Source organism: Ruditapes philippinarum, unplaced genomic scaffold (genome assembly GCF_026571515.1).
Source record: "Ruditapes philippinarum isolate M1 unplaced genomic scaffold, ASM2657151v2 ctg4518_1_1_1_1, whole genome shotgun sequence".
In the NCBI taxonomy this organism is placed as follows: domain Eukaryota; kingdom Metazoa; phylum Mollusca; class Bivalvia; order Venerida; family Veneridae; genus Ruditapes; species Ruditapes philippinarum.
Window position 1 is genome coordinate 69,001 of NW_026861253.1, and position 72,089 is coordinate 141,089.

Consider the following 72,089-nt stretch of genomic DNA (forward strand, 5'->3'; position numbering starts at 1 on the left):
AGGCAAATTTAAAAAGGGCGATCAACCCCCCGGATTATGTTTTTAAAATTTTATCAAAATTAAAAAAAAATCACCCTTGAAACAAAAATTAAAAAAAAAATTTCCCTTTATTTTCAAGGTTTCAATTTGAAAAAATTAAAACAAAGAGAATTTTGGGGTTTTTCGGGGTTTTCTGCAATTTCTCCTAGGGGCCTTACATTTATTTTTTCCAGAATTTTTGTTAAATATTTTCCTTTTTCTCTGAATATGAGTGCAGATTTAAAGGACAAATGAGGCCAGTTTGTCACCCATCCCCTATAAGGGGAAAAAAATACGTGTCTAAAAAAGAGTGTCTTTTCCTTTTCTAAATTCTAAATTTTGTTTAAATAGTCCCAAAAATTTTTTCCAAAAAGAAAAGGTAAATTGTACAAAAGGGTGCACTTTTGTACATGGGGTGTAAAAATAAATATAATTTATTTCGTATTAAATCATTCATTTGACATAATTTATCTAAACATATTCAAAATTCCACTGAAGGTGATTCCATCACCTCCTCCACAGTGTGTTAACCACTTTTCAACTATTTGAAAATGGAGTTTTCTGATGGTCAAAATTTGATCTAAACCTATATCTTATTGTGTTTCATCAGTGAACCAATAATAATTTACAATTAATTGCCTTGATAAGAGTATAATCAATATGCCATACCATGATATTGGTAAAAAAAAAAGGGCAGATAACTAAAGAAAAACAATAATCTTCTGTGACGCCAAAAATAGAATAAAAAAGACCAAATGAAGACTTAAACTACCTTATCAGGATTTATAAAACTTAAAAAAAAGCACAGTGCATCGTTACATTGCATTGATATTTCAAGTTCATGTTAATTTATCTACCGGTTCCTAAGACGGAATGAGATTGAATAGGACATACAATAACAAACTGGTAGCAAGTCACATCACTTTTTTGAGAACAAAAGATGACTGGACCTGAAAAAGTCATTTATGAAGCATGGTCATTGTAAGTCAACTTGAAAGTATATCCTCAAAGAATGTTGTGTCCATGTATATAGAAAAATTCATTTATAGATAACTTAGCTATAGCCACAGGTACATTTTTTGTTTGTGATATTTTCTAACCTATAAAATTCATATAATTAACTAACTAACTAATTTTAACTGTCAGAGTTATGAAACTTTGCACGCATTAGCACACACGCATACGCACGCACACGTACACACACACAGATGCATTGTAATTTTATATTGAATGTCACTTTTGTCCTGGTATTTATAATGTCCATATACTAATTACAAAGTTTTATTGTCAATCACAGCAAAAAAGTGAGAATGACAAGTCAAAATTAGTTTAATCGTCAAAAATGTTTTGTCCAAAAGGATTTTGAGTCTAAATATAAAGACAGTCCATTTATTAACTAGAGCTGCCACAGGAGTGACGAATACCCCCACATGATCTCTTTGACACAGCCTATTTGGTGATTTTCTTAAATGAAAACATTTACTTCAAAGGTGACTTTAATTTTGCACAGAAATGGCATGGGATCTGCACATTTCCTTATTAATGTAAACATTAAAATGAATTTTAAAAATTCTTCAGAATAAAAGGATTTCTACAGTAATTGTCTGATAATAGAACTTTTGCGTTTACGTTAAGCCTGCAAAGCCGTGGCATAGGGTTCTACTCATTGCAATGCATGGATATGATCCAAATTTTATGGAAACACATGAAGGGGTAAGAGACTTTCAGAGCAAAAACAAAATTGAATGATATTTGACCTTTGACCTGTAAGGGTGACATTGACCAAAAGTCAGCACAAAGTGGTATGAGTTTTGTATAGCACCTTATCAATTTGAGCATTTATGTCAAGGGTTGAAGACAATTTTCGAATTGTAAAAGAAGTACTGAAGAGCATAAAACTTGTTTGATCTCAAATTGTAAACTTGACTTTGAACCAGCAGAGTGGTGATATATGTCCTCTCTGATGGGCCGTCGACATGGGGCCCCCAACTAAAAAATTTGTAATTTGGTCAATAAAATTTTCCAGTTCCCCGATCACTCCTTTATTTTTTTGGAACGATCCCGCAAAAAGGGTGGGGGGATGGGTTTTTAATTAAACATTTTTGCAATTTAACCCGTGGATCATTAAATTTCTGGGTTTCAACTTCAAAGACACATAATTTTTGGCTGTATCTTTCTAAACCGCAAATTTTTTATCGGAAACCCAGACAAAATTTTTCCTCTGGGCCGCGCCCTTAGTTTTTTCTTTTTCCCTGTCATCTTGGTTTGCCCATCTGCAAAGAAAGTTATCATTGGTTAACGAAAGTACATTTTTCTTTTTAACCAAAAATTTTTTTTAACCCCCTCCCAATAGGTTTTGGGAAAAAAATTTCACGAAAAAATATCTTCATTATTCGATTCTACTGTTCGACTATGAAAAATAAGTTTCTTTATGATTCTTTTTAAGTGACGATAACTAACTTTTATTCCATGAATCAACAGAAGACTAGCTAATATCTCTTTGTTTTTATATCCCGCCGAGAAATAATGAACTATCAAATCCTTCATCGTTTCTTTATTTACAATACGTTCTCCTATTGCCAATGCAGTCAACGCCATAGAAATAATGACGAAAGATAACACCAGCATCTGCAATTAGAAAAAAAGAATACAATTACCTACTATATTATATCTTGTACATGCAAATGCAATTCTGAAAAACAGATGCGCAGATTGAACCCAGATGTATATTTTAAAGAGTATTTTAAAATAAAAACTTTTGGTTTAGACCCCTGTGTCCAATTCAGGATATAGCAAGATTTCTGTGTTCTTGATCCCCATATATTTTCTTTTTTAACCAACTTATATTAGTAATTTTCCTACTAATACTTTTAACCGATTTATAATGAAAATAATGATATATTTAAAACTTATATAAGTAAAAGATCACTAACCAGTTCTCAAACAACTTCTAAGCTATCCAATATGGCAACAAATGACGTCACAATCACGTGGCATATACCTTGAAGTTAAAATCGTGAATTCATGAAGCTGAAATCGTGAATTCGTGAAGTTGAAATCGTGAATTCACGAAGTTGAAATCGTGAATTCATGAAGTTGAAATCGTGAATTCGTGAAGTTGAAATCGTGAATTCATGAAGTTGAAATCGTGAATTCACGAAGATGAATTCGTGAAGTTGAAATCGTGAATTCATGAAGTTGAAATCGTGAATTCGTGAAGTTGAAATCGTGAATTCGTGAAGTTGAAATCGTGAATTTGTGAAGTTGAAATCGTAAATTCGTGAAATGGAAATCGTGAATTCGTGAAGTTGAGATCGTGAATTCGTGAAGCTGAAATCGTGAATTGATGAATTCTGTATGTTGAAAATGTGAATTCACGAAGTTAAATATGTGAATTCATGAAGATGAAATCGGGATTCGTGAAGTCGAAATGGCACTACCGGTCTTTCGTAAAAAACCCATAACTAGCGTCAGCGACCAATTCTCGAAATCAATTTATGTTAGAAGAAAAACATTACTTCCCACAACGTTTAAACGCTTACAAGAAAAATGGCAAGTCAGCATTTTTATCATAATTATGATAAGCTATACATCCAAAACAACATGTATACTGTAGACACTGTTTTATCATGCCTGGGACACTTAACCTTTTTTAATATGTAATGTGTGGGGTATCTCATCAAAGTTAAATTACTCTGATTTTTGAATTATATATCAGATTATGATATATATATTTTTTCTTAGACATAGAAGCCGCTTTATATAATGGAAGTATTGATGGAGTTATTTTTATGATTAAAGTTATAACAAAAATATTTAATTCCTGTAAGTATTGACCAAAGAAGTAAAATATTGTTTAAACTTCATAAACAGTTTCTATTGTCTAATTATGATCCATATATTTGTCTTTGCTTAAATATCCCCCTGAGGATTATGCTTTATAAAGAATGCTACAAGTTATTGTTTGAATTTGATTTTTATTAACATTTAAACAGAAATTCGTAGATATTGAGATATGGGTGAATATATATGTTGAAAGTGATTTAAATAGCCGTACCGGAACCAATAATAATTTTATTACTGACCTAAACTTATTAGATCGATATGTTGATTTACCTGAGTATGCATATTTTGAGTCCGATTTGCCAAACCGTAAAAAAATTGATAATGGTTTCAATAATTTTGGATCTAAGTTACTCAGTATGTGTAAAGAACAAAACCTTTGCATAAATCATGGTAGGAAAGAGAAAGGAATGTGTTTTTAGAAGAAAAAAAAACAGTACTATGTGATAACAAGTCCAGAATGTTCTAAGAATGAGAATAATATGTGCGTTTTAGATAAAAATGAATATTTTGATCATTGTCCTATAACCTTTTGTCAATTGTCTGTATTTAAATCAGATGTATTGTCTTTGCCATTATGATTTATATAATGGTCAAAGGCAATGGTTTTTGCTGTTTTGTGTTTACTTTGTATGATACATTATGTCAGCAATTTATTAAAAATAAATAACTGTTTTAATCAAGGTCTTGATATTACCTTATTATTTATAAGTACCTCGCGTATAAGGAAATATGCACAGCTATGACAGGCAAAGCATTTAAATCACAGTCTAAATGTTTTAAATATGAACATCAGTTGTCAACTATAAAATAAAGAAATTGCTATCGTATTTTATTTGTGACTTTCGACTTATCTATTATGAACTGTATATCATTACTTTTATCCTCTAAATTTCTGGTCCCAAGAGAACTCTGGGATACGATCACAATTCTCTTCTTGCATCTATTCAGTGTCAATTTATTAAATTAATTAGTTGTTAAGTTTGTTAGTCACTATAATGACAATTTTGGTGCGTGAGAAGCAAGTTTCGAAATCAATATGGGCGGCTTGCAACCGGACGATTTTAATCAGTCTTGTGTTTTTAGCAAATAGTGATCAGGAAAACATCTAACTCAACAAAACAGTTAGTCCGAAATACTTCTTACTATTTTATGGCAGTGCTGGATGGATTAAGTTGGAGTGGAACTTGTCATCTGTGCTACTTTACCATTCTCTGTTCTGTGCTTACTTAATTCATCGTTTTCGATGAGAAATCACCTCAACTCTATAAAAAATTTCCAAATGCATGCAGGACCGATACGGTTGACGATCATATTCATTTTTAATGCGAAACCAGTACTTGTTAGTTAAATGAAAAGAACTCGAAAGTGATAAATAAAACTTGTAAATAACAAAAAAATAGAATCTCTAAAGAACGTTCAAAATATCAAAATTGAAAATGGTGTAGGCTCGGTTTGATTGAGGCTTACATGGTTCTCAATGGAGCTTTAACACATTCATCTATTTCTAAACTTGAGCAAAAATCGAATAGAATCCAATCAAACTACCGAGGCCGGCGTGCACACCAGTCAAGCTGTACTAACATTATGTCTATTTTTTCACTTCTTGAATTTACAAAAGGAGATATGAAATGGAAATTCAGAAACATAACAAAAAGAAAAACATAGCTGAATACATTCTAGAGTAATGTGGTATGTGATATACAGTGTCAACTATATATCTGTAGAACGAACATTTATTTGATTCCTGTCCATCACTGATTCACGGTGCATATCCATATCGGTACCCTCTTTGCGAAATCTGCTGAAACGGCACCCTCTTTGCACATGCTAATGACAAATCAGCACATAGATAAAACATTCTAGTGTTCCGTGGTATACATCTTTCCCACGTGTCATACCTCCTTTCCATATTACAATGATTTTTACTGGCGTGTTATCCATCGCTGGTTTGTTTTGAGCAGAGAATGACCTGTGCATGTACAAAGAGGGTACCGTTTCAGCAGATTTCGCAAAGAGGGTACCGATATGGATATGCACCGTGTGATTTGTTTCCAGCTAGGAATGTCCTGTGCATGTGCAAGAAAGGTATCATTTCAGTAGATTTTGCAAAAAGGGTACCAATATAGATATGCACCGTTTACACATCTTTGAAATCAGTCTAGCAGGTCTGCGATTAAAGTAACGAATTCATATTTTGTGACAGTGTAACAACATTTCAAATAAAATATTTATAACACATTCAGGTTTGATCACCATTTTGATCTTAAATAAGCTTACAAAGTCAACACCGATGCATCCCACTGGGACAGCCATGTGTTTGAGACAATACTATGAAAATCCGCAGAAAAATAGAAAATCCGTCGTATATTAATTAAATTGGCATCACGCACGATTTTCTCGGTGTTGGTGTTTGGAAATTACAGGATAGTTATTATGCTTATTTTTAATTAGATTTATTGATAGAAAAATGTTTTATTGGTGAGTGTACAAACATCCAAACAATCAGTAATTTAAAAATTCAGTCAGGACAGCGTGTATGGAATTCAAGAGAAAATGATTGTTTGGATTTATACACTGGCAGCAACAGTGATATTCTGTGCCTTAAAAAGTAGGTATCTTATGTATTAATTTTGCTGATTTTAATGCTAACGAGAGATCACTTTTTCCAGATTAATAATATCTGTCATATTTTGCGGTTCGGATCGGAATATCCGTACCGAGGTGACCCGCCCATTGGGCGGTAACGAGGCTTGCCGCAAACATATGTCAGATATTTTTTCTTGCATATTCTACCATATTCCATTATATTTTCATTCTTTATCTTTAATTTCAATGGAAATTTATATCATTACAACCCTAACTACTTTCTTACAACAGTGTATGAATTACAACTTCATTCATAACGGTAAAATGACGTCATACTAAGCGTGCCATTGTACAGCACGCCACTCATCTGGCACCCCCATGCCAGATGAAATTTCCGGCATGGGTAAAACTCACGGAAACGTCAGTCTGGTATGCAAGAAATTAAATATCTAAAGCAAATAACTCAAAGTCAATCTCTATCATTCATGTAATCTTATTTTAAAGTGAACATATAATTTCCTTCGTTTATTTGTTACCAGGAAAAACATATTAGCAATAACAAACGTCGTTTATGATTTGCGCTGAATAGAATAAATACTAAGATTACCTGATCTAGTCAGATATTCGGCATAATTTACTGTATTTGAAAGAGGAGGGGTTATTATATACATGTATAAAAATATAAAAGCTGAGGTCAAAAATGATATGTACATATAAAAAAACATTTCGGTGCCAAAGATTTATAGATTATTGTTACAGAGCGTAAGGAAACAAAGTAATATTTTGACTGTTTGTCAGAGATAACTTACATCATAAACGAAGTGGGGTTTTTTAAATGCTGCATATCACAACTTAAGAACGAGTTTCAACAGGATAAAGAAATCATATTTCAAAAATACACAAACAATTTTCAAGCGAAAACACAATATATTAACAGAGATAAAGCCATTTATTCAAAGTATCCAACAGAATAATTAATAAGTTATCCGAAAGTCAAATTTGTACTGATTTCAAAAATTCAATTTTGAAAAAAATCAACTTTTACAATTACTGGATATACAAAGTGGCCGCCAAATTTTAAGAATTCATACTGCATGTATATATATTCTCTTTATTTTTATGAGTATATGTTTTGTTATTTTATATTGTTTTAATTCTGAAAATGATCTATTATGACTTTACATGAATTCAATGTTTTTCATTGATCTATTATATTGTAAATTGTATCATTTTGTGTAGTATTATTTAAAATATGTTGTTTTAAACTGGTAAAATTGTAATAAGATTAAGATTTGTACGGGTACATTGCATTAAAAAGATAGTATGCACGAGAGTTTGAATCGTTTGAATACTTCTGTAAAAAACCTATAGCCAATAACTATAGAAATATATTCTTGGTAACATGACTACCTCTTACAGAACTGTCTCGCAGAATAGAATAATATATTACCTTAAAAACTAAGCTTTGGTTCTTATTTAGATTACAATTCAAACAAAAAAAGTCATCAACTTAATGTTTCGTGGAAACTTAAATCAAGTGTACATGGTAAAGCATATTTTTATTTGTGATATTCTAGCTTACAAAAAAAAAACCTTTTTGTTCACACTTTAATTCGGCGACATGCACATACTAAGAAGTAGCGACAGAGCGATTTACCGTATTCCGCCGAAAAAAAATCTCTTTTATTAACCAGGCATGATTCTTCAATGACGTTTGATGCATGTAAATGAAAAGCAATGGAAATGTAAAGATGACTTGTCAAATATTAAAATGACACTTGTTAGCATTATATGGAAATATATTACTACTATAATTATGATACAGTCTGATAAAATGCAAATGTAAGTACATGTATATTCAATGCTATATTTATAACCCTACCAGTGTAAAAACGTTTATATCCTTGTTTTATATTTAAGTACACACAGTTCAGGAAAAGAACTTCACGTTCTCAATTCTGGAAGGTGATAATGCCACATTACCGTGTATCCTTCCGCCGGAGTTGTCTGAAAATAACACCGTAAGTATATAAACAATTATGGTGTGATCAAATGTAAAAAAAAACAACAACTGCCGAACATCTTAAATACATATGTTCTTTATTATCACTTAAAAGTCCTTTTTTGTAATTTCAGTGCCCAGCATATACAGATTGCTGCCCTAACAATTAGACTGTTTAAAATGTGACATTGATATAATTCTGTCATAAACCGTTGCCGAAGAAAGTTACTTCTTAACAGTTACACTTTACATTTACGTAATGTACAGTGTACATAGGAATTTAACAGTAACACTTTATCATGATGTTAATGATTCAGTGTTTTCATGGTGGTGGCCTTGTTATTGGGCTGAAGACTGTCATATTAGACCGAGGCCAAAGGCTTACTTACATGTACTAATGGTACACAGAATCGTTTCATTGTTATCCAAAGCTTGTCTGTTTACATAACATGTATACATCACATTTATTATCTTTTTAAGGTATATTGGCACTATGGAACACAAACTATTTCCGAGGGTGAAAATATAACTACTAAAGGAAATAAAGACAGACTGTCCCTTCAGAGAACCGCTATCCTAAGGAATGGGAGGGTGGTTTTTTTTAAAAATTAAAATGCTCTCCGGCCAAATTTTTATAGTTTAAAAAAATAAATTTTTTCTCAAAGTTAAATAAAATTGAAATAAAACCTAGTTTTCAAAGGAAAAAAACCCCCGCCCCTTTTTTTAACCCTTAACACAAACCAAAACGATTAACCCTAATGTGCAACCTTTTAAGGGTTTTAAATTTTCCCTTTTTTTAAAAAAAAATTTTGTTTGTTCAAAAATAAATATTTCCCGGGAAATTTTTTTTTGGAAAAAATCCCCCCATATCAATTTAAATTTTTTTGGGGGTTTAAATTTATTTTGTTTCTAAAAATAAAATATCGGGGGAAACTTTACCGTTTCTTTTTTAAAAACCCAAAAGATTTTTTATTTTTAGAAAAACCCTCCGGCATATCCCCTGTCCACATGGGAGACGAGGGTGTAAAGTACCGGTGTCACGTGACTTTGTTTTTTTTAAGGGTAATTGAAAAAAATTTGACGAAAAAAAATTTTTCTTTCCTGTCTGTAAAAATCAGAAATTTTTTTACTTGTTGTTCCCCGAGTGCCCTTTTTTAAGATTTAAATTTTTAAAAATTTTTGATTCCACCCTTTGTTTTTTTGAAGCTTGGATTACGTTACCCCAAAGCTTTTATACCCTCTTCAAACCGTTGTTTTAAAGTAAAAAAGCCACCATTCTTAATTATAAGTTTTACCCTTATTAATAAATTAAAATTATACAATTTTCCTTAACCCGTTTTGGGTTTGTTTATATTTTTATTGGTCATTTAAAAAGTTTTAGGTTTGCTTTAAATTTTGGGGAAACGTTATTTTACAAAGGGCGTTACGGGGGGATTAAATTATTTTTAAATTTTAGGAAACCCGTTTATTTTTCGGGGTTTCTATTTACCAAAAAAAGGAAAAAAGCTTTTTAATTTTTTTAGGTTCATTTTTCCCGGGGGATATGGGGCAACAAAGGTTTTTTTTGGGTTTAACTTAAAAACAAAGAAAAGGAAAAAAATTCCCCCTTATTTAAGTTGGGTTACGCCCCCCATAAAACAATACTTTGGTTTTGTTTTTTATTCATACGTTAAAAACGATTAAATGCATTAATATTGGCCAATTTTTAAAAATTTTTTGTTTAAAATTCATTTTAAAAGTTTTTGGGAATTAAAAGGTTTCCTAAAATTCTTAAAGGGAAAACACCTTATACCCTTAAAGGATACCCATTATATTAAGGGAAAACATTCATTTTACTTTTTGGTTAATTTAATTTTACGTTAGGTAAATTAAAAACTAATTTTACCAAATTTTAAAGTTTTGAAACTTTCATTATACGTTAGGTTAAAACATTGGTTTCCCTTCTTTATGGTAATTAAATTCCAAAAAACGTTAGGTAAAAATGGTCAAACAAAACGTTTAGGTAAACAAATTTATTTTTTCGTTAGGTTAATTCATTATACGTTTGGGTAAAAATTTATAATAAAGTTAGGTAAAATTTTTTATAGTTTTAAAGGTTTAAAAATTCATTACGTTAAAAGGGATAGGCCCTCATACGTTAGGTAAAACCCTTTATCATACTTAGGGTGATGGCATTATACTTAAATAAAAATTAAATTTTAAAGTTGGTTTTTTAAACATAAACGGTTTGGTAAAAAATTTTATTATACGTTAGGGTAATATTTTATTATACGTTAGTTTACCCCTTTATTTAAAAATTTTATTAGGTATGGTCATTAAAACGTTAGGTATACCCCTCATTAATATTAGGTAAAACGTTTATCATAATTAGGTAAACCTTCCCTTATAGTTTTGGTATACGCTCATTTTTTACGTTAGGTAAAACGCCCATATACTTGGTTACGTTTATTATACTTGGTATACCCCCCCCTTATCGTTAGGTATACGCTCATTATACGAAATTTACGCCCCATTATACGTTTTGGTATTCATTATTAACCTTAGGTTATACCTCAAATTTTTACGTTTTGGATACATTCATTATACGTTAAGGGGGTACATTCTTTTACTTAGGAAAACGCCCTTATACGTTAGGTATAACTTTATTATAAAGTTAGGATAGGTCATCATACGTTAGTAAAATTCCCTTATACGGGGGAGTTTAAGGTTAAATTATTTAAAGTTAGGTATACCCAAGAACGTTAAAAATTTAGATCCTCATTTTTAAAAATTATTAGATCATTTCTTAGGTATAACCCCCAAAACTTAAATTAGTATAACCCCATTAAAACGTTAAAGGTTTTTCACTTTAAATTTTAAAAGTTAAAGGGAACATAATTTTTACTTAGGTAAAGGTTCCTCATACGTTAAAGGGATGCCCCTCATTTTAGTTAGGTAAACATAATTTGTAAGGGATACATTAAATACGTTAGGTAACTTATTAACTTAACTAAAAATTTATTTTATTTTGGGGGGGAAGGGCATTAATTCGTTAAAGGGAAATTCATTTTACGTTTTGGGATACCATTTTTATTTTTGGGATACCTTAAATTTTACGTTAAAGGGAAACATTTATTATACGGTTTTCCGGTAAAATTCATTATAGCTTTGGTTTAATGGAAAAAAACTTAGGGTAACTTATTCTTATCTTCATATAATTGGGGATAAGTTGTAAAAATTTTAATTATAGTTAGGATTTTGGTCATATTAACCCTTAAAAGGAACCTTGAAAATAGCAATTATTTTGCTTCATTCTTTTTTTAAATTAAACCCTTAACGTTAGGGATAGAAACATTAAAAAGTAAGTAAACATTTATTTTTACTTAGGTAAACCTTTATTAAAAGTTAGGTATACATTCATTTAAAACGTTAGGTATATGGTCATCATACGTAAGGGGGTGGCTCAAATACGTTTAGGTAAAGATCATTTACTTAATTTTACTTTATTATAGGTTTTTTTTATAATTCAAAAAAAACGTTAAAGTTATGCTCATTATACTTAATAAATTCCCTATTCCTTTTAAGGATAATTCAATACGTTTTTGGGAACCCCATTAAAATAATTTCCCCATTATTTCTTTGGTTAAAAAATTCATTAAACGTTAAAGGGAAAAATTTATTAATATTTTGGTATAGTCATCAAAAACGTTAAATAATGCACTCATTATACGTTAGGGAAACATTCCCTTTTTACGGGTTTGGTATAAATTTATTATACTTAAAGGGATAGTTTATTATAACCTTAAAATTTACTTCCCCAAAAAACCCTTGGGAACATTTATTTAGTTAAAGGGTTTACATTTTTTACGTAAGGAAAACCTTTATTATAACGTAAGATAAAAATTTATTATACGTTTGGTGTAGGTATCTACGAGGGGAACATTCCTTTAAAACGTTGGAAGCTAAAAATTAAAAATTTAATTTTATACGTTTGGGGAAAACAAAAAATTTTTTGGGGTTTGTTTTTACCCCATTTAATTTTAACAATTTTATTATAGGGAAAGGGATACCATTAAAATAGGGGGGGGGATTAACTCTTATACGTTAGAATTTTAAGGTCATTTTAAATTAGGTTTTTAACTCAATTTATAAGTTTTAAGGTTAAAATTTCATTATAACTTAATATTACGGGGCCTTAATTCGGGGAAATTGGTTTTCCCCTTCCCAAATCGTTAAGGTATTTTTTGGGGTTTCAATTTAACCCAAAAAAAAACGCCAAAATTTATAACGTTAAGGTTTTTTTACATTTTAAAAAAAAGTGGAACACCCCTTTTTTACGTTAAAAAGGAAAAAAACCCCATCCAAAACGTTTAGGGGTTTCGCCCCCCTTCAAAAAAAGGTAGGGTTTTCTTCTTTTTTTACCCATAGGTAAATTATTCATACGTTGGTTTTAAAAAAATTAAGATAGGGTTTTGTATATCTTTTAGGTTTGTTTTTTTCATTTATCCCTTAAAAAATAAAATCAAAATTTTTCCCCTTTGGTTAAAATTGGTCATTATACTTAGGTTTTAAAATCATTTTACGTTAAAATATACCCCGGCCAAAAATACGTTTTTTGGATACCCAACTCATTTCGTTCTTTGGTTAAAATTTAAAAAAAACTTAAGGAACTTTGGTATAACCCCATTAAAACGTTTAATTTAAAATTCCTTTTTATCGTTAATAAAAACTCATTATAAGTTAATTTTGGTAAAACTTCATTTTTAAAGGGTTAATGTAAAGGGTCAAAAATACGTTAAAATTAAAATGGCCCCTTATAGGGTTTGGGTTTTCGGGTCATCATACATAAAGGGGTTTTTTCTACCGTTAAAAATAAAAAAATATAATTTTCGTTTTTTAATATAACAAAAAGGGGTATACTCTCATACGTTAGATATATAGTCATTTTACGTTAGGTTTAAGCTTATTATACGTTAGATATACACTCAACATACGTCCATTTAGATATATGTTCATTATACTTTAACTTAGATCGTTATTAGATATATGCTCAAGATACGCTAACTTAGATATATGCTCATTATACGTTAGATTTATGCTCATTATATGTTAGGTATACGCTCATTATACGTTATGTATATGGTCATCATACGTTAGGTTTAAGCTCATTATACGTTAGATATACACCCAATATACGTTTATTTAGATAAATATGCTCATTGTACGTTAACTTAGCTCACTCACTTAGATATATGCTCATGATACGTAAACTTAGATATATGCTCATGATACGTAAACTTAGATATATGCTAATTATACGTAAACTTAGATATATCCTCGTTATACGGTAACTAGATATATGCTCATTATACGTAAACTTAGATATATGCTCATTATACGTTAACTTAAATATATGCTTATTATACGTTAACTTAGATATATGCTCATTATACGTTAACTTAGATATATGCTCATTATACGTTAACTTAGATAAATGCTCATTATACGTTAACTTAGATAAATGCTCATGATAGGTTAGGTATACGCTCATAATAAAGTGAATAAACGCTTATTGTACGTTACGTTTACGCTCATCATACTTTTATCAATGTCTTATTCCAGGCTGAATAAGAATAAAAATGTGTTTTGCTTTATATATTAAGGTCCGTTTTACGATTGTTAACGATTTTTCATATTTAAACATATCAATATATATTGCAAATGTTTTTCATGGTATCTATTTAAAATAAAATGTGTGTGATTTTGTTTCAAGCTCTCCCGGTGGTTACAGGATACGATGCTGACAAGATCTACCTACAGGTGTGCAACACTGCACGTGTAACGTTATATTGTAATGTAACAGGCCGGCCGTCACCCACTATCCAATGGTATAAAAGGAAACCTGATGGTAAACTAAAATGTAAGGAATATATATTACTGTAGCATCGTTATAATAATAATAATAAAAATAATAATAATAATAATAATAACAATTTTAAAAATAATAATAGAAACAATTGAAGGACTTATATCTTTTCGCAAAGGTCATGTTTGTTAACGAGAACGTTTCTACTTTTACCAACTTTAACATTTTGTTCATGTACTGAAAATCATAGAGAACGAGTCCTTGGTAAAAACAGACTTAATCAATTTTTATTTTCAAGTTATTAAAACAGATTTTATACCATATTATATTATATTTTCATACAATGTTAATATTTAGAACGGAATGCTAACTATTTCAAAGACCAGTTATGCAGTAACTCTTTATTTGAGCCGCGTCATGACAAAACCAACATAGTGCGTTTGCGACCAGCATGGATCCAGACCAGCCTGCGCATCCGCGCAGTCTGATCAGGATCCATGCTGTTCGCTTACCAACTCTATTACAAGTAAAGAAACTGATAGCGAACAGCATGGATCCTGATCAGACTGCGTGGATGCGCAGGCTGGCCTGGATCCATGCTTGTCGCAAACCCATTATGTTGGTGTTGTCATGGCACAGCTCATTTATTTGTTATTCCAGACTTAAAACTTAATACTGAAAGTATATTTATACCTGACGTGAGACATTCCAATGCGGGCATTTATCTTTGTAAAGTGTCAAACAGACATGGTCAAGCTGGAATGGAGTTCCATATATCAGTTGTCGGTAAGTTATTTGAAAGTTGTTAATGTTTTAGATTTTAACATGTCATCATTATTTTTTTAAATCGAAAAAAGACTTAAAACCATTTGCGCTCTTTATGTTAAAATATAGCAAACAATACATTAATAATTCAAAATTTCCATTCAAAATATACGTATAAAAAATTGTGGCAAATTCAATTAGTAAGTTAAAACGAAAAAAGGGAAAAGGGCTACATTTCAGAACAAGACAAAAATAAGGGAAATGCAATTAAAAATTAAAACCATTAAAACGTTTGTTCATGAAAATCAAATGTCATGAATAAATTAAAATTGGACAATTTCAGTTTAAAAATTTTAACAGAAGAAAAATAAGACAACTAGTCTTTCTTGCAGTGATTTGAAATCGTTACGTCTTTATTTCAAGTATGTTATTCTATCTAGAATTTTTATCGATTTTACAGATCTCGTTGAGGAATTGGTAACTGTCCGTGGCCCGCAGGAGCCCTATCAAAGACGTCCAGCCAAGGTTATGAGCTCAGCGTCTGCACAATATCCCTCGATGCAACTATTTATATATTTTCATTCCTATATCATACGTTTATGTTTTACCCATCGTTAATGTTGCGATATCAATATAACACTGTAACATACATGCTTTGTTACGCCTTTTTTACTTAATCAATTAAACTTAGTTAAACAAACCAATTCAAGATATTCAACAAGATCGTAAAGTTAACTATAATAATTAGCTTATATTTAACACAAAGTCATGTGTTTTCGCGAATCATTTAGAAAATCGAGAAGATTTTTGCAGTTGTAACTCCGGTCTCAATTTCCGGTTAAAATCAAGGACGTTTTGTTTATAAATCATCAACCCTGCGCTCTTTGATGTCAGTCAGATGCTGAAAACCCCTGCTTTATGACCTGCCACTGCAACTTACATAATTATATTCAAAGCTGTTTCGAACCCAGTACAGAACCAGCCTATTGGCCTGTCAGTGTAGGTTCATTTCCCATTCTATGTAACCCGCATCGCCCGTAATGAGAAAAGAAGACGAATGTTTTAGTAGTTTTGAAGATGTAAAAAAGAAAGCAACAATAACATAATTCAAGTTATTACCACATTAATTCATAATAATCAAATATGAAACTTTAATTTAAGCACACGAGAATGGTAATTTATTCTAATTTAACCTTGATGATGTACTATATGCACCGCTACAGGGCAACTCATAGATATTCAACTTTATTTACTGTTGAATATTATAGCGAAATGATTTATACGTGAATATATATGCACGTAAATAACAATGTATGCCCTACTTCCTTTTATTTAAATGTCAACTCTTGATTTATTCTGTCATAAAAATAAGCCGAATTTGCATGTTTTTGTTTTGCTGTATATAATTATTTTGTAGCAAAATAAAAAGTCCATGTTCAAGACGTTAACACTGTTGTTGATTTTTAACTCTCACTCTATCTTAATATAATACATTATAGAATTATCTTTTTAAGTGGTATCGGGCCTTTAAATAAGATAGTATTCACGTGTTTTCAGACCGCTTGAACAACCGCTATTGATTTTTTCAGGTTCCTCTAAAGTACAAAATGCGTATTAAGAGTGTCAAAAAATATTCAGTAAATTTTGCTAGAAATGTTCTTTGTAACAAACATATTTTCTTTCTTTGCAAAACTTTTACCATTTTGTTCTAATAAAGTGCAGTATTATATTAGAAATAGGTCACTGTACTTCGAACCTCATTGCATTGATTTACCTTCCAGTCTGCAAAAGACATCGCACGAGCGAAAACCGAAGTCTAGGGTTCGTTGAATGTTTGCGGGATGACGGATCGGCCTCTACAATGCTATGACCCGAGAAGTGTTCTATTTCTTAATTGGAGTCCTATTAACAACATCCTAAAATGTTATAACAGAAGTGATATATTTTTACTATAAGGCTTCACTTGTTTTAAAGTTCAGCAAGATGACCATGTTATTTTGTTTGTTTGCTTTTTAATCTAGCGGGAATATCTTTGTACCAGGATAAAGTCAGAATTAGCTGAACAAACCCTTACCTGACTATAAATTGCGACTATATTGTTGCCTTTTTAAATGTCACATTCCTAAAAGCACATTTGAAAATTTCAAAGGAAAGAAAGGCATGTCAATTTATTCAGTTTAGTGGTGTAACAGATATTAAATCTTTAAATCAGTTATGCATGACTTGAAAAGTTACAATATACAGATTTTAAACGATCTAAAGCGAAACAAAAAGTATTTGACTTTACATCGGAGTTTTGAATACAGCTCTTGTCTTGTTTAATGAATGCCATCACGTGTGCAAATTCTCATTTGCTAAAAACGTTTCAGTACAATAACATTTAATTGTTACGTCTTCCCAGGGACCCAGGGTCTAGGAAACACTGTAAGATATATTTGAGCCATGTCATGACAAAACCAACATAATGGGTTTGCGACCAGCATGGATCCAGACCAGCCTGCGCACCCGCGCAGTCTGATCAGGATCCATGCTGTTCGCTTACCAACCCTACTACAAGTAGAAAACTAATAGCGAACAGCATGGATCCTGATCAGATTGCGTGGTTGCGCAGGCTGGTCTGGATCCATGCTGGTCGCAAACCCATTATGTTGGTTTTGTCGTGATGCGGCTCATTTCTAAATGAAATTATTTTGTTCCGCGAATAGTACCTTACACCGACACATTCATGTACACATTTATATCTACTTCATTAATATGCAAAAATACATCTATGAGAATCGTTCAATTCAAATAAATTGAACGCCTTATTGACATTAATTTTCATATTATATCATAAATATTGAACATGATCTACTACAAATACCAAAAAACTTCGGAGATTTTTATGTGGCGTTTTCCGGTATTTTCATCCACATGAGATTCCGTGATAGTTAACATTATTGGTGGTCCGTTATTGGTGGTCTGTCTCGACAAAACTTATAACATGTCATTTATATGACAGTTGATTGTTATGCTGAATAAGCTGTACACAAGAAAATTAATTACATTTTAAAAGCCATGTGAACCGTTGTAAAATGTTTAATGGGATGAAACTCGGTTCAGGGTTCTTAAATATCCGATTTTAAATAGAAATATTTTTTTTCGAAACTCCTTTAGATTACTTAGGAATTTAGACGTATATACGTTTCGGATAAGTTTACTAATTTTAGAATTGCCCATGAGATCCTGATTTCAGTTTTTAATTTTAAAATGACCAATGCGCACATACCTATATCAAGTAGGTTTTCGACAATAATAATTAAAATAATCAAGATAATAATAAATAATAATAATAATAGTTATACTGAAAATTAAGATGATGAAGAGGAATTGATTAAAATTGTGATAATGATAAATTGTAATATTGTAATATCACACGTTTATGTTTTACCCATCGTTAATGTTGCGACATCAATATAACACTGTAACATACATGCTTTGATACGCCTTTTTTACTTAGTTAAACAAACCAATTTAAGATTCAACAAGACCGTAAAGTTAACTATAATAATAAGCTTATATTTAACACAAAGTCATGTGTTTTCGCGAATCATTTAGACAATCGAGAGGGTTTTTTGTAACTCCGGTCTACATTTCCGGTTAAAATCAAGGACGTTTTGTTCATAAATCATCAACCATGCGCCCTTAGATGTCAATCAGATGCTGAAAACTCCTGCTTTATTACCTGCCACTGCAACTTACATAATTATATTCAAAGCTGTTTCGAAACCAGTACAGAACTAGCGTATTGGCCTGCCAGTGTAGGTACAGGTAGATGGGTCATTTCCCATTCTATGTACCCCGCATTGCCCGTAATGAGAAATGAAGACGAGTGTTTTAGTAGTTTTGAAGATGTAAAAAAGAAAGCAACAATAATTTAATTCAAGTTATTACCACATTAATTCATAATAATCAAATATGAAACTTTAATTTGAGCACATAAGAATGGTAATTTATTCTAATTTAACCTTGATGATGTAGTAAATGCACCGCTGCAGGGCAACTCCTAGATATTCAACTTTATTTACTGTTTGATATAATAGCGAAATGATTTATTCGTGAATATATCTGCACGTAAATAACAATGTATGTCCTACTTCCTTTTATTTAAATGTCAACTCTTGATTTATTCTGTCATAACAATAAGCCAATTTTTTTATGCTTTTTATGTACATAATTAATTTGTAGCAAAATAAAACGTTCATGTTAAGGTATTAATAATGTTGTTGAATTTTAACTCTCACTCTATTTTAATACAATACATTATAGAATTATCTTTATAAGTGGTATCGGGCCTTTAAATAAGAAATATTCACGTGTTGTCCGACAAAAAAGGTGACCGCTTGAACAGCCGCTATTGTTTTTTCAGGTTCCTCTAAAATGAAACGCTGTATTGCTGCGAGGATGTACAAATCGGTATTAAGAGTGTAAAAAATATTCAGTAAATTTTGCTAGTAACAAATATATTTTTTTTTATTTGTAAAACTTTTACCATTTTGTTCTAATAAAGTGCAGTATTATATTATAAATAGGACACTGTTCTTCGGACCTCATTGCACTGATTTACCTTCCAGTCTGCAAAAGACATCGCACGAGCGAAAACCGAAGTATATGGTTCATTAAATGTTTGCGGGATGACGGATCGGCCTCTACAATGCTATGACCCGAGATGTGTTATATTTGTTAATTGGAGTCCTATTAACAACATCCTTCAATGTTATAACAGAAGTAATATTTTTTTTACTTTAAGGCTTCAATTGTTGTAAAGTTCCGCAAAATGGCCATGCCATTTTTTGTTTGCTCGTAAATTTAGCGGTATGTAGAACATATCTTTTGTACCAGTGTGAAGTCATAATAAGCTAAACAAACCCCTTATCTGACCATAATTTGCGACTCTATTGTTGCCTTTTTAAATGTCACATTCCTAAAAGCAACATCTGAAAATTTCAAAAGGAAAGAAGGGCTTGTCAATTATTTCAGCTTCGGAGATATTCATATTATATCATGAACACTGAACCTAATCTACTAAAAGTACCAGAAAGTGTGGGAGTTTTTTATGTTGGTGTTTTCGGTATTTTCATGCAAATGAGTTTCTGTGATCGTTAGCGTAATTGGTGGTCTCTTATTTAGACAAAACTTATAAAATGTCATATATATTACAGTTAATTGTAATGCTGAATATGCTGTGTACTAGAAAATTAATAAAATAACAGCAGTGTTAATTGTTGTAAAATGTTTAATTGGAGGAAGCTTGGTCAAGAGTTCTCAAATATCCGATAAATTTAAATAGAAAACTTTGTTTTCGAAACTCCTTTATATTAATTAGGAATTTAGATGTGTATACGTTTCAGAAAAAAACCTTCAGATTATTTACCAATTTAAAAAACCCGATGAGATTCCTTCATTTCAGTTTGTTATTTGAAATGATTGACGGAACTCCTACCTATATTCAATTCATCCCTATATATTTTACAGGAAGTCAAACTGTAAGAATATTATAGATTAAAGGCACATTGGACCTCAGAAACAAATAAATTTTACTTCTTTACAAAAGGCAAGCATTAATTTGATATTTTTACAGAATGTTAGATGCTTGTTACCTAAAGAAAGTAGCGATAAATGTGAAAATATTTGTCATTAAGTAGTATAATGTAATTCCATACAAAATACTAATTCTAGATGAAAAACATGGTTCTGATAATTTACCTGGATACTATATGAAAGTACTACAAATTAAAAAGCTTTTGAGAAATAAAAATGAAAGCATCTCTGAGGCATAATGGGCCTTTTAATATGAGGTGGCCGTAGGCTTTCGACAATAATAATGAAAATAATCAAATGATAATGATAATAATAATGGTTGTTGATGATAATCAAGATGATGACTAGGATGATGATTATAATGGTGATTATGATAATTACAAATTGTAATATAATTATCAAATTAAAATAAAAGAACGACGCTGAGATAATTTTAAAGCTATTTTATTCATTTATCTGGAAAAATCTGTTTTGTGTTTTAATATAATTGTATTGAATTTGAAAATCAAATATTGTTATTTCATAAAAAGAGTGTTTTATTATTTAAATTAACTTTATAACTTTTTCTACGATTTCCATTCCTCCCTCAAGCCAGTCCGATTGACCGCTTGCAGAGAATATGTTTCCAACAATGTATACGTCATCCCTCGCGGACGGCTTTGTCATGCATGTTTCCACTTCATCCCAGTCATATCCTGGTCTCCATGTGTACCACGAAGCTCCTATAGGGTACATGTCAAATACCGACAGTACCTGAAAATAATTGAGACAGTAATATTATAATTAGTGCCTGTCTTAGATCTTAACCTAATTTGAAAATAAGAGCTCAAATAATTTTTTTTGCCAAATATGGTAAAGCAAGCGCACTGTGGCGTAAATGGTGGGTACTCGGTATTTAGAACATCGTTTGATACCAATAGTTGATTAACATGTAATCAAGATATATGTTAATGGTTCGGCTGTGGGTATCCGACAATGCATTTAGAATAAAACAGTTATAATATCAATTAAGGCAACAACACTACTAAGTAAACTCAAATCATATGTTTTAAATTGCGTTTCAATATGTTTGAACGCTTCACCATTTGTTTCTTGAAAAGTCCATATTAATTGTTGAGGGTGCAATCATATAAGCATCACATAATAAAATACAGTGAACGGCGCTGACCGGTCTAATAAAAATAAACCTGATCAGAATTACAAACAAAAAAGAAAATTCATTGATAAGTCATCAACTCCTAAATGGACTTTTTATGGCAATTTATCTTTGTCCAGGGTATCAGCAAATTCAAGAATTTTATTTGATGAACTATTAAACTACGATAAAACATTCATACAGCAGAGGTTGGTCTTGGTACATTAGCTTGTGGCATTTTAAATATTTCAGCATAAAACTTCCTCGCAAGGTCCACGCTGTCATCCGTCATTCTGAAATGGTTGTCACCAAATCCCGGTAGGAACTTTCCAGTTTTTATAGCTTCCTTCCATAACTTGGTGTCTATAAATATTCATCAGATGTAAATTACTTGAAAACAAAAATAACAAAAGTAAATCAATCATGACAGGCATTAATTCATTACCTTTATTACCTCAATAACTGAAGAGCGTTTTATATAAAATCGACATATATTACTAGTATTCATGCTAATGTTCGTACAAATATATATATATAACTGGAAAAAAATAAAGGTACTTAAATGCATAGAATATCACGTTCATAGTGGACTCCACATTATTGTTTATGAGATATATATCAATAGCATTAGTGTTGAGCTTTATAAGTGTAATAAAATCATTAAGATTAAGGTGAAGGCAAAAGCCAAATCCTATTTATTTGAGTAGTTTAAAATTACAATAATTTTAATATTGAGGAAAGATGATGAATATGTAAGGGAAAAATAACTTTTATAATATACAAATGACTGCCGAAAGCACATCAAGCAATTGACCGGAATCGAACTAACATTAGTTAGGTGATTGATGCATATTTTGGTCATCAAAAAGTGTGAAAAAGTTGTTTTTTTACATGCAAATACTCCGAACATATCGATAATTGCTGGTAATGGCAAGATGTTTACTTTTTTCCTATCTTCAAGTATTTTTGCAGACACAGGGAGCTGTTACATGCATTTCCTGTACATGTATCTACAGTTGATTCGATCTTTGTAAATCTAATGCTGATTAATATTGTGAAAATCGACCTGACCTAAATTTAAGCGTAAACCATAAATGTAATTTTCAAAATCTAATGCACATTATTACCTTGTTGTGTAACACACATTGACTATTGATCCAAGGAAAGAAAATATGCACGTACCTGCATCAGTATATGCCGTATTCAAAACTCCTTTGAAAGTTGTATTTGATATGCCATAATCGTATGTTTGTCTTAAAGGAGTCATTGATACAGCATATGTGGTTGCCAAAGGTATGTGGCGCCACCAAGCATGATCATAGCCAAAGTAAATCTTACTAGCTAGAACTGTCTACAAAAAATAAACATTCATAAATAATTTTCTCATGCGTTTGTATCAAGTAAAACTTTTATATTTTCTTACTACGTTGAAGATATATGCATAGGTCCGATCCCTACACTTCTAAGGTAACAACCACGTTTACTTCATATAACACCAGTACTGGTGAGTTACAGAAAGCGGTATCGAACTTGATATTCATGGTCGCTATTGATTACCCATAAGTCTATTTTTTGACTTAATAATTTCAGTCGCTTTTGCTTACCAATGTGCATATTGTTTTTAGAGTTGCAATTGACTTACTTCAAAATAAAGAATATTTTGTTTTTTTCCAAGCCAATCCTGAGGTACAGACAAACCTAAACAGTAACAGTCTCGAAAGAAAGTGCAATAGGTAGACTTATATATTATGACCGATAGTGCACCGTGAAGCTTTAACTGTAAAAGTTTGTTTGTACCGGGGGATTAGCATGGAAAACCCACATTTGCCGAGTTCCGGATTTCAACAATTGGTAACAAGTGTGTATAAGTAATAGAAAGAGCATCAAAACACGAGGTTATCTGATTTGTACGAGGGGGTATCAGATTTCCGAGTGATTTAATGTTCTTTCTCTTTTTTATCAGAGTCAAACATAAAACACAGTCCCTGTTGTCACAATATAAATCCCCAGAAAAAAATAACCAATGAACGAGCATCTGAATATGACATTTCGATCGCTTTCCCTTTCTCTGCCGTCACAATAAAAAACCCCAGCAAAAAAGAGCCAATCAATTGACATGCTCTGACGTGCGGGTAATTAATACCTGCACTCCAATTAACGCACTGTGCATGTATATGTACACGATTTAACTCTGACACATTTTCAACAGAAAGGTCCCCAAACTATGATACAACTATTTATAGCCGTCATTGATAATGTTAAATCACATGTTAAACTATTTTAACAACAATAACAATTACAACTACAATTTGACCTTTTGTTGTCTTTGGTTATCAGAACATTGAACATGTCCATTTACGCTCACTTAGGAATACTTTTTTTGGCATATGCCTTGTCGTGTATTCCATTAAAGATACTTATCACATTTATCACATACTCGTGCCGATTTTGCGACTCCGTGCATATATTTTGACGTGAAGTCGTTTGCGTTACACAAACATAGCGTAAAGACGCGCTAAATATTAGCGTAACACTTTAGGAGCGTCAATGAAAAATGATTCTTTTGCTATTTAAACAGTCTTTATTTTGGTAATGTGAGAAATAGAATATTTTATTTGTGTAGGGTTAATACTGAATTTATTGAACGAGTTGAATAAAATGATATCATTTTATTCAACAAGTTCAATAAATTCGCTCAATACATTCAATGCCCTCTATTTATGCATAATCTTTTTATTTATTTTACCTTCACCGAGTTTTTGAGATAATTCTGCACTTTTTCCTGTCGGAGTCCGTCCCAATCTAGATTTTCAAGTCCTAGTTTAGGGATTGCTAGTAACACTTTCTTTGCACACCTTTCTGTTGCTGGTAGATTCTAAAACAAACAATACACAGTACAATTCTTAGATTTTAAAGTTAAACACTGTTTCAGTTTTCGTTATGGGAAACATTCTCATTTGAAAGTTAATGAATGTGTACAACTTTCTTTTAAAAACAGTGATTGCATTATTAATTGCAGTTTAAAGTTTTCAGCTCCGATAGCGAGTAGATCTATTCTTACATAAGTAAATGTATTAAATATAGAGCTATTAATTTAAAGATGCATGCAACCAGATGAGCCAAACTATTTCAAGAAAATTAAGCTTAAGAAAAATGTACTAAGATTTTACAAAAAGTAAAGAAAATTTAACAGTCAAGTAATAATTTACATGTCATGTGGGATTAAGGACAGGTTTACCATGATTTATCACCAATTTTGCTACTGCGTTACTAGTTAGGGCTAATTTTCAGGTATGTGAAGTTGGCTTGTAGATTGTACATCGTAGTTCAGCTTGTAATTCGCCAATTACAAGCTTGTAGATGGGTATTCAGCTTGTAGATCGGCTTGCACATTGTTCATCGTAATTTAACTTGTAGTTCGCCAATTACAAGCTTGTATATCGGTATTTAGCTTGTAGTTCACCCTAACTGCACCACTGACCAGCATTCATAATATTTGATATACAAGCTTATAGTTGGATATTCAGCTTGTAGTTCAGCCCAGATACATCAGCATACACATTATTTGAATTACAAGCTAGTAGTTGGGTATTCATCTTGTAGTTCGGACAAATACATAAGCATACATGATATTTGAATTACAAGCTAGTTGTTGGGTGAAGATACAATAAATTCAACGACACTTGGCATGTACATGTCATTATCAACAACTTTACATTCTTGATTTGTGTCCTTTAGCGTCTTGGGTCCCATTGATTTAAACAATGGCGTAAACGGGGAGCTCTCCCTAATCGTCTGTTTTGATAAATCGGCAGAGGGATCAGATAATAGTTCTTCGTGTCTGTTGTAATCATTTTGCTCATCATCAGAGTCTGCTACACAGCCCATATTTTGTTTCAAGATACTCTCTTTCTGAGCGGCCACATCGTCATTGTCTTGTTTGGAAAGACAAACCTTGCATAACTTTCAAAATATATCCAGCCCCGATTGCAATGTCGTTGCATTTTAAAGTGTAGCTAAACACTGCATCACAAAGCGGCATGCATGTTTGTTTAAGCTTGGCAGCCTTTTTTCAACATTCGACTGAAGTCTTGCAACATATGGCTAGAACACAGGTGTATAATCGTCAAGCCGTTAGCCTTCGATGCATGTACCATATCGATAATGTTTCAAATCTACGCTATTGAATACTTGAGTGCTAGCCTGAATAATAGCAAAACTGTAAATCAGTTTCTATTTTTCTGACGATTACCGTGTGCCCTTTAAGGCTCAGGTGTCTTTTCACAGTACCAAAAAAGTGACGGATTTTTGGACTTGTATGTTGGGTCGTAAGCATTTCAGTAAAGAGACCGCAGTGTTTTGTAACTCTGCCACAAGTGTATAGAGTAGTGGCCTCTTCTGTCCGTGGACTTTCCTTATTACACTACCAGTGGCATCAAAGTGCAAGTCCAATGTTTTGGCAAATTTGAACTATTTTCAGTTGTTCGTCCGGAATCATTAATACTACTACAGGATCAAGACCTATTTCACGTACGTAGGGGTGTCCCATTAATTCATTATTCTCCTTTAAAATTAGCAATTCAGTTATCATGTTAGAATGCATGACCTCCTTTTTTAGCAATTCTAAAACCATCTTTCGTAGGATACCTTGGTTTGGGACACTGCTAAAGTTGCCTAGTTCCATTTCCTCAGGGCAAACACATGAAAGATTTTCGTTGAAGACTACAGCTGGGGTGATCTGCTGTATCTGTTTGGCCATTTTAAATCTGCTTGACCAGTTATGGTTTTTCTACATCATGCTAAATGTTTCCCTTAACCCTACAATGTACATATATCTCTCCATCCTCGCTTGGTATGTTCATTTCGAATTGGCCACTGCAGTTTTCCCCCTTGCATTTAGCACTAGCGCCAATTAATGGAGCCGACGACTTCCTGCTACCATTTAATTTAACCCAGTGTGCCGTGAAAGCTTAAACGCAGCCTGGGTGGAAACTGCTTATAGGCTTTGAAAATACATCAGTCCATTTCTTCTGCAGTCGTCTACGTGTTAACTGTCTTCTGCCATAACATGTCTTCAAGCCGAACTGCAAGATGAATACCAAACTACAAGCTTGTAATTGGCGAATTACAAGCTGAACTACGATGTACAATGTACAAAATATGATAAACAAGATCATCAAGGAAAGGCGGCGTTCAATGAACCCACCCGACCCAGTAGCAAGAGCCAGTGACAAGGAGCAAACTTCACATACCTCTAATTTTCCTGCTTAGTTTGATCTATTTTGGTAATTTACGTAGGTTGCAAGTGCTCTTTGCAATGCGTATTTTGTTCACTTCACAACGTATCACTTTAAGATAGATTTACATTTTTAAATCTTTCATGAAAGTTAGCACGAATCTAGAGGCATGCTGTTTATATTGTGAATTTACCTTTTTGGCTGATGATGTGCCTTACAAAAATGCAGTCATCGTTGAAGCCTGCGTGATCGTAAAAGGTGACTAAAATGGTTCGAATTACTGGAGTCTATGAACCTCTTAGTTCCAGAAGGTGAGGTGGTTTTGACCCCTGGTGTTGCTTTAAGTCTGTAACACCTGACGTTAGCGAAAATCATCTTTCCTGTTTCAAATGCGTTAGTGCATCATTAAACCAAACAAAACAGACACAGAAACAAACAAACCTTGATATCAGTGGTTATTCCATTTCTTGTTTGTGTAGGTTGAAATTTCAGTACGTAGTCCCCTTTAACGTTTTTCCTTATTGATCTAAGATGACTGTGGTAGTAGAAGTTATGTCTGTAATTAAATTTTATGTCTTGTTAACAATAATACATGTATTATCTTCTGCTTGAAAAGGGTAATAAGTTGAAGTGCTGTCGTTGATGAAAATATGAATCGTTTCCGTTTCCTTAACTCACGAAATTAATGAATATGTGTTGTTTTCTAGAATAACTTAGACATAAATAATATCATGTTAAAGGGGAGAGGGGGTAGAAACTTTATAAAGGAAATTAAGAAATAGTAAGCAGTTTAAGTTTTAAAACTACAAGAAAACAAACATTTATACTTTGCGCTGGCTTGAAGAAAATCTACCACCATCCGTTGAGGAAAAGCCTGGAAACCTTCTTTTACCGTTTTTACGACTTTGGGACGCGGGTACTGTCGCGGTATATCTTCCTCAGCAGCAACTTCCGGACCAAACCAAGATTTAAACCCAGAACTGTCTCGGATGTACTGAATAGTTTCCATGTCAAGGAACTTATTCATATACATTTCCCAACTAAAAATATAGACATCCTAAATATAAATGATCCAGAACTATTTCATGTATACGGATCCGCTCGTTCATTTTAATAATATCAATTGCAGAATAAGTTGTGTTTTGCTTAATATTCCTTGCCAATGAGCTGAAAGTGATACAGAAAAGATTTGGTGCATTTACTCTATTAACTACTAAATTGTTTGATTTTTGTGGTTGATTTGTGCCATGTCGTTTTTTTCGCTCCGGGGGACGTCAGGCGAACACACAAAAATACGAAAAAATGACGACTTTGTCGTACTTTCGCTCCGTGAGGCACAAGCTGAAAAACACGATTATACGACAAATTGAACAACTTGTCGTATTTTCGTGTTTTTGCCTGGCGCCCCGCGGGACGAAAATGTGACAAACTAATGACTTGTCGTATTTTCGTAGACAACATGTTAATTTTGTCATATTTGTTTCGTGTTTTTACGAAAAATATGCAAAGGCACAAATCAGCTATCAGAATTTACTCATTTAAGGGTTTACCTTTGTTTTTTCAATGGTACTCCATCTACAGAAGTCAGGATGCCATTTTGATCAGTGAAAGTAAAGTTGTTAAACACATTCCTGCAAAATAACACTTTCCTCGTATATATATTAAATAAAACTATTATAAATCATGTGATTCATATCATATATAAATATATAAGTCATTTATAAAGAAGAAAGTCTCGAATGGAAATGAAACATAGAAAAAGACATAAGCAAAATCAAACACGCGCAGCCAGGGGTATCTGGATTATCGGTCACTCACATAAACATTTATGAACTATAGCTGGTGTTATTCATTTCTCAGCAAAGTCATATTAAGCACACTGGTGTGAAAATGACGTCACATTATACTGATGTCAGTTCATGACATTTGTTAAATTTTGTGTGAATTTTTTTTGCGTCTGTTAGGACGTTGGGTTTACCCAAAACATGATAAAAACAAGATAACAATGGAGGGCGTCATTCAAAGAACGCATACGTCAACAAAGGACCATCGGAATGAAGTCCAGCAGAACACAAACGCGAGAAGTGTTACAAAGTGTCATCCTTAAATAAGTATATGTAGTAGCAAAAACTTACCAGTTAAGAAGCTTAAGGTCAACACGATTTTCAGCAGGGAGATTATAAGGGGCTTTTACCGGAAGTTGATTATATTCCATATGAGTGCCCCTCAGGTAATATAGTGAATCAGGAAACGGACCATAACCGATTCTAAAGTCTATTACATTAAGACCCAAGTCATAAGCTGTCTTGTTCATTAAAGGGTGGTCTGGAAAATAAAAAATCTACAGATCAATAACTGTCTAAATATATGAATAGATAGGATTTTAAACATTTGAGCGAGTACCTACATTACTGTATATACATAAAAAATCTTATTATGCTAGTTACCTTCTGGTATAAACCTCATTGGTCCTAACTCAACATTTACATCCGGTATTCCCGGAAGTTGAACAGTGTAACAGCGTCCACCAATACGATTGGAATACTCGTACATGGAAATTTTTAGATTCCTGTGACGTAGTCGCCATGCTGCGTAACTTCCAGAAGCTCCAGCACCAATAATTGCTACGTCGTCGCACGTGGAGGGAACTGGATCAACTAAAAATCATTCAATATAAAACACTTCAAATTTATAATCTGCAATTATTCATGAGAAGATTGAAAATTAAAGATTGAACGGTCAAACAAGGACTTTTGAAGGGACAACTCAGTGTTTGAGAGAACATGCAGTGACATTGAAATATAAAAACAAAGGTCAAGAAGGAAAGGCAACATTTCGTTTAAATTGAAAATTATGGTAAATTCGCAATTTTCCCCTTTAAATTTAGAAATATTTCTTTCACGTTTAAGTTATTTTGTTAAATACGAAATTTTCGTACACACTTGTGCAGTCATGTACAACATGTTTAATCCTTTTTTGGAACCACGTTTAAAGCCCGTTTATGTACATGTTCCTGTTTACATGATACATTCATTTTACATTTTCACTTAATTCTTTTACATCACATATTACATAACATACAATTACGAACTAAGATATATGTTCTTGTAGACATTTTAAAATAATTTCAAAGAGCTTAAACGTGAATCTCTTTAAGAAAAAGTTAAGAAAAAGGATATTATAATTTAAACAAGATAGAGTTTTGTTGAATCAATCAAAAAAAAATTCTTTAGTCAGTTGGAAAATGCTGAAATATTGGGGGAGGGGTGCTTTAAAAAATAAAAAGATAATTTGCGAGATAAAAAAAACTGTAGTAAACAAAAAACATATTTTTTCCAACAAACTACGATACGATAAAAAAGGGTAATATTAAGAAAGAAAGGCTACTTTGGTAAATTCTTCTGATATATCATTATCAGTACTTATAACATTATAACATTGTAAGAAAATTATTCCACTTACTGTTGAAATCATCAAGAGAATCATTTTGAAATGCTATGTATTTTTCTAAAGATATTCTATCAACCATTTTTCTTATCAACACAAAATTATTTGGTATTTTCTTTTTTGTTTTACGAATAATATATATTATTTTTGGCAAATTAATCCTATGTTAAAATGTTGTCATGAGATTTACATTTACACTTTCAATGTGGAGTGTAACGAGGTTTGTCTTTAAACATTTATACACATGTGCTTCAGTATGATAAATAATAAAAAAAAAAAAAAAAAAAAAAAAAAAAAAAAATGATGTTAAAGTGTCATTATGCTAAAATTTTCACATATTTTCATAGTCAAGTTGAGTTAAACTGACTACATATTTCAAAAGATTGACCGGTTGATTGATTGATTGATTCATAAGAACAGAAAATAAGACATTGGATTTTAAGTTTCTAGTTGATTTTTATAAAAATCAATAATAAAAAAATAACACAAACGTTTCGATAAGGAAAGAATTTCAAAGAAAAATCTTAAATCAACTTACTATATTTCCCAAATTGATAGGCAGGAATTCCTAAGAAATTTAAAACAAATAACACTACTAATATAACACTGTGTTTGTTCACCATTTTGCTATCATGCATAACGTCAAATGAAATTAATTAATTAAGTCTTGTTTTATTTGAGTTATGAAATATAGAACATGTTTAAAAATTTATATTAATTGCTTGAATAAATTATGTATTGTTGTAAATTATGTAGATTTAACGTAATGAAAATGTTATATGAAATCGTTTTTTTCCCTATAAATTTATATGTTAAAACCGACGTTACCAGGACGCTTAACGAAGAGGATGTGAATTAATGTGAACATACATGCTTTTTTGATGTTTTATTTCTAAAATCTAAAACAAAGCCTTTTTCTTTATTTTGTTCTGTGACCATTTTTTAAAATTGTTTCGTTATAATTAAGACTTTAATTTAAAGACATTCACTAATATTTAAGATAAGGACCTAAATGTGAAACATTTTCAAAACTTGCTCTTTCGTCAACTTTAGTCTAACACCTTGTTAAGTGACTGACATAGGTGTATGTAAACTAAAATTGAATTGACATTACTAAAAAAGGATTGTCAGCTTTGACAATGTGCCAGTTTTACGTCCGATTTAAAGGGTCAGGTTAGAATTTAGAACAAATACGTATCATTCCGGTACATATCGTGAGAAAATCGTCCCCTTAGTGCAGTAACAGGTTATGTACTTCTAAATTAAATAGGAGGTAATCATTTATTGCATTAAGGTGACGAAATAGTACTTTAAATAGATAAGGTTTGACCGACTCAGTGCCGTTACAATTTAGCTTGTATCGACCTTGGTTCGTGTCAATTTTTAAATAGACATGATCTGTGCGGTTCTTACTGGCTTATTTTGCCTTTCGTTAACTTTAGTAATTAGTAAATGAACTTGCATACTTTTGATAAATATGTGAAATTCGGTGACTATCATTTCATAAAAATAATCTTGGCAAAAATATCAGTTCTAAACAACATTCAGTGAAACATGGAAATATATTAATTTGATACCTTAATGAAAGTTATATCTATTTTTGTGGGTGTAATATCTTAATAGAAAATACCAACCAATATTTGTGATTGTGTAAACTTTCACACACCTCGACACACACAAACACGCGCGCGCACATGCACACACACGCACATGCGCACACACACTTCTTGAATCTTGAGTGGCAATGGTTGATACAAATAATGAATATTCTCAAAAAAAGAAATTGCGTCCCTTAACACACATTTTAAAAATCTAAGGTAATAGTGTTCAAACAGTATAATGCAAATATTGACGTCTTTTTACATAATAAGTGAATTCATAACGATAAAGTTATCATCTTAACATAAAGGTTACTAAAAATGTAGTGCAATTGTTTAACCAGTCGTTCGTGCATGCTTTTCAGTAGACAGTGAAATTATATTTTGATAATTTCACTGTGAAAAAGAGTATACTTTTCACAGTAGCCTGACTATAACTGAATGCGGATGAAAATAATTTATCTTATTAATAATAAATAAGGGGAAATAACGTCAGAAATAAACGTGTCTAAAATGTACTTGATTACGAAAAGCGCATTTTTTTTTTAAAAAGATCCTGTATGTTGGGATTAAAGTGGTAAACCACAATAAGATAAATTATATATAATTAATTTCCCTCGTAAACACTTGCAGATGTTATATTTTTACTCATTGCTATACCACACGTGTAAATATTGCATCAGGTGAAGACCCAGTGAAATCAATTTCGATCAAACATGAAAAAAAAAGAAAAAGAAAAAAAGAAAAGAAAAAAAACAACAACAAAAAAACAAAACAAAAAAAAAACAACAACAAACAAATAAATACAACAACAAAAAACAACAACAACAAATGTTCTCTATATAACTGCTATGAATTGACCTCAACAAACCTACAATCAACATGGTTCGACTCTCAGAGTATTACAAGGGAATCCGGAACCTTCATAACAATCATATACTTCAGTCAGTTGAAAACTGTTTAGGGATTTTGAATGTTTGAATTGCTTGTCAAATTCACTTTAATACTTGCTTAATTTCTCCTTTTTTCAATATGACATATAAATAACATAAATGTGTAAAATTCTATTTACGAGGGCTAATTGCGTTTTAAAATATATCGTGTTTTTCTTTTCCAATGATATTTTGCAGCAACTGATAAACACAGATGATTTATGTTCGGAAGAGATATCACCGACATTGCGGCCCTTCAAGTAAAAGGTACAATGATTGCAAGCCACACAATAATTATCACATAATCTACCGTAATAAGTGATTCGTATCATTCTCAAGTTATTTAAATTTGTCACAGTAACTTGCTGTTGGTAACCAGTTCAATACTTAATCTAATTTCTTTTCTGAAACTGTAACAGGGCACAAACACAGTGTTTGAGACATTAAAATTAAATCATCTCTAGGGCATAATGTGCATTTAAAATATGTATTCTGGAAATATATTCTTAAAACCATTAGATAAAATATATGAATGGAAAATCACCAAAAGAGAGTGACATTCAATTGATGTACAAAACTAAAAATATATATGTGTACTTCTACCTCTCCTTAGTAATATCGAATCATTTTTTACTGGTCCATTTTTACCCAAAAGTATAACAACCTAATTTAAGTTTTAATGTTAAAGATTGAACCATCCTTTCACATATACTAAAGGGCATGAGAGATGTTGCATTTCTCTTGATCTGTGAAGAACAGAGTCTGCTATACTACATCTTTGTTCCCAATGGATCTCCCCTTTTTATAGAATTTTTATGTATAAATACATCTGTAATTTGAACTGTTTACGAGTATAGACCAGAAAATATTCTCATAGCAAACATCATAACGAAAGTGAATGTACTTGGATTCATAGATGGCGAGAAATATTCGTATCTCTTTTATTTTATTAGAAGCAGGCACACGGGCACACATGGCATTACAAATTGTATCACATTCCAGTGCCGCTTTTGGCGTCTCCGTAAAAACGGTATTGCACGGCCGTGCATATATTTTGACGTGTCACTCACGTGAAATACAAATGTGATTCTGTCATTTTTACTTCTGTAATAGGAAAAGCAATACAAGTTGATATGTTTACATGGAATACAAATGCACCTGGGTTATTTGCAAAATTGCTGATTCATTTTGAAAAGTATATTGACTGACTTTACTGGAATAAATGCAATCAAATGAGTCACCAGGACCTGCTGTTTCTTATTAAGATATCTTAAGGCATGTAGTTAAATGAACTGCATGCTTAACGAAATACACAGGGTCAGACAGTGGCCATCATCAACTGAGCTATCATATCTTGATTTGTTTCTATTTCCTTCCGCTATATTTCACGCTTCGAACTGATGATATAGCAGATAAATATATCAAATGATAATTTGTTATAACAGCATTATTTCCTATCTGTATAAAGGGAATAACGGTCTTCCGTTAAGGATTTTGTTGGCATTTTACTGACATTTTACAGTGAAAGGATTGTGTGCATATACACTCGCAATTTTCTTATTTCAAACAAAGTCGTGGCTTTTATGCACTTTCGCATGATTTCATTCAATAAAAAACCTCTTTCTTGAAATAGACGAGATATTTATTTTTCTAATTGAATTTATTTGAAGTATCTTTGTGTTTAATGCCTGAATTAGGATTTCTGTCTTGACAATACATTGATACAAACCAAACTTACTTTTTATAATCCGGTTAGAAACTTGAGAAAACGTACAAAGTTTTTTCACTAATTGAAAACTTTTGTAAAATAACGGACACTTTTTTATTTGTTTTGATCGTTTGCTTTAACATTTGTAACTATGTATGTTCTATAATTCAATCAAATTTGTACAATTCGACACGAATAAGTCACAAGGAAACAATTATATGTTTTAAATAGATTATGCTTTTAGTTCAGTGGCAGGCCATTTGTTAATTTGCAGCTTGTTTGGGATGTACTTTCAGACATTGGTGAAATGTAGAAAATACTAATACATAATACGAAAACTAGCTTTATTGTATAAAATAATAATACCAAGTATTTGAGAATCTAAAAAATAAAGAAGAAAAAAACAGTTGTTTCTGTATTTATTTAACTAACAAAATATCATAAAGGACTTTGAAAACGCACATCTGTATTTTTTAGGGTTTTAATATACGTTGTTTTACACAAAAACGAATCAGGACGGATCCCATGAAAGTATATCACATATACTTTAATTTATAAAATATAAACGTGACTATTGTAAATATTAGAAATGTTAACATGTGAATAGCCACAAGGCCGTCAAAGAACATCAGGTGTAGATCTATAATTTAGTTTTTATTAAGGATAGTTGAAAAGAAATGAATCTATAGTATAACAGTGAAAACATACTAGTAAAGCAAACCTCTGATATTACTAGTATTACATTGAGAAATCTAATCCGGTCTTTTTCTTTACCTGAACTATGGTATTTTTTATTAACTATAATAATTTTCTGCGCCCTGTCATTGACCGCATGTAGTCACAGGCACAAGTCAAAGCAGTTGTTTTTAGATAATATGATAATTAGAGCGTCTAGTTAAAGTGAATTTGTCTAAAATAGAATGAGTATTACTTTTTTAGTATTTCGTATTAGACAAACCACGAAATAATTATACATTGTACATGTAAGATGTTGACATGCGTGTGCATACATGATCCGATTTTACATATATAATAAAATATTCTTGAACAAAATATTATAATTCATCATATGAATTTACACTATAGATCTATAATTTTCACTATGTTATGAGCAGTTTTTTTATCAGCGGGGAACGACATGAGATTTGCTCATATGACCTTGGCTTCCGGGAACGATTCTTGACGTTTCCTGAAGGTAGCTAAAACGGTTAGCAATGTGTTATGTTCGATGTTGAGATCTTGTCACAATGTTGTCACTATGCAATTCTTGGCAGGTAGTTGACCAATAGTAAGACAGCGCCAAGGAAGACGATGAACATCAGAATGGTTTGTTAAGTGTAGATAATAACCTTTTCTGTACCAGTCCTATAGCTATCTTGGTAGATTCATTATCTTTAAGACATGTATTCTTATCAAGAATAAAAAAAAATTAAAAACACTCATTCTTAATCTACTTGGAAAATTAGTTTGCATGATCTTTCATATGATGTTATTTATTGACCAGTGTATAATATTACATTCTATTTCACTATACATAAACATTAATTAATCTGTTGTTGAACTCAAGTATTATTAGGTGTGAATTCTTAAATAAATAAATAATAAAAATGCCATAACGAAAACAATTTTACAAAACAAAAACAACAACAAATAAATGCACGTCTTTTCATGAACCAAAAAAATAAGTTTACAGCAGCAATCTATTCAAAAGAAGCCAAAAGTGTGACACTTAATTTCTGGAGCACCAGTTTTAATTATGCAATTATTTTCTTTTAAGACCAAAAACATTTTCGTATAAAATGTCAGATTGGTACTTTAGCCTATAATTGAACTTGTATGAAGACAAATATTGTATCAACGCTTATATATATTCGTGAATAAATATATTTCAAATTAATGAAATGAAAAATATGGTGTCATTTTGAAGTTCTATAGTCAGCTTTTTTATTTTTATCTTAATGTGCATGCTAGCGCTTAGAAGTATGCAAGTGCTTGTCAGGAAATTGACGATGCCTGTAGTAGGACAGCGCCGAGGATGATGAACATCAGAATGGTTTGCGACGTGTAGATAATAACCTTTGCCTGTACCAGTCCTATAGCTATCCAGCTTCTATTATCTTGGTAAATTCATTATCTTTAAGACATGTATTCTTACCAAGAAAAAAATCTTTTTTATAAACTTTGAAAATCGCTTTGCATAAACTTTCATATGATGTTATTGACCAGTGTTTAATATTACATTCTATTTCATTATATTCACTTTCATAGGATAAACATTATTTACTCAGTTGTTGAACTCAAATATTAATAGGTGTGATGTTTAAATAATTTCAGAATCAACAAAAACTGCCACAACAAAAACAATTTGACAAACATACAAATAAATGCATGTCTTTCATGAACCAAGAAATTATGTTTTATTACAGTAAAAATCTTTTCACAAGAAGCCAAAAGTATTACTCTCAATTTCTGGAACATCAATTTTTATGATGCAATTATTTCTTTATTGCTGAATCAATTTGAAATATATTGGTGTTTATTCAAGTGCATGAAGATATATATTTAAATATGATAAACAAGATCAACAAGGAAAGACGACGTTTAATGAACGCAACCCTATATGACCCAGCAACAAGAACCAGTCTTCGTTACACAATGGAAATAAGAGGTTAAGTTCTCTTTCTTGTGTTATCCTTGGTATGATGTTTTTGATATGGTTTATTTCTTATACAGTGATATTTGTTTTTATTGTTTTATCATGTATTGGATATGTTTTACCATGTTATTGCTGAATACTGAAATAAATCTATCTATCTATCTTACAAGAGGGGTCTTTAAACTGTATTTCCCTTCAAACAGCAGTTTGTACATACAATGATAAAATAATTTTCCTGAATAAATCTATTTCACATTATTGAAATAAACAATATGGTATCATTTTATAGTTCTGTAGTCAGTTATGGTTTCAGCTTAATTTGTATGCTAGTGCTTAGATATTTAATCATAGTATATTATCACAGGACATCATTTCATACCAAAATGCCCAACAACACAAAATACATTAGTTCAAAAGTTCATAATCTCGAAAAAGCATCACGTATCAAAAATTAACACAACTGTCGTTCAATGGTTGGATAAATTGGTTATATATTTTCACATACATTCGGTAATGTTTGATAGATAGAACGACAAACAAACAATTAAATATCATCACACATTGATTTTTATAATTTTTTACAGGCTCTTTTTGTTTCCTGATACTTTCAACCGAGTTCAAGATAACAAATATTTCTAGATTTTATATTTTAATTGAAGTAAAAAAAGACGAGAATAAAGATAAATAAGGCAAAGGCAACGTTCAAAGGACGCAGCCCCCGACACAGGGGCATCCAGGAGGCATCAAACCAAAAACCGGTTGTGGATATAAACCATGCGCCGGCACATTGGCTATAATTATATTAACAGTATTTTCAAAAAACAAACTTAATAAATAAACGATTAAAGTCAAAAATAATTATGATAATAAATATCTTAAAAGTTCGATAAACTAAAACTTATATATATTTAGTAGTCTAGTATACAAAACGTAATGCTTGTTTGTTTACGAAATGTTCATATCAAAATGGAAAAAAAAAGAATTAATTTAGTAAAGTTATACGAATGGTTAAAGCAGAAATAAATAACTAAATTAAAAAAGAAGATTGATAGCTATGCCAAGACTAATTGCCATGTATGTGTTAACTTGATGTATGACAAGATTCAAAATTAAATAAATAGAATTAAATAAAGGTCTATATAATTGACCTTCATGAAATCCAGGTTAAAACGAGAGAATTTAACTGCCAGCAGATTCTTTGATTCCTTTAAGCCTTTAAATATATTCAAATTTGCAATATTTGGAATTTTTTAAAGCTTAGTACATTTTTCTTTTTCAATGTTTGACCGCAATGGTTCAAGGATGACTTTTTATAATGAAATTATAATCATCATTTTTAAATGTATATCAACTTTCAAAGTTCTGCGAGTTTGATTAAAAGTGCAGAATAAACCAGCTAGAAACGCACTAATCCTGTTTATACCGGATTTACCATTTAAACAAACATGAATCTTTAAGCAGACGTGACTATGAGATATTTTAAGTGCTGTAGCACCGTTTATAGAATTATAGTATACTCAATTTTAGTTAGAACACATGTTAGTCATTTCACAAGTTTTAAGTAGGGCAACAGATGGCAAGTTTTAAAAATGTCTCACATTATGTCCTTATCTACTGTATCAAAAATTAAAATAAATACAATGTGAACGCTGTAGGAAATACAACACTTCAAGTAGACGGCCTTTGGTAATGAAAATTACCATTCACGCCCATTGCAAATTTCTACCAAACCTTAGTATATATATTTTCTTGATCACGCTTGTTAAGGGGTCTCTCCTATCGTCGCCTTTACCCCTTAGTGGTCGATGTCATAGTGACTGTCTTTCAGCTGGAATGGTTGAAAAACTTAACTTAATTTGTAATAAACTAGAAGCGTCATATATCTCCTTGCATCCTAGGATTGCTTTAGATACAAACTCATTCATTATAAAGGGGCGTTCTTTCCCGAGTGGTTAAGGTCGTTGATTTCAAACCACATGCTCCTCATCGCTGTTGGCTCGAATCCCGCAAGTGACTGGATTTCTTTTTTTGTGTGAGGAAACTATCAACCTAGTCGGTAGTTCTACTGGTGCCTTAAATAATGCACGGAGGGGCACCTAAGTTTTTCCTAGACCAGTATAGCTGGAAAGAAACCATATGACCCTTCATTGTGTTGATGCTATGTAAAACGCAAAACAAATGGGTGTAACAATCGTAAAATAACATTTTATTAAATATTTTGATATAATATTTATCAAATAACAAAGTTATGGTAATAAACATTTAACATGTAACAAAAAGACCAGACTTCTTTATTTTACATAAAAATACGTCTGCTATATCAGTTTTGAAATTGTTATTTTGACATCTGTTCTTCTTACAGTTTGTTTTTGTAGACGCAGGTTTCATTAAGTATAGTTGAAAAAATATGAATCTATAACAAAACAGTGAAAAAATACAAGTATAGTAAACCTTTGATATTATTACATTGAGAAATCTAATCCTGTGTTTTTCTTTACCTGAACTATAGAATTTTACTAACTATTTTCTGCGCCCAGTCATTGACCGTATGTTTAACTGTAGTCACAGGCACAAGAAAAAGAAAATTGTTTTTGGATAATGTGATAATGCATTAAGAGCGTCTACTTAAAAGGGAATTTGTCTAAAAAGAATGAATTATTATATCAATTTTATAGTATTGAGTATTAAACAAACCACGAAAGAATTATACAGAAAGATGTTTGCAATTTTATGCAATATTATTATTCATCATATAAATGTTTATACTAAAAACACTTAGAACTTCATCACTTGTTTTCATCTTTTTTTTCATGCAACATTTTATAAGAATATCCAAATGATACATTTCATTTGCTTTGATCAATATTTGAGTTATTATTGGAAAATATGCCCATTGAAGACTTATCTACTTTAATATCGTCATTTGCCGCTTTGTCCTAATAACAATCTGAAAGCGTTTAGAATGTGCATAAATGCACAGTTTTAACATCTTTGTCACGAACAATCCCAGAAGCTTTTACTTTAAAAAAAAACAAAAACAAAAAAAAACAACAACAAAAAACATGTTTTTGTAGCCAAATAAAGTGGTATCAGTAGACGTAACATTTATGTTGTTAAGGTACATGATACAAACACAAAATTTACATAAATTAATATTTTCATTTCTACGTTCTAACGAATAAGTTGTCATTATGAGCTTTTCCTGTCATAACTACCTTGTGATAATGTTTTGTAACATCAACATATGCACTGCTAAATATCTTGTTAATATGCTGTTACTAGTATTATAATATATAATGTTATCATCGGCTTATAAGCCTTGTTTGATTGTCTGTAATGATACAGTCGTTGAAGGTTAGAGAAAAAGCTAGACTAGTATAGCCAAAAGACGGTGTCTTTTTTTCGTCTAAAATACGCAGTACATCATTTTACTATGTGTTTGTTTAGGTTTATTCATTCTGTTACAGCCACAGAGCTATATATAAAGCATCTATCTAAAGCTGAGACTCTTGTATCACAAATATGATATACTTATAAACATATTATTACAGTGAGAGAATAAGTTTTAATTTAGCAAATGACGAAATAAAGGAAAAGGTCACTGCACATACAACATTACTTGCATGATGTAATGTATAATTTTATTAATTCGCTGTAACACAAACAATCTTTAATTAATGTAATTACTATTGGTAAGTGTATTTAAGCGTTGTGTTAATTCATTTCGATTTATAAAACAATTATAATTTCAGACTTTATCCGACATACTATTTGTCATGTAAAACCATAACTTCAATAAGGGGACAAATATTATGACGGTGGCATGACGAAAAACCTGAATCTGCAAAACCACAAAATTGAAAATGTATGAGCCTCAGCTCAACTGGGCATGTCCATGAATAGTACTGCAAAGCAACCGTCCACGCCCAACTTAAACAGTATTCAACATGATTATTGGTGGAATGTGTTCATACGGTAATCATCTGTGGCGTTTAAGTGCAATTGTATGAAAAGCGGCATGTAATTCACAAGGTGCTTGAACGAGAAAACAATGGACGAAACTTAGTAAAATAGAATTTTGAAACGGAAACAAAATCAAGCTTATCTTGAGAAAATTTATTGAGATAAATTGAATTGTAACAAGTCAAACAGGCAACTGCTTCAGTAGCGGAATTTGATTTAACAATGTTAAAAACTACTAGACTAAGTATTTCTATTTTTTTGTAATCACAATGCTTATTTCATATATAGGCATACTGATACTTTAAACTGTCTTAATATGAAAACTAATAAAGATCATTTGAATTTTATATTAAGGACAATTAAGGAATTTACGGGCACGATTCATACAAGAAAAAGATCAAAGAGAATAATCAAGAGTTGAACGAATGCAAACAATGTTGATTAAAGTGAGCTTAAATTAAAAAATGATATTGCAATAAATTGAGATATCTGAACACATGATTTTTTTATATATGCCATTTTCATATCATATCAAATGTTTTTTTAAACATTTTATAAGAATATTTATGACTTAGACAAGCAGATGGCCTGTACCAAACAAGCACTAATAAACAAATTAACGTTGCAAAAGAACACTTTCTCTGGATCTATTTATGGTAAAAGTTTATTTTATAACAATTTACGCGCAACAATTAATCTCATAACTTACAAAATGTGTGTTGGCATATTTATGTACTACATTTATTTTTAATATAAACTCAAATTTACGACAATCAGTAATATATGCCATTCATGAAACTTTTCACTGAATTGATATCGTGTTTTTACTTGAATTTCCTTATTTAAATAATTTCATATGTGATAAAGCATTAAAATACAATGGAAAAAGTAATGAAGAAATCCACTCCTTAGTGATTTATTGTATAAAATGTCCAATTTATATTATTTATTCTTTAATATAGATATTACATTTCTTTATTCAGTTATAATGGAATTTCATTTTTTGATTAAATTTTGTAAAACAAGTCCTGCATTTATTTCAAATTACATTCGACAAGTTCAGTCCGAGCATCACTAAATGTGACATCAATATTTTGATATTATAAGTTATTATGTATATCTTTTTAGAAAACTATAACGTCTCTATAAAAAACATTATTGTTATATTATAATATTATTTATTCAAAGCAATTGATTAATATAACTAATTGCAATTAAATACTTGGTAACGATTTATTTAAAGACCCAACTTATGATGGTTGCTTTTAATTTTTTTTAAGTTTGTTGAATTGCGAGTACATGTCAGAACGAACAGTACCGATATTCTTTCTATTTTTTTTCTACCTCAAACTTTGTTGTTTTTCTAAACTACTACAATATAGATAAGATAATGACTTATATGTGAAACATTTTTTGAACGTTGATAAAAAATGAACTCGTTTGAGACGTGAACTAAAATCGAGGACGTTCTTTCTTTATTGAGATTAGCACTTAAATACTTTCTTTTCTTGTCTAATTAAAGGGGTCATCGTTATTTATATAGGTCAGCATAAGCATCCGGTACTTGTCGTGACTAAATGTTATCATTTTTAAGATAATATACGACAGACTATTCTATATAAATAAAGTGCATTGCGCTAAAAAATTCAATTTTATTTGGTAGACGACAGTTTCTGTGGCTAACAATGATCCGTGCAGTAGTACTTAGCTTATTTTGTGTGGCGTATGCTATGGTAAGTACCCGTATTATATATTAAATACTTAATATCGGTCTGGGACAAGTTTATCAAAGCTCTGTTAAATTCAACTGTCCGTTTAATCCACTAACGCACTGTTAAATTTAACCATTGCGTTTAATTCTGTTCCTTAAAATTAAGGTTCATTTTATCGTCCACTTTAATGGCTGACTCCGTCTGTTAATTTAATCAAGGATTGGACCTCTGATAGAAATAAGCAGAGGGTTCATAGAAACATTTTATGCATGACTTTATTGGCAATGACAGTCATATGCAAATTATCAAAATACTCCTTAATAATGCACTTGACTGGTCTCTGTTTTACAGACGAATAATTTAAAATAAATTAGAATTTGAGTTTAACACTTCCAAATGTTCTTTTACCACTTCCTCGAGAAGAATGGTTTTGTTAAAATTAAAAATTTAATGCTTTTTACCCATTTAACACGATTCTTTGAGACAAGATATCTGACCTTGATGTTTCAGATTTCATTTTGAAAACTACAAAATGAGGATTAATGGGATTGAACGAACCTATTAACAGGTTGTGATAATGTTTTCAGCAACAATGTTTTACAGACTATTAAGTAACAGTCGAATAGCTATTTTAACGGACTGTTAATTTAAGGGACGGTAAAACTTAACAGAGCATTGAGCAACTGGACCCACTGATGTTTATCGGTTTTTTGAGTTTCCATACGTAGGAAATTGACCAAAGAGCATATCAAGGGTTAATAATTTAATAGGATATAAAGTCAGAAGACAAAACAAGAAAAGTCAGTAACTTATGGTACAAAAAAAAAAAAAAAAGCATTTGCTGTAACATTTAGTATTTTTTTCTTTGTGAAACAACAAGGAAAAAACAACATATTCCATCAAATCAGATTTAATGGGTTGGCCATTTTGAAAACAGAAAGACTGTTTCAGACATATTGGGCTTTTTGCAGAAATGCTTTTTGCTGTTTTTACGGGGTCCGCCTGGGCTCCTTGCCATTGGTTCTTGTTGCTGGGTCATATGGGGGTTGCGTTCATTGAACGCCGCCTTTCCTTGTTGATCTTGTTTATCATATTTTAATTATAGTGCACAAAAAAAAACAATTTTACATTTTACAACTTTTCACATGGAAATGTGCCATAACTGTAAAATAAGTGATAACGCGAAATTAGTGACATGGATTATAATAAGGATATTGTGTTTCACTGGTTATGTATGGTGTATAAGTCGCTGCATAAGTGTTTGTGTTTTGTTTTTTTTTACAGTCAATGACGACAACGCACAAACCTCATCAGACCCACCACCCCCATGGCTCGAGACCAACATCTGAACCCGCTGAACACGAATTTTTCAGATTTTCATATGAGCCACACACGGTAAGAATGTAAAATTATTTATCAATGTTAACAAATGTTATCATGCTTTTGACATTAAGGAACTGGACATATTTTTTCCCCAGACGTTTGAATCATTTGATATAGGTCTGGACTAACTTGCTTGCACATTTTCAGATCATTCCCTCACTCTTTACTACAAGAATAATCAATATTGTCGTGCAAAATTTTCAAATAACTGACAAGCGTTGCAACGCTTTTCACTAAAAGCGCATTAAGATCGATTTTCAATTTAATTTTGAGTATATTTCTTAACTTTATTGTGCAGATATTTACATGATAAGTGCATCACGTGATCGATGCAAGAATTTCAAAGTGGGTGCTTTTAAGCTTTTGACCTCAGTGGAGCTGCTTTGATATTTGTAACTATAAGTAATGAATACTTAGTTTTAAGACAAAGCGCACAAGGCTTTTGTTCAAAGCAACGCTTTCTTAAGCGATACGATGCTTGAAAGGAGAAACGTAATTTTTGTAGTTTGTTTTTACTTTCAACGAAACAGAAACATACTCTGATAAAAGTAAAGATAATGTACAATTATTGCTTTGGCATAATGTTTTCCCCTTGTACATATAAAATTTCGACTTTTTCAGCATATGATGGTTGTTGTAAATGGACATTTATGTTACATGTTCACATTGTCAGATGCCGAGAGAGCTGCGATACATACTGACGCCGGTATCAGGGCCGTTGAGGTACGTTTTGTTACAAGTATAAAATATGCCTTACACACGCTAACATTTGTCAAATAAAATGATTACTAAGTTTCTTCTTATAGACATTGGTAACTTAATTCCACCTTTGGCTTTACAAACGTTCACTGAAGTTGAAAAAAAAACGTAAAAATATTATAACACAGAAGGACTCATGCATTGAACCATTTTGTAATTATAAGCCTGAAGAGGTTTTGAAAATTTGAAACATTGAATGGCATAAAACATGTTTAATATCGAGAAATATTTGAATGAAAAAAATTAACCATATGATTATTTTAAAAACATATTGGTTATTCCAGTTCATATTAAATGTTGAATTTTGCCGGTGCTAGGGGGTGCGAACGGTTGCTTGCAATCACTACTGTCCATTCACAGGCATTGCAGCATTTTAAATTTTTGCCGTATAAGGCTTCTTTATAATAAGGATTATATTTTTCTCTTTTTTAAGGTATTACATACAATATTTCTGATACTTGGATTAGTATGATTTTATATTCGCATAGTTTATATAAATATACATACACTTTCCTTTTCAGTTAAAACTTTTAAGCACACTCAGCACTGCGTCTGTAACCGAGGTAACAAAAGACCAAATTGATGTCAGGATTGCACATGCCTGTGGAGCACATACAACACATTATTACAAAGAAACTACTGTGTAATATAACCAACTGTGATATGAATGTCATTAAATAAATTTTGTCACTTATGTCGTTTGTCTCATATCTCATTTATTTTTCCTCTGTTATTGTTTGTTACAAATACTGATGATAAATTGAATGATATTTAGATGAATCATCGTAAAATAAATATTTTTAAGATAAGCTTATTATTTCAGAAATAATATATCCTGTATATCCAACAGTGATTTTATCGCTAAAAATAATCACTGTTTGGAGTTCGGATGCGAGGATCCAGACGAAAAGCAGTGATTTTATTTAGCTACAAAATCACAGCTTGGGATATGATTATTACAAACACTACAAAAATAAATGCTGCCGTACCTGGTACCAAGCTTATTTATGTCTGATTTGTTTCCTTACTTACTTACTTCCAGCGCGTCGCATTTTTAATGGTTATGTCAGATGTCTAAACATAAATCATCAACAGGGATAATATTGCATATTTACACACACCTTCGGTCCTTCTATGTTCAATAGGGAAAAGAAGCGGGTAGTGATAGTACAAATATCACAGTTTTGTTAGTCTGAATTTTAACGCCGATTTAAACACATAATTCTGGTTATATTTCGGTTGTCGATCAACCAAACCGGCTGTCCCTGATACCTAACCAGTAATTACTTATTTCTTTACTTATCTCATATGATTTCTGAATCAGCGGTGAAAGCCATATAACCATTAGACACAATGTCCGAGATCAAATGTCACTAAATATTGTTACTCTTAACAAAAGGTTTAACTATTTAGATTGATATATGGAAAAAACTGACAGATATTACTTTTTTCGGACCACTAAATCTTAATTATTCAGCAAAATTCATATAATTATTTCATATCAAGAACAAACTTAACAAGTTCGCAGACGCAGACGGTACGAGTACGTTATTTCAAACAGGTGACACCAGGGGTGGACATTTGGAACTTTATTTTAATTTAATTTTATACGAAATGACATAAAAGGAGCTCATTGAGGTTTAAAAGCCAACAAACATAAAATTTTGATTTCTTGCATAGATCACGTTAAGCACTTAAAATGGAAATAAATCTGAAAAATAAATACAAATAAATATGCTCAGAAATATATTTTGCGTGAATCTTAGCAAAAGAGTTACAAGATAACAATTTTGCACAATTAAAATTATGATTCTGGAAAAAAAATGTGCCACGGAATGATCTCAAAATGTGCACACTAGCTATTGGTATTGACCTAAATAACATGCTAAAAATCAAGCCTTGTCATGTTCCATTAATTTAAAACAGAATTAATTTTAATAAGCTGCTTTTTAGCTCGCGTATTTTATACCATAAGGCGATTTTATATACCAATAGCTTTAGAATATTATACTTTTTATAACGCTTCTGATATCACGTCTTTAAAATATGGTTAACAAGATCAACAAGGAAAGGCAGCGTTCAATGAACGCAACCCCACACGATCCAGTATTTAACTGCCAATCGATGAATGATATGTAATTACGAATCGTTAATGTATTTATTTTAGGAGAATTTTACAGCATCGTACTCGTACAGTTCTGAATTGAACACTTTACCTCATTTGGTCGTTGCAATGTATCATTTATAATGGCCGTAAAAGCCAAATCAGTAAATGTTAAAATTAAGTTACCCTCACTGTCCGTTATTTTATACATCGCTATGTTATTTTTTTGCATGTTATAAAATTAAAATAATGTATTAAATCAAGTTTCTTACATCTAAATTATATCAACTTATTATGCTTATAGTTTCAAGTATCTCTTATTTGCGTTTTAAAGTTATGACCAATTGTCATTAAATCATAATTATACAGCAAATTTATTCATTACACTGTAATGAAACAAATTTGCTGATAGAGCGAATGTCATTTCGTTGCTCATACTTCCATAAATTCTTCCACAACATTCCTCTCAGAATTGTGCTATTTATAATTGTGCAATGATAAAAAATGTAATTGCTGACAGCGACAATTTACGTCACCCAGTTATTCAAAACACCACAAACGTTTTAAATGAACTTTATATCTTACGAAATGATTATTTCCTTTTGACAATTCTCATATTATCTTTAATCACGCTAAACGTTTTTAATCATTAACTGAGACAATCTCGATGAATTACGAGATCTCGCTAACTAAGAAGAGGGTTGATCGATAAAAGCAGCAATGTCCTAAATTCGCTGTATAAGGCATACGTTGTTGCATACGCCATTGCATATGAGGCAACGTGCTCAAATATTTAAAAAGGTAAGTTTCGTTAGTTAAGTTTTAATTACACGGAATTATTTTAGTTCGATTGTGTGTGAAGCTATATATTAGTTTATTGAAACAGTCTTGAATCCGTTTCTTGAACGAACCAGCACTAATGAGTGTAATGCTTCTTAATACAGAAACAGAGTAACATACTAATGAATTAAAAAGTCTGAGAAATATGTATTCGTTTTGTATTGATTTTATTTATTATATTTTATTGCATTATATAGACTTTCTTCTTCGATATGATTTTTTTATATTGTTTATACATTTATTATAAAAGGACATAATTTTAAAGCGGCCTTCTGCTTTTCTGAGTTAATCATTTAATATAATTATAAATTCAATAGAATTAAGACGTAAATGAAATTTGCCGTCGATAAAATACATAAACAATAACTTAAAGAAACCCTCTAAGGTACCATTCCGTTCTATTTATGTAAATTGGTAAAGCGGCCGATTCGTTTCTTAAGAAATAAAAATCACTACGTGTGGGTAGCTGTTATAGGGGAAGTGCACTGTCCCTAGGTAATATTACTAAGTACTTAGTTTGCAACAGTACAGAATTGTTTGTCCAACTAAAAATAAAGCTGAAGCCGCTTTATGTAATTCCATGCTGATTATTTTCATTCATATTTTCTTAGAGACAAAATTTATATCGAAGAAAACAACTTAAATTCTATCCAAAATTATTTGTTTGATTAAAATTAAAATAAATGGAATATTAACTTGTACCGAACAACCGAACAAAAAAAAATGCTATCAGAATATCTTTTATTCAAATGAAATTATTTATCAAGGGAAAGCTTGTTCGCGTGATGATATGTTCTTTGTAGCTAGTAATGTTTTAAAAGACGGGAAATCGTTCATTAAAATATCAGTTTATGGGCTTAAATTAAGACAGAAAAGATATAAACAATGAAAGATAACTGATGAAGGATGTATATTTTCTTTACGAGAAACAACAAATTTAAATGTATCGTTTAAAACAGCTCTCTGTTAAAAGGCTCAAATGTAATGATATGGACTTTATAATCAGATTTAATTTAAAGACAGTTACCGATGTCAACGCAAGAAACGTAATCAAATTCAATCTACATAATTATGTAATTTGGATAGACCGACATGTAAAAGGTATACTTTGTTTATACAAACGCTTAGACATATTGACCGAATTGCATTTATGCAACTCAAGTTGTGTTTGTGTTATTTTAAGTTGAATTCACCTTTACTTATTAAATACTCAAATAGACTTCAAATCACTATATCTACTAGAAAATCTTTTGAAAAATAGTACATAGCTAGACCTTCCTAACATCTTACTGGCCAATAAGTCGGAGTGCATGCAATCAACGAGCCAAAGCCGACGACTGAAAGCAGTTCAATGTTTTGATAACTGTAATGATAAAACATCATAGTTTGGTCTATCAAAATTTATTAATTTAAAAAAAATACCGTTCTTCTATTGGACAAACTGTATTCTTGCATAATAACTGCGCACGCAGGTATACATTTAAGGGAGAAAAAATAACACAAAACATGCATCATCGGATAGATTCACGTGACTAAACACCGATGTGGCATGTCTTTTTTTATTAGCAATGAAATTATTTAATCAAACGTTGCAAAACAAGCGCTTATGCACCTTCGTGCGTTTAAATTTGCAGTAATTCTTGGACTTATCAAATCTCTTGACTTGCGGGCTCGGCCTTTTTATGTGAAGTCGTGCTTCTGCATTTCTGGGGCATAATGCTTTTCAGCATCAACTTTTTGGTAATTTGTTGTTTCCTTTGATATCATTGATATAATAGTTCCACCTATTTATTTAATAAAAAATAAAGAGAGACAAAATTTTACGTTGGTGTACTTTCATTTGCGTAATAGGAAACCTGACCTAATTTATGCTTTTATTCCAGGCGTTGAAGTATATAAAGTTAGTGATAAAATTCTAAAATAGAATTCACGTTAAATGATGTAAGAACAGCGACGTTTTAGTAATAAGGACCTTTTTTATTTTTATTGTCCAGTGAAAAGGCGGAAATTCTTCTTCTTTTTTTTTAAGATTTATAGTTAAATCATAAATATATGCTAAAATGGGAATTTTTGTTTCACGGAAATGACACGCATATTTCACGAGTAATTTAATCGTTTTTGTTATTTAATGACCAAATTTGAACAGTATTAAACATTTAGCTTTGTTTCTATATGCGGTAATGATCACTGATTTATATTTGCGTGTCTTAAGACACACCTTACATCACATATGTTCCAGATAATTAACAACATTGTTGGTTTTTTTTCAATCAAAATAATATTGTATAATGAAATATAACAAACAAATAACAAGTTTTAAAATTTGATATATTCTCTTTAAACATACATGTAATGCAACATATTTTATTTCAATTTGGTTTTTTAAGTATTGCTTCGAGTATCGGTTGAATAATCCTAATTGTTGATAAGAATAATCAGCAAAATTAAAATGATATTAAAAAGAAATTTCAGAAATTGAAGGGACGGTCGTGTCCACTACCAAAGACCGATGAGCACATTTCAACTTCATGACTTCCTATTTTTATTTTCATGAATTTACAATTTTAACAATACGAATTCACGATTTCAACTTCACGAATTCACGATTTAAAATTCATGAATTCAAGATTTCATCTTCACGAATTCAACATCATGAATTCAAGATTTCAATTTCTCGAATTTACGGTTTTAACTTCACGATTTCAAGATTTCATTTGTAACCTTAGATTGCTTCTAGCAATACCACCGAAAACCTGAGTAGAATCACCTATTCTCGGTAGTTTCATTACAGGAAAAATTTCTATGTCCAGGACGGGATAAGAATCCACAGCGGTGAGAGCATTCATATATTAAGAGGGTTTTAGTTATAAATATAGTGATACAGTACATAAAATTGTTTGTTTTGATTAAATGCTACCTCTGTTTGTTTAATAAAATCATTTAAGACACAAATTATTTCATACCAATAGAGAAACTGATCCCTATATCTTGTGCATTTGTAGATCGAGCCTTATTAGTTAGCATTATAGAATTATTTTCATCTCTAAGGAATTTCTTACTCAACAAATCAGAATACTCTACAATGATTTCTCAACAGACGAAATCCGCTAAGATTAGTGTACTAGATTAAAGACTAAAATATCGAATAATTATTCTGTTCAATTTTGTTACTCTTTCAAGTGGACAGTGTTCGCTCTTAATTTTATTTATGATATCGGTAGCGTGTTTCTGAAACATGAATATAAATTATAATGTCTTACATTTCATATTCTTTTCATTTATAAGGAACAAGTACAACATCACTTCAAAAGAAATCAAACGAAATATTTTCATCAAGTTCAATTTTCGTCGCGGATAAGTCATGTTTATGATCAATTTGTAAAGATTACTGTTAATTAAAAATGTAGAAATTGAGTAATGAAGAAAAAAAAAGAAATTTTTTTCAACAAATGTTTACAGGATCTAAACAGCTCTGATATTTCAACATCACCCAAAACATAAATAAATGTATCTTAATGATATTCTTACGGATAATATTTCGTCAAATTGATTAATAAATGGTTACAATTACTATTTTATAAATAACGCTAGCATAAGCCTTCAGAATTAACAGTAGACAGACATATTTTCGGATGAGTTGAGCCTTGCACTCATTATACCTTTATTTAAATCAAGTACCGTTCAATATGCCAACAATTATGGACCTATATAAATCGAATCTAGAACGAAAGTTCACCAGAAGAAAAACACATTTAAAATCAGCCACAATTACATCTTTATGATAATCGTTTGGCTGATGAACAAGAAGTATCTTAAAACTGAAAAGCTACAAACGGCCCAACAATTACAATCAGATTGTAAAATAATAATAGTATGAGCAGACAGAAGGTTTGACACCTTCAATCTATCTCAGTCAGAATCACTTACTGTCTTTAGAAGCTTAACCAAACTTTATCTGAAGTAAATGACCATTAACAACTTTTTGTCTAACAACTGTCTCGGTGACACTTACTTAAATATATGTGAAAAGGTATAGTTAAGGCTGGATAAACATATTGTGTAATTTAAAATTAATATGCAATGAAAAACCTCTTACTTAATTTATAAATCGTTGATGCAGCCCAATTTATAAATATGCAGACGTCGTATGTAAAAAGATACTGGGGAAATTTTATTATATGGAATTATCCAAACTGGAATAACAGCGGTAAACACATATAAGACACTGTATGTTGATATTTTCTCTCTCCAGTTTCTAAGACACGTTTTGGAAAACAACATAAATTTATCTTTTTGTTGTTATGGGCGTTGGGGTTTAGACATGAGCACTTAAATAAAAAATTGTCGACCATTACCAAATATTACATGACAACTACCCTTGAACAAAACAACATACTTTACTAAAGCGCAAGCGTCTAAATATTGGATTTCAGGTAAGAAACTATGCGCAAACTTAAGGGAAGGTCTTGGTTCAAGGTCTATTCCTAACCGCATTCTGTAATTGCAAGAACGCGAATTGCAAAGTAATTTTAAGAGCAAAACATTTTGTACAACAACTACCATGAGTACATAAGAATTCGTACAGACAATGTGAAGAAAATAATTTCTCTATCTTGTTAGTTGTATTAAATGATTAAAACAATACGGCATAATCACACGCATGAAAACTGGGTTAACAACATTTTTTTGTATAGTTTAAGACATATATTGATTTTTTTGTGGTTCTAATTTGCTTATTGTTACATTATCAATTTATATAGATATAAAACTTTAAGAATTTCTATTTTATTACCGTACAACGTATAATATTGGCTACATTACATATCATGTTACCAACACCTTTTTACTAGAGCAGAAACATAAAATTATACCGAAATATCTTTTATATACCGAACACATATTTAAATTTTATAATCTTTGCCTTCCTTTTTCCAAGCACATTCTGAATTTATCAATAACGAAGTGTATAAACAGTGGTGTGGTGGAAGTGACAGAGAATCAGTATTCTTCACCTTTCTAACACATACTGTAAAACACTTATTATTCGCGAGAAATTTATTTTCGCTAATATTCGCGAGTTTTCTAAGACGCGAATTCATATTTCTCGCGAATATTTCACTTTGTCTATACACTTGTCCGAAAATGAACACTATCCGAAAATGCGTACACATGGATATATATCTGCGGGAAAGTATCGTACATCATGTAGCTAATCAAGTGTTGCAGCATATACATATCGTAGAGATTACTAGTATGAAATATTTATCTGTAACAATTTGGTATTATTGAGGAATTGGAAAGAAACTTCTTCGCTGCATATTACCTGTGTCAAGGAAGGTAAGTGTGACTTGAACTAGAATTAAGTATAAACAAATTAATGCGTCTCACAAAATTTAAATGGTATTTCTACAGATTGTTCTAATTAATGTGAAAATCTGTCCAACTTAATGGATTAATTAAATTTCTAACACAATTGATCAAGGTCAATGTCTATTGAACAATACCTGTGACAAACACAGTGAACACATATCAAATAATTATCAAACTTTATTGACATATTTTTAGACAGACGGTTTCTCTTAACAAGAAGATTAGCAAGCTAGCAGAAAAATCGATACAGATATAAAGGCATTCGTCGCACAATAAACGATGCAAAGTTAGTGAACGGACAGGACAGAAAATATCTGAATGAAATCGGGTTTCTGGTTTCACATTTTTCGGGAAGACGCGAATTTATGTTGACGCGAAATAATTATTTTGGACATTTTGCCTCAAATTCGCGAAATAAGGTTCTCGCGAAAAATAAGTGTTTTACAGTAGTAAAACACATTTTAAGTTTCTTTTAATTAACTTTACACAAACTTGTAACATGAACAGACATAATAACATAGATATTATTACTAAAACAAAATAGTAAAATGGCATTTATTGTTATCTCATTTTTACACAGTAGTTTGAGTGTAATAGTTGGTTATATGTCCTCCACATACATGAGCAGTCTTTGCAGGGATTTGGTCTTTTGTAACCTCGGTAACAGCTGCAGTGCTCAATGTGCTCAGAAGTTTTAACTGAAATGTATGAATTTTAAATTCAATTAACAAAAAGAAATCGAGAGTCTCTGACATAATTTACCATAAAAACAAAACATGTTAGTGTGCATTTTCGTTCTATTTTAATATACATGTAGTATGCACATTGTCTAACATATAATATAGTAGTATTAATAATATCTGTCATATGTAACGGTTCGGACCGGAATATCCGTCCCGAGGTGACCCGCCCATTGAACAATAGCATGAATCTGGAGACTTGCTGTTTAAATACTTTCGAAAATGTTCATAAGACTGATAGTAATTTTTTAAAATTTCCTTTTAAGTAAAGTAATTTTTTTAATTTCCTTTTAAGTAAAGAATGACATTTGGCACAATTGACGTATGTGTATTTCCCGTATATCTTATTATTTAAAAAACAAACACATGTACCTCAACAGCCCTAATGCCGGCGTCAGTGTGTATTGAAGCTCTCTCTGAATCGGACAGGGAGAAGATGTAACATTTGTGTCCATTAACAACTAACATCATTTGCTGCAAAAATTCAATATAATGTTTAAAAATGGAAAAACAACACAGCAAATCTGGCCGTCATGTAATTGTCTATCATATTGTGATATAACATCTTCGGACTTGATGGTTTATTATGATTTTGAATCTTGGTATGGCATTAGACAACAATAATCACACATACAGAAATCGACATGGGAAACCTCTATGATCAATTTGTTGAAAAGGCATGAACTCGCACAAGTTAGTCATTGCTTAATTTTGTAGTTGTCATTTTAGTATCAGTGAATAACCGCTCGATAGTGTCAATATCCCATAAGTACTAAGTTTCTGATACTTGTGATTGGCACTCAAGAAACATTTTATTCCAAAATAAATTCTTTATTAAACAAAAAGTTTCAATATGGTATTCTTTGAAAATCAATCTTTTGATAATAAAATAAAAGCAAAATAAAAACGACAATTAGAAGTAATGAGCCATTTTTTAAAATAAATATTTGAAAATCATTTTTTTTTAATTATCATCGCAAAATAACAGCGACAATTTGAAGTAATGAAACAGTTAAAAAAATATTAAATTAAAAGATCTTCCTACCGAGTGTGGCTCATACACAAACTTGAAATTCTCATGCTCAGCGGGTTCAACTGTAGGTCCTGTACCATGGTGTCCATGATGAGGCTTGTGCGTAGTCGTCATAGACTAGATAATAAAATAAAATATTTATGATAATGATATTAAATCACTTATATAGATAAGTATAATATATGTTAATTAGTTGAAAGGCTGACACGGCAATCAGAAGGCCATCACTTAGCATTTTGTTTCGCTTATGGAAGGTATGTTTCATAGAAATTAAAAAGACTAAGCAGTATTTAATCTTATAAAAATATAAAATATTGAGTTCAACAAAAAAATATAAAAGAATACTGAGTTGATCAAAGACACTTTTAAGTAAGAAATCCATATCAATGTAACTCTTCTTCGTCAATTAAATATAATTGCATAATTACCATAGCAAATGCCACGCAAAATAAGCCAAATACTAATGTACGGATCATAATTATTCCAAAACTGTGTCCTGTGCTAATCTAAGATGAAAACAAAAGATCAGTTGTTATATAGTAGGGCAAGTCTTATCTGTAAAGTGTTCTGACAGACAGTCACGAAAGGTGATATAAGGTGATACACGGTACGTATTACTTTACTTGTGACCCATTTAATAAGACACGAAAATTACAGATATCTAAATATAGTATATACAGAAGAAAAACTTTACATTTGATATTTTCTTAATACATACCACCATTCAAGATTTAAGACATGTTTATACCATTTATGCCATGATACAAATGTTCAAAATTAAAAAAGATATAGTACGTAATTATATAAGCAAAAGTATCCCGTCAGAAGTTTTCAAATGTACCCCGTCATGTTTAGTTCACTGCTGGGCTCCTTGCTGGTGGTCCTGTGTTGAGTAATGCGTTCATTGAATAACACCCTTTCTTGTTGATCTTGTTTTTCATAGTTTATATTATATTTGTTAATGCCTTTTTTCATCTATTTTTATAGACTGTGATAGTGAAATTTAGAGTTTTACATAATAAAAGCGAACTGAAAAGGTAGATCTTTTCATGGTGACCGTCTATCTTCTTGAAAAGTAGCCATTTATGGTGAATAAGGAAGGTAACCTCCCAACATAAATAGAGAAATAAAATTTGTAAAATATTATTTTAAATTGTGTATTAGTGTTAATATCATTGGAAATAAACTGTTATTAACTGTTTTATTATAATGATGAGGAAAATAAATAAGTCAAATTGGTTTTATAATCACGTAAAATATATTTGATGCAGGAAAGTCAATGATACTACTTTTTCCTTTGTTGAAATGGTGTTTTGAGGTTGTACTATAGATTTGTTCAACAAAAGTTCAGCATTTTATACCACAGAAAGCAGCTGTTTTATTGTGATAATTAAAATAAATTGTACTTCGCCGTTGCAAATATATTTCCTCCCATAAATTGATGATTGAGACTATTCAAGTACTTGGTTTGCTTAATGATATATCTACAGTGCACAGGATTTCTCAAAGAAAAACTATTTCTATAGATAATGGCAGTAGAAATAACCTTAGCATAGAATCAGTCTTTCATTTAGAAAGGAAGCTTTTAAATTCGAGAATTATAATTGATATGATTACTTCATATATCTTTCATATACTAATGACAATACATATCTCCTTGATCACGTTTCATCTTCAATCTATAAAATTCTTTCTTTATGTTATATCGACCTCACAAAATATCTGAGCGTTGCCTCGATAGTGTTGAAATGGTATATAGTACACACTTTTAATAATTGGAATATTTTTCTTATTATATATTACGTACTAAAAGTATTTTATCAAAAGGTAGAGCCGTGCACCTTACTGATTTTTCTATTAATCAACAGTTTGTTGTTTTACCAAAAAGTAAAATGCATCGTTATGTTTATTAACCGATATGTAACCAAGCTATTTAAATAGTCAGGCGTTTGTAATCCTCTTAAATATGCTAAAGAAGCAAAAAAATGCCTCCCTGCTGCGATAGGAAAGTGATATATATTAATCGTCGTTTAAACTAAGCTTCTACAGTGAAAAGAATCGACTTAAATATCTTAACAAACACTCATATACATGTGTCATGTCTACAAAATCATATGATTGTAGAACAAATGTAAATTTGATATTTCTTTTTATCTTGGTTAATAACTTTCAGTAACGAAAGAAATGCTGGTCGAAATTTAAAGATATCCTTCTATAGCAAGTATTGAAATCGTAAGCATTATTTTATTTCATGGAAAACATTTGTTTCATAATATGTTATTTTGAATTATTGTCGGATTTTAATTTATAATGTTAATATATTTGACATGGTTTAGCTAATTATAAAATATCTGTTAATTTTCCCATCCTACATTTAATTTTTAATGAAGTTGTTTAAAGATTCACTCATGCTTACATAAATTTTATAGTTGTGATCGTATAAACAATGCAAAAATGTTGTATAATAACAAAATAAGAAAGCAGTCCCGGCAAATATGATAAACAAGATTATCAAGGAAAGGCGGCGTTCAATGAACGCAGCCCCCACCCGACCCAGTAACAAGAGCCAGTGGCAAGGAGCCCAGGAGGACCTCAAACAAAACAGGAAAGGGCACAAGGCAGAGCACGGGCAGGCAAACCACACCTAAGAATAAATAATTAGTAACTGATAAGGAACTAAAAGAAAACAAATAAATGATTGAATATAAGGCCCATAAAGTCAAAAGGCACCGGGGAAGGGAAGGGGACATGAGACCCAGGGCGGGGGGAAGGGGACATAAGACCGAGGGAGGGGGGATAAATAGAATAAATAAAAACTAGGGGCAAAGGGGAAGATACTCACCGTAGACGAGAAAACAACAAGAGACACAGAAGTGTCACCAAAACAGTATAAAACAACATAGACAAACATCTGAGGAACACAGAGTCTAGCTAAGTAGGTTCACTACAAACGTACACAGTAGGGCATCAAACAAAAACGTAGGAGACAAAATCCGCGGAGTATGGGATGAACCAATAAATAAACTTAATATAACGAGTATTTTTTTTTAAATTTCTTAGCTACTAAGAGGTAAGCAGAAATTATATTAACAAGTGCTGATTGTATTACTCGTACTGATTGTGTCAAATTGTGATCGGACGATAACAAATGGTATCTTGTTCTCAAACAAAATACCAGGTAAGCAACCAATTTGGTTTAAAGAGAGACAAGGAATCCCAAAATAAAGATTAAAACGACTAAATTGTAAATTGCAGGTTTGAACCAGCCTGATCATGGACGGTAGTGATAGGTGCATGCTATCGTAATGCCCCTAGCAACGGCTTAAACAGTAACATTTACGCATGATTATGGTAAAAACTTTAATTTAGAAGCATCTGTTTACCGCCTCAGTTAAAATATGCGTGTGTCTTAAACTAGAAAACTAAACTAACCTTAGTCGCTTAAAGTGTTAAGTTTGTCAATAAATTAAAAAGGTTATCCCTGTGTTATTTAAGAATAAAGTCACGATAAAGATTCATGCGATCTTTTGTTACGAGGAATATCAACAATAAATGTTCCATTTATTCTTCTTATTATTTTGTTATTTCATGATACGCTAAAAACGGTGAAGTTCTGTATTGTTTTCGAAAAGAAAAATTAAAACAGCAAAATGCAAAAAATGAACTAACTTTGTGTTTCAATAATTTGAATTATAATTTCTATGTTCCTTTTTTGATTAGTTCCTTTTTGCTTCCTGTTTATTACATTTTATGCACTTGATTAGCGATTCAAAAAGTAAATATAAAAATTATTTCCTTGCTGGACTTTATTTTTGTTTTTTTTAATAAGAAAAACAGGCTATTTAATGAATGTTTGTTCCAAACATTATTCATTGAGTTGAATAAAACAAAATTTTATTCAACAGGTAAAAGGTCAATAATAAAGTAATATGGCAACACGGATGTAATTTTTATGTCTCAAGTACTAAAAAATAAAAACTTATTACAGTTAACAAATACTCATTATTTTCGTTGACGTTCTTTTTGTATACCAATTACATTTGTTACATTTGGCCTTGCTAGAAAGATCTTTTTACTGAGCCGTAAAACCGGCACGGGAAATGTGATAAAAGGGATAGCAATTACAATTACCATCGTATAAATTCAACAACAATAATAATTTATTATAATATTCAAGAAAATCAAGATGTATTCCGTTTTAATTCACAGTTCTATAACAGAAACAGTTACTGTACAATTTTTAAAGTTAAAGAAGTTTTATATATTTCCTTCAAATCACAGACTTAACAGTAATTTTGGACCGTTACTTTCATGCACTGCATTTAATTGCTTGCTATAAATACATATAGCGAAATAGCTTAGTATCAGTTTTTCTATCCTTGTTGGATTGAGAAGCTCATTTATCATTTACTTCATAATTATCTGATAAATCAACCAATTAACCCATTTTCTCTAGTCCGTATTTTCAAACTAGTGTAAGTAAAATAAAACAGAGAAAAACAAATTTGATAGAACGCCCAAAAAAGGAAAAACCTGAAAATGTGCAAAGGCTATGTTACAATTACATTTTTGCCATTTTCCTCTTTGCTTTCTTCTATGCTTAGATAGGTATTTAGGAGAACTGGAAATTATAACAAGCTTAAACGCAATACAAACATGTTACTGAAAAGCCATGAAATATTTGGAAACATTAATTTCGCAAGAATTTTGTATATATTTTAAAGCAATATATTGTTGTTTAAATTATACAATTTGTATGTCACTTAGACACGCCTCTAATTTATAATCTTGATACCAATAAAATATGAATTTAAAAGCAGTATCTTCACCATTTCCGTGTTTAAATGTTGAATTCTGCTTAAGCCGGTGGGGGCGTGGACGGTAACTTGCACTTTCCAGTACCGTCCATGAACAGGCTCAATCAAACCGAGCCTGCAACATTTTTAATTTTATCGTTTTTGACATTCTTTAGGAATTCCGTTTTCCTCAATTTTTATACATTTGGTGTACCAAAATAATTCAATGTTAAAAAAGTCAATGTTCACGTACTGGGTTATTCAATAATGTACAATTAGTTGTTTCTTTCTTTTTCTTTCATTTTTTCTCTTTTATTTTGTATGTTTAAAAGAACGTTCTTTGCGGTTTCCTTCCCTTCAGCTCAATTACCGCATGACGTTTGATGTTCTACCTCTGATTAAACACAAATAGCATCCTTGATATTTACCATCTTTGGTACGGTTCAAACTGTGGTGAGGAAATAGTTGTTGGAACCACTGTAATAGTTTCAATCACATTTAACTTTGTTTTCAGAAACAATGTATACGTATAAAACTTTATAGCAACAAATAACCCATTGCTATAACCCTACAAACAAAATAGAAAATGCTTCAGACTCGGTTTGATTAAGCCTGCTTATGGAAGGTAGTGGCGAGTGATGCTGATAACATTAAATAGGGAAAATTGAAATCCCAAAACAAACGTCTAAAACGGCAAAATTAGAAAAAAATGTATTTTTTTTCTTCTGCTGGGCTCAATGCTGGTGGTCTTGTGTTGCTGGGTTAAGCTGGGGGTGCCTGCATTGAATGCCTCTCTTCACTGTTGATCGTGCTGTTTAAATTTGACTGAGCCACTGCTCTTTCGTACATTATGGAACAAGTGTACTTTTGTTTTTCTACGTTAACGGAAACAATTTATGTATTTATTTTCCTTAATTAAAATTCTTCTTGAGATCTTTGTAAACTACCAGCTTTATACGCCGACAAAAATATTTCAAGGATATATCATTCTATAATAAATAACTGTTTTTGTAATAATTATAAATTATAATTAATTGTTTTTGTTACATGATTATTAATTGTTTTTGTTATAATAACTTCAAAAGATTAGATTTCTTTTTCATTTAGCATTGAAATGCATTTTAAAAACATTTCAAATTTCTTAATAATTGTATTTTATTGAAATTTAAATTGCTCATTAGTGTATTCATAACTAATTATTTCCTGCTGTCATCAATCTACCATCTCTGGCGTTTTGCCAATAATTGCCAGGCGACAAATCTGTGACAGATAAGAATTTGCAAGTCAGTATCATTTATTTCCCTCATGTCCACAGTAAATGAATAAATAAGGTTAACATTAAAAACACATTATGTCTCGGAAATCCTTTTGTATTAAAATCGTAATGAAAGTCACACATGTGTTTAATATTGCTTTTAATAATGGATTAAGGTATGTTAGATGTTTAATGCTGAATGTGGAGTAATTTGTTGTAAAGGTAGCAAATTGTAAACAAAGTGGTACTTTGACTTTCATACAAGATACTAATTGACGGTAATAATACCATTTGCAATCAAAGCAAAAGACGCAGAGATAATTCTTCTATATGGCAAATAAGTATATTTTGGAATCTATATATAGAAACACTTTTGTTTAAAAAAATGAAATCATTTCTGAAACACAATTGGTAATTAAGTAAACTTCATGTATTACAAATATAGCAAACAAAAAGTTGAAGAGGTTTCAAAATTTAAACCAACATGTATTTTGCAATAACTTTCAAAGACTTGTTTCGAAATGCGGTAGTTTGTTTTCACAAAACTTGATAATAGAAGGGATGAAGTTGATAAGCCATTGATAAGTCAAAAGAAACGGAACGGACGACAAAGCAAAACTTTTATTCCTCCCGCCTTTGGCAGGGGACAATGAAAAATTAACAGGAAGAAACTACGATTTGGCTTCTTTTACAGTAAAATGTAAATGCGAAATAAATGCATTAGACAAATGCCATACAAAATAGGTTATTAATGATACTGATTTTAATTCTGATACAAAAGTATTGTACTGATCATGACTATCCAAAACTACATGCAAGATAAAACTCAAAGTCAACGGTTATATAACAGGGCAATTCTTATCATAAAAATTTGCTGACATTTAATCACGATCAGTGATACATGGTTGACTTAAGGTCTTCTGTATTCACGACTTATTTAGTCAGACATCTATATAAGTATAAATGGTAGAGAAAGGTTATATTTGATATCCACGTTTGAGGCTCGTTCACAACATAGATTATTCAAGACGTTTCTCACACTGTTATTGTTCTTATCTGGCTTAACTAAAACGGCTCAATTTGAGGAGAAATGGGATGTTAGATAAATGTGAATTAAAAATATTTTTTGTATGTTGTCCTCTTGTGGCCGTTATCATTATATCTCTATATCTGAATGCGCGTTACAGTTAAATATTTGATAATCGCTCTTCTTAAGTTTGTCTGTAATGTACAAATTGTTTCAAAAATCGGATCTGAGAAACAAAACAAATAACGTGATGCATTTGACGTTTTATAAAAATGTATATGGTTTCTTTGTGACTAAGGCCCATGCGGTCTTTCAATGTTATGTTTGATAGATATAATTTTAACAAATAAGCAGGGTGTCATAATAATAAAATATTTACCATTACTTACTTTGCAAGTTATCCGTTTGCACTAACCAACGCAGATATATGTTGCTTCTTTAGGATTGACAAACATAGTTGGGTAAAGTTTAAGTTTGGATTAAGCACTTTAATAATGATGCATTTCCGGAAAAAGTTAAATTAATGTAAAGATTTCATATATATTATTAAGAGCCCAAGCTTTAAGCTTATGACACCTCTAAAAGTATCCTTTTTTTTTGAATTTTTGTATAAAATGATTTGAATAATTGTACTATATTAAGCTGTGTGCAATTATCTCTTCGTTTAAGCTAGAATATATTCTCATCTTATATAACTTAATGTTTAAAATAACATTATCATGTAAGTGTTTCTTTATATTTTCTGATTAAAAAAAAAAACAAAACGCAGTTCTGTATTCGACAATATCAATCGGAGAAAACATGTTAAAGTTACATTAAATAAAATTCATAAAAAAAGAAATAGCGACATTTCATTAATAAACTGGGTTTCATATCGACTCCAGATCTTATTTTGGTGTCCAGACAACCAAAATGAGTTTAATGAGCATACAAATGTGCAACCTCATTGTGGCGAATTCGGAAGTACAATTTCTGTTTGCATGAGAAAACTCCGGCCTTTCAGATCATCCGATACATCAATTATTAAATCAACAAAACACTGACTTAATAAGAAGCGTCCTAATTAACGCGTATATTTCCGCATTTGTTAAAAAAAACGGATCTTTTTTCATACAAGTTTAATACTTTTTTATGAGATATTATTTTTCTGAACCACAGGGCCTAGTGCACCGTTGAAACTTAAACGGTTAAAAGTGTTGTTGCACAATAAGGAAAATCTTATACTTTGCCTGTACTCTGTTCCCGGATAGCAACTAAAACACCAGATGAATTAGGCGCATAACACGAGCTGATTATAGTCTTCATTTGCAATGTATAAAATTCGTAATACGAACTTTAGTGTTTACCACGTGGGGTTTTACAAATTTAAAAAATCCTAATTTAAATGAACCCAAACTATGGGTGAGTTTAAAAACCTTTAACTGTTAAAAAAAGGTTTAATTTGAAACGAAGAATGCTTTTTTAAGGGGCCAAAACCGAAAAAATTTTTAAACATTTTTTAAATTTAATGAGTTTTAAAGGGTAAAACAAATAAAATTTTGTGAACCATAAAAAACCAATTTTTTTTTTCATAAAATTTCCCCCATTTTTAAAAAATACAGGGAATGGTAAAATTCATATAAATTTTTTTGAATAAAAAATAATTTATAACAAAAACATAAGAATAAAACTCTTTTTCCTTTTTTTTAAATTCCCCCAATTTGACCCAAATTTCCCCGGAAAAAATCAAATTTATGACGAAAAAGTGTAAGGCCCCCTTTTATTGCCCCAAAAGCCTTTTTTTTAATTTCGCAAAAGCTTCAATTTTGAAGTCCTGTTAAATTTTCCCAAAATAAAGAACAAGCCCCGGTCAACTCCCCCGATTCAAACTTTGCTTCTGTCTTACTTTTATAGGGTAAGCTAAATTTTTAGAAATTTTAGTATTTTGTTAGAAGTTCCAAAATACTACTTTTTTACCCCTTTTCGTCTACTTTTTTTACAAAATAATTTTTACGTTAAGCCCTACTTTATTTAGGCCTTTTAAACATCTTACATTCCGAAAAAACCCATTGCTTAAAACATTATAAAAACTTATGTTTGCCCTTTTTCTAAAGAAGGTTAAATTAGATTTGTTTTTCGAGGGCATAACGTCCCTTTTAGTGGGAATGATCTTATTAATGCCTAGTTAAAAAATGTCACAGGAAGAGTTGAACTATAATTTAAACCTTTCTGCTCCTTGAAGCCTCATCGCAACAAACTTTTTAATTTGTCTTTTAGGCATAATTAAACTTTAGATCTCTTTTTTTTAATAAACCGGCTTTTTTGTTTGTCAAGTTTTCTGCATCTGTACCATTTGTGCCAAAGTTTGGCTGCGTGGATCTGATTCATTTGAACATTTCTCTCTGTTCTTTTTTTAAATTAATAGGAGAATTCACATCGTAGCAATCAGAGGGCACTTGTTTATTATTACCTTTAAATAAATTGTTATTTTATCTCACTTTTTCAGGGGATTTAAACCCCCCTTCAGGAAACTGGTGATTTGACATTTTCAATTTTATTTTTTAAACAAAAACTTTTGGTTTGCCTTTTATCAATAATTTTAGAGCATGTAAGAAATCTTTGCGGGTTGTTGGTGAAATTACACATAGTTATTCTTGAATTTTACTAAATCTTGTGCAGTTGAAAAATTGGACAAACTGAATTAAGCTTTCAAAAACATTTCAATAAAAAAAAGCTTTTGAACTTTCTTCGTAACACCCGTAACACCATTCTCATAGTAATTAAAGTTTGCTGAAGGGTAAATGTTTGTCCGACATTCAGTGTTCGTAGTTTAAGCCTTTTTTTTGAAATTTATAATACTTGGATTAATAAGCTGTTACATTGTAAATTTCAATAGCCTGTACAATTCACTATATTTGTTATTTTCTGCATTTTTGTAAGGAATGTATCTATATTTCATTGGGTAAATTAGTCATACAAAAGTACCGAAAACATTTTTAATTTTTACGAAATTCTTTTTCCGCCCTTAAAATATTAACTTAATTAAGATTTAAATATAAGAATATGTGTAAACTGCGTAGTGTTTTATCTTATTTCGTTTTGTATTGATAGTATTAAGTAATGAACAAGTCTGACTAAATTGTTAGGTGCCTTCCGCTTGACCCAGAAATTCTGTGTCCGAGTCCACCTCGGGACAAGATCATGATCTCTTTCATAAAATAAGTTTCAAAATTTAACACTTGAAAAATGTAAAGATGCGCTGTCGATTTTGGTCTTTTGATAACTCACAGTAAAATATCATAATCATTGACTATTTATCTGATCGAAATGAAAAATCAGATAAAGAACACATATAATAAATAAATGAATGAATAAGTAAATAAATAAAAAATAAATATAGAATTGATACAACAACAACAACAACAACAACAACAACAGCAACAACAACAACAACAACAACAGTACAAATAAAAAACAACAATTAAACAACCAAAAAAGTAAGAAATGTCAATTTTGTAAATAATTTAAAAAATAAAAAAACAAAATTTTTAGGGGATTTTAAAGGTAGGGGTTTTACTAAAATAAAATTTCCCCATTACAAAAATAGTTGTTAAAGGTCAGTTTCTTCAAAAATTTTGTATAAAATCACGTATGATTTTTTGAATACGAGGAGCCCGTCATAAACACCCTGGGGAAATTTTTAACCCTTTCGATAATGTATTATTTCCAAAAAAAATTTCCCTCTCCCTTATTTTTAATTACAGGGGTTTTTCAATTTAGGAAAATTAAAAAGCTTTGAATACCCAAAACATCGAAACAACAAACCCGGGCCCCCCCTCAAAATTTTAAAGAATTTCTTTTGGTTGAGATTTCCCCTTTCCTTTTTTTCATAATAAAAAAAAAAGTGTTACTTCCCCGCCCCACAAATGAAAAAAACCAATATACGAGTACCTGAATATAACTTTTCCATCGCTATCGCTTTCCCTGTCGTCACAATAAGTATACCCCAAAAAACATGAGGCAATCAACTAGCATGCTCTATTTTTCCCGACAGACATTGCGGTAACTGTAGTATGGGTCAGTAATTCTTGCAATCAAGTTAATACACTGTGAATGCATGGGTATACGATTTAATTGTGACACATTGTGAAAATATGTCTCCCAACTATGATTCAATAATAAATACTAAGTATGCAATTTATTGTTCATTTCATTTGATAATATTTGTTATGTTATATATACGGTTAGAACATAGTCCCCCCACCCCCCCCCCCCCCCCCAAAAAAAAAAAAAAGATTTTTTTTTACAATAACCACAAAAATACAACAATTGCAACAACAACAACAATACTTATCTTGTATTCTATTCCAAACGTTTAATTTCTTATAATGTGTTAATTGCAGAGAAGTGCCTCAACCATCTCATAATTAGGGTACAGCCATTTCCGTGCTTTAAATTACAGGTGGTGTCATGAAAAGTTTCCTTCTAATTAGTTAAATAACTCAACAAAAATGAGTCGTAACCACCCTTTCAAGGGAATATGTGTTATCTTTAAAGCAAATAATCAAAAAATAACTGGTATACACAAATGAGGAAGCTACAGTTTTAATTCCGTTATCTAACACAATTAACATTATTTTTGGACATCCTGCTGTTACATTCCTGGCTCTCTATATATGTACACACATTCATTTACATTGTGTAGTCTTAGTGTTCTATTCTGCTATAATTAAAATACTCATTTATCATTAATTACACAATAATTATTAATCTATTAAAAAACTAATTACAATTGCCCAAATTTCTAAGAAAGTTACAAACATATATAGTAAACACACTCATTGATAGTATGTAAAAGCTGGAGATTTTCCGTGAGAGAAATAAAAAGAATAAAAAAGCGTTTATAGATGTTTTGGCCCTTTGTGCTTTTTTGTTTGATTGAATTTGAATATATAGCCCAGGGATTTCTATTGTGATATATTGCCCTGAGATACCATTTTTATATTTTCAAAAAAAAAAAAAAAAGAATAAATAAATAAAAAAAAAAAAGGGAAAAGGACACCGATAAATACTATCATTCTACATACTATGTTAGGGTTTTTACGATCAATCGCATAAGGGCTTCATCAAGTGATGTATCATTACCATACAATTATCTTGTAAGACATTATGTTGGTAGGTTTTTATATCAATAAATCTTTGACAAAACATAAAACTACAGATATGAAATAACTTTTCCGCTTTGTTTTAATTGTAATAGTATTGCAAGTGAAAACATCATCAGATTTGTTCCGCATATAGTTTTAAATGTGTTATGATTTAAATGTCACGAAATTGATACTTTACTAAACATATTACATGTACTTTGAAAATGGAGCAACCAAAATTGATATAGTTACAAAAAATATTTTAGACTTATATCTGTGAATATACCGAATGTTGATTTAATTATTTTAAATATTGAATGGTGAATACTGCTGAAAAAAAGAGATCTGATAAAAATGACCACTCAAGAACAATGGTAACGATACTTTAAAACGCGCACATCCGGTTTGATTTAGTCTGTTCATTAGATATTACAAAAGGATCATGATCTCTCACATAAACTTCTACTTTACTGTGACATATTTTCTGATTAGAGGTGCATACAGTATAAGATTCTCAATCCAATAAATTTTCTTTTATTCAAAGGTTGGTGAAGATTTTTCATACAATTATTAAAGATCTCGAATTCGGTTTGCAAATTAACAATTCCCCTTCTGGTTTGTTGTAATCTACAATCTCAGTGTTGATATATCAAATATAAATTTGTGGACTTTCGAACGTAGAATTCAAGTTCTGAATAGCCAACAATGAAAACTATATTCACGACAGTTTTTTTGTTAGTATTATTACAATAATGTGTGAATATTTATAATAACAGTAATTTTACTTCAGTAAATTATCCAGTTTGAAATTTAATAAGAAACTAAAAAAAATCAGATACATTTTGACCTATAATCTGAGTTCTTTTTTTAATGCAATTTGAAAGGAATTGATTTCTTTCACTAATTCAATATTTGGTTCTTTAAACGAAACTGAATTGTCTGTACTCTGAGCAAATTGAAATTTGAAACCAGAATGTATTATTTTTATTAAGAAGCGAAGCAACTTTGTTATCTTACATAAACGTTTAATGGAGGAAATAAAGTAAAAAAATATGTCTGCTAAGTAACGTGTCCGTAAATAATCATTTATTTACAATTCAAAACGGAATGTGAATAAAATCAACAAAAACCTGTCAGCACTTCATGCACTTAACAGATATGTTAGACGTTAATACTCGTATTTCCACTTTTCACACCAAAGTCGTACAAAGGGTTTACCGCAAGCATTTTTCAGCAACCTTTCATTACTTTCGCTCTTATATTTTATATGAAAGTTCCCTTACAGTTACACTCTTAGCAAAATATACAGATGAAAACGTTCTGACCACTTTTAAAAAAGATCCTTGAATCTAATGACTCCCCCAGGCCACTTCCTAATTAGTTGTGTTTGACAGGTCTACAACATGAACTTTCAATTTCACATCCCACTACAAATAAAAACACCTTGTTCTTATAGTATCGACAAATAAGTCATTGCGTTTATTTTGCTTCAGGGGAAAGTCCTATCTTTGTGAAATCTTGCCTTAAATAAATTAATTGTATTTGTTAAGGCTTGGTACTTTAAATAAAAAAAATGAATGACGTTAAGGAAAGAGTTACATAAACACTGTAAGTAACATTAGCATTGTTCTGACATGACACATTGGACTGATAAATATTATAGTGATATTTGAACATTTTAGAGTGAATTTTATTCAGTTTAACTAACCACAAATTAAAGCAATTCATTATTTTTATGGCATAAATCTTCTTAAGGCTAATGATGCATATTTACATTTGATATGGTATAAAACGTCTTTCTCTCTCTTTACAATAATGTGTACAGATTGATTCTATTTAATGAATTTACAAAGAATCAGCGATATCATCAATTAGAATGTTTATGTTGAGAGCCATATCTACCTAGAAAACAAAAATCAATATCATTTTATTTTAACCATTCACGGAAAGTTGTTATCGCAAAGTTAATATCAACATTTTTTTTCTTATTCAAGAAGCATTATACATCCTTCATTAGTTATCTTTGATTGTTTATATCTCATCAGTCTTGTTTTCTAGGTCTGTAATAATCGATTTCCCGTCTGTTAAAACATTGCTTTTTACGAAGAGCATCCTAACACGCGGAAAAGCTATCCGTTGCTGGTAAAAATATTGGAAATCATTGAATTGCATTCAATTAACGTTTCCTTTTTTATAAAATTTGTTTCAAGAAAGTGTGTATTTTCACAATCCATGTTGATTGACTTAAAAGAAACGAAGATATTTCTATAACATAGAACTTTTAAATAAAAGTACTTTCAGTAGTTAATTTTAGCTTTTTGTTCAAAATTATTTCAAATAAATATTTTAAACTGGCTTATGTCCATCGAAGGGTATATAATGAGCGCAGACGTGAATGTCAAAATAACCTCACAGTTTAAGATAATTCTTTTCAATTTTATACTTTGATATACGATGGATGTCCCGAAAGTTCATATCATCTTGTTTTTTTATTGTATAACAATACATACTCTGTATAAATTTTGTCAGCATAAATATACATATCTAGCGAACACATTTATTAAATATTATTGAACAGTGACTCACGTTGGTATTTTAACAGTATTTACATACAACATATATACATCGTCATGGAGCACTTTGATAGCGTCAACGGCGTCAAATTAACTTGATGTTTACCAACTATTCAATTTCTTCCGTTTTCAATAGCCATGGAACCTGTCTGGCGTATACTTAATACAAGTAATGTTCCTTTGCTATTACTTCATGAATTTCATATTTAAAATCATTATTTAAAAACAATGATGTCTCTTGTTCCCATACAGTGTGTGAAATGTCTGCCTTTATCAAAAATTGTAACTCAATCTACGATATTTCGGCCATGCTACTTTTGGTCGTCTGGAGCGTTTCTTATACGACATCCAGTCATCACCGCTTCTTAATCTTGTTTGACATTTAAACACAAGTTGCCTTTAACATTTATGATTGATTTTGTTTTTAAAATTAAATACTAAAATCTATGATGGTACCATTTTACCGTTGCTATGAAATTAAATAGCATTACGTTGCTCCGTCCGTGAATTTGACGTCATTTTTGCAACACAAAATTTACGCACATTCATTGCCTATAATCGTCGTTAACAAGCTTTTACGTATGACGTCATAATTTACACTAAATATGATGTAATAGTATCCTATGAAGTCACAAAATTAAAAAGAGAGTTTGCGTTAAAATTACAACTTTAAGCTACTTATTATTCGAGTAGCAATCGTTATGAAACCAAAGTGCTCCGTGATTCGTTGATCATGTTGCCATAGTGTTTTGCGCTTTACAGATATTTATTTTATTATGTGTCATAATTAAGAAATATGTAGCAAATAAATACTTTAGCAAAATATTCAATCATCATATTGATATGTTTATAATATTTTTATAGCCTTGTCCACGAACTTTCCGAACAACCTTCGTACTTTGAAAGTTTGAAAGAAAAAAGTCTAGCTTGTGGATTGATAACCATTTAAAGCTAATATGTTGTGAAATATTATTTTGTTTTATAATTCCTTTTTGATTAAGAACGACTGCATACATTCTAAAGATTCGACAGCAGTACAATAAGATAAGTCAGCTTTCATGTTTAAACTTATATTCCAAAAAAAAACCTACTTTAGTTTACATAAGGATATTTATGCTGTCAAAATTCTGGAAACAAAGTGATCCCTCGGAAGAATTAATCACAACAAAATAACATAAGAATTGCAGACTCGGTTTGATTGAGTCTGTACATGAGGGACAATGTACAAGTGCAACATCCCTAACGCCCCCTAGCACCGGCTTGAGCGGTACTCAATTCTCAACACTTTGTAATGTTGGCATCAATGATCCCGAACGACCAGAAAATATAACAACACTGAAGTGAAGTACGGGGCAACTTTTTACGGCTGCCACACGGCACTTGACACCTGCTGTTGTGAAGTACAAAATTCTGGAAACAAAGTAGTCTTATCACAGTAATCTTAGTAATCTTTGATGATTTGAAATACTTCTTTTAATGGCATTGTCTGACATAAATGTATTTCCCCCTTTACTAGGTTAATTCGTCCTTTCACTTCAGAAAAATTAGGTCATAACACAGTATGAACTGATCAAGATATTGACTGTTAACTTGAATTGATAAAGATCAATCTTGCAATGCCTTGAAGCCTATTAAAACGGATTGTAACTTGCTTTTCTTTCTCCTATTTTATAAGATATACCAACCTAACGAATGACAACATAAGACACTAAACAATTTTGCTCAATTGTTAGAGATGTTATACAAGTATTAGTAAGAAGTCTGAGATGTAAGAAAGTAAAGAATCCCCTTTCATTTGTTTTTCAGAATCTATAGAAGCAGGCAGTTCATCTAGCTGAGCAAAATTAAAAGTTCTTCAATGCCAACATAATGGCATTGGAAACGGAAACAGTCCTGGAATTTTAAAATGCTACAAAACCAATGTAATAAAAAGTATTAGTATTCCTGTCAATTTAAAATCATTCAGGTATCAAACAAATAATAATTGTGATGAATAGAATATATTTAAGTTTTTTTTCGATAAATACAGGATTTATTTTCACATCGTGTTGTA

The 72,089-nt window shown here is 31.0% G+C and overlaps 4 protein-coding genes across 4 annotated transcripts; 2 read left to right on the forward strand and 2 right to left on the reverse strand.

Annotated features, from left to right (window-relative positions):
• The first annotated feature begins 6,096 nt into the window (after positions 1 to 6,096).
• On the forward strand, positions 6,097 to 16,488 carry LOC132715046 (protein ver-1-like). The gene is made up of 7 exons (XM_060698019.1): positions 6,097 to 6,472; positions 8,371 to 8,471; positions 8,933 to 9,046; positions 13,545 to 13,566; positions 14,205 to 14,351; positions 14,958 to 15,083; positions 15,523 to 16,488. The coding sequence occupies exons 1-7, from the start codon at positions 6,418 to 6,420 to the stop codon at positions 15,678 to 15,680; spliced, it is 723 nt and encodes a 240-aa protein (XP_060554002.1). The 5' UTR covers positions 6,097 to 6,417; the 3' UTR covers positions 15,681 to 16,488.
• A 4,688-nt stretch (positions 16,489 to 21,176) lies between these two features.
• Positions 21,177 to 31,153, reverse strand: LOC132715049 (aplysianin-A-like). Its single transcript, XM_060698023.1, has 10 exons — positions 31,000 to 31,153; positions 29,462 to 29,671; positions 29,150 to 29,339; positions 28,565 to 28,645; positions 27,842 to 28,054; positions 27,456 to 27,570; positions 24,524 to 24,652; positions 22,960 to 23,128; positions 21,980 to 22,140; positions 21,177 to 21,395 (listed from the first exon to the last, which is right to left on the reverse strand). Exons 1-10 carry the CDS (start codon positions 31,097 to 31,099, stop codon positions 21,186 to 21,188), a joined length of 1,578 nt encoding a protein of 525 aa, XP_060554006.1. The 5' UTR covers positions 31,100 to 31,153; the 3' UTR covers positions 21,177 to 21,185.
• An 11,764-nt stretch (positions 31,154 to 42,917) lies between these two features.
• On the forward strand, positions 42,918 to 45,866 carry LOC132715050 (uncharacterized). Its single transcript, XM_060698024.1, has 4 exons — positions 42,918 to 43,051; positions 44,315 to 44,425; positions 45,035 to 45,136; positions 45,694 to 45,866. Exons 1-4 carry the CDS (start codon positions 43,004 to 43,006, stop codon positions 45,817 to 45,819), a joined length of 387 nt encoding a protein of 128 aa, XP_060554007.1. The 5' UTR covers positions 42,918 to 43,003; the 3' UTR covers positions 45,820 to 45,866.
• An 8,161-nt stretch (positions 45,867 to 54,027) lies between these two features.
• On the reverse strand, positions 54,028 to 55,826 carry LOC132715047 (uncharacterized). The gene is made up of 4 exons (XM_060698021.1): positions 55,688 to 55,826; positions 55,272 to 55,376; positions 54,599 to 54,700; positions 54,028 to 54,184 (listed from the first exon to the last, which is right to left on the reverse strand). Exons 1-4 carry the CDS (start codon positions 55,733 to 55,735, stop codon positions 54,059 to 54,061), a joined length of 381 nt encoding a protein of 126 aa, XP_060554004.1. The 5' UTR covers positions 55,736 to 55,826; the 3' UTR covers positions 54,028 to 54,058.
• Positions 55,827 to 72,089: the final 16,263 nt, after the last annotated feature.

Excerpts from the sequence above, each read along its gene's own strand:
- LOC132715046 (XM_060698019.1), top strand. The coding sequence starts at position 6,418 with ATGATTGTTTGGATTTATACACTGGCAGCAACAGTGATATTCTGTGCC. Across the intron at positions 13,567-14,204 it reads ATACGCTCATTATACGTTAT|CTCTCCCGGTGGTTACAGGA; the intron begins GTATATGGTCAT and ends TTTTGTTTCAAG. Across the intron at positions 15,084-15,522 it reads GTTCCATATATCAGTTGTCG|ATCTCGTTGAGGAATTGGTA; the intron begins GTAAGTTATTTG and ends TCGATTTTACAG.
- LOC132715049 (XM_060698023.1), bottom strand. The coding sequence starts at position 31,099 with ATGCATGATAGCAAAATGGTGAACAAACACAGTGTTATATTAGTAGTG. Across the intron at positions 29,672-30,999 it reads CTATCAATTTGGGAAATATA|TTGATCCAGTTCCCTCCACG; the intron begins GTAAGTTGATTT and ends AATGATTTTTAG. Across the intron at positions 27,571-27,841 it reads TTTCTTCAAGCCAGCGCAAA|ACATAACTTCTACTACCACA; the intron begins GTATAAATGTTT and ends ATTTAATTACAG.
- LOC132715050 (XM_060698024.1), top strand. The coding sequence starts at position 43,004 with ATGATCCGTGCAGTAGTACTTAGCTTATTTTGTGTGGCGTATGCTATG. Across the intron at positions 44,426-45,034 it reads TTTCATATGAGCCACACACG|CATATGATGGTTGTTGTAAA; the intron begins GTAAGAATGTAA and ends CGACTTTTTCAG. Across the intron at positions 45,137-45,693 it reads CCGGTATCAGGGCCGTTGAG|TTAAAACTTTTAAGCACACT; the intron begins GTACGTTTTGTT and ends TTTCCTTTTCAG.
- LOC132715047 (XM_060698021.1), bottom strand. The coding sequence starts at position 55,735 with ATGATCCGTACATTAGTATTTGGCTTATTTTGCGTGGCATTTGCTATG. Across the intron at positions 55,377-55,687 it reads TTTGCGTGGCATTTGCTATG|TCTATGACGACTACGCACAA; the intron begins GTAATTATGCAA and ends TTTATTATCTAG. Across the intron at positions 54,701-55,271 it reads TTGTGTATGAGCCACACTCG|CAAATGATGTTAGTTGTTAA; the intron begins GTAGGAAGATCT and ends GAATTTTTGCAG.